The 72,089-nt window shown below is 38.5% G+C and overlaps 2 protein-coding genes across 3 annotated transcripts; both read right to left on the bottom strand.

The window, feature by feature from the left end:
- Positions 1–28,223: 28,223 nt before the first annotated feature.
- On the bottom strand, positions 28,224–47,301 carry Serpinb10 (serpin family B member 10). Of its 2 annotated transcripts, XM_048443879.3 has the most exons (9): positions 47,161–47,263; positions 44,047–44,214; positions 43,671–43,845; positions 39,616–39,681; positions 39,059–39,196; positions 37,020–37,137; positions 33,974–34,116; positions 31,509–31,664; positions 28,224–28,781 (listed from the first exon to the last, which is right to left on the bottom strand). In XM_048443879.3, the coding sequence occupies exons 3-9, from the start codon at positions 43,836–43,838 to the stop codon at positions 28,377–28,379; spliced, it is 1,194 nt and encodes a 397-aa protein (XP_048299836.3). In that variant the 5' UTR covers positions 43,839–43,845; positions 44,047–44,214; positions 47,161–47,263; the 3' UTR covers positions 28,224–28,376. The 2 variants fall into 2 exon arrangements, with proteins under 2 accessions (XP_048299836.3, XP_048299835.3); XM_048443878.3 differs by lacking the exon at positions 44,047–44,214 and having other exon boundaries at positions 47,161–47,301.
- A 3,079-nt stretch (positions 47,302–50,380) lies between these two features.
- On the bottom strand, positions 50,381–64,113 carry Serpinb2 (serpin family B member 2). The gene is made up of 8 exons (XM_087906632.1): positions 64,039–64,113; positions 59,936–60,112; positions 57,120–57,239; positions 55,066–55,194; positions 54,135–54,252; positions 53,728–53,870; positions 52,930–53,094; positions 50,381–51,473 (listed from the first exon to the last, which is right to left on the bottom strand). Exons 2-8 carry the CDS (start codon positions 60,101–60,103, stop codon positions 51,069–51,071), a joined length of 1,248 nt encoding a protein of 415 aa, XP_087762758.1. The 5' UTR covers positions 60,104–60,112; positions 64,039–64,113; the 3' UTR covers positions 50,381–51,068.
- Between the last annotated feature and the right edge of the window lie 7,976 nt (positions 64,114–72,089).

Below are 72,089 nucleotides of genomic sequence, written 5' to 3'. Positions count from 1 at the left end.
GTCAGGGCATATGTCATTTCTTCCAAGAAGATGGGTTCTAGATACAGGCTCTCTGACTAGCTTAAAGCCTAAGGGTCTGTCCTGGTCTTGGTCACATAGAAAACAGAGTTCATTTGGGTTATTAGTCACCTATGGTCCTGGTTGTAAAAGTTTGGATGAGCCTCTGACTGTCATGGCCATTGAGATTAATAGCCACCTCAACAGATGGCCTGGCCCAGCAGATATCATAGCTCAGCTGGCTGTTAATCATTTCCAATTCCCAGCTGTCTGGATGCAAAAACAGGTTTTTCATCTTTCCCATTGAAAACACAATCCTGTTTGCTTAACATTCCTGGTTTCTCTGTTGATCTGTGGGCTCAAGAACCTCAGTGCTATGCTCCCAGCATTATACCATACTTCAAGAAAAATTTCATTTATTTGTAATTAGAAATAGAAATTCATAATATTATATAATATAATATAATATAATATAATATAATATAATATAATATAATATAATATAATATAATAGTTTTCTGATTGATCACTGTGTTTTAATTATGTTCAATTGATTGATTGATTGATTTTAGGGGATGGAAGGGTTCATTTGGTTTATACTTCCAGATCTCAATCCATCACTGAGAGATATCAGAACAGAACTAAAGCAATAACGTAGAAGAACACTTACTGGCTTCCTTGTTGGCTGTGATCGGCTAGCTCCCTTACACGGCCTGAGCCTACTGCGTAAGGATGGTGCTATCCACAGTGGACTGAACCATTTCACATAAATCGTCATCAAGACAATCCCTCACACACATGACCATAGGGCAATCAAATCTGGGTGGTCCCACAATTGAGATCCCCGCTGTTTATTGTGGGCTGTTTCGAATGAACAGTGAAAAATAGTCTGCCTCACATTGGTGTTTAAGGCATAAGATGCACGACTAGGGGTGCCAGAGAAGCCCTAAGAGAAGTGTTAAGAGACTTTGAACTTTTAAAGTGCTGAGAATTTTAAGAAACTGTGAACTGTATTTTATATTATGATATCAGCATAACATCTTAGGGACAAAAAATTGAAAGTTGAATGCTTAAAGCAGTATGTATGTCAAGTTAAGAAGGGGTGGAGTTACTTTTCACTGGTCCACTCAAATTATTTTCAATTTTAACGTTGAAAATACATCCTGACTATCAGATATTTATATTATGATTCATAACATTAGTAAAATTACAGTTATGAATTTGCAACAAAAATAATTTTATACTTAGGGAATCACCACAGCATGAAGAACTATATTAAAGAGTTGCAACACTAGGAAGATCGAAAACCACTGAGTTAAAAGATCCTGATTGGAATCTCAAAGGTGCACCTAAAACTCTGGAAAGTAATTGTTTATTACCATTTCTTTTTTCTTTTCTTTTCCTTATTGCTCATCTTTTTCACTGCTACTACTGTACACACAGTAAAATATTATGATTTATTTGGAATCATTCCACTAACTTCTCTTTTTCCAACTGCTCTGTGTATACACTGATGTCACTGGAGTAAGAAGACATTCAGTAAACACTTTCTGAATTAATGACTAAATCCTGCTGAATATGAATCCATTCATTCTTTGTGTTTGGTTACTCTTTGATTGTTGGCCTCTAAAACTAATGTTACGTTGGTCTCTGATCTGACTTGAGACACAAACCCATATTAGCTTGTCAAATGCTTCTTTTTTGGTTTGTTCCATGATGACATTTAATACCTCAGTAATTAAAATCAAAATCTGCCAGATAGAATACAGCACAAGAGATTTTCTCTATCGTTGCTAATTATGGAACATGATGGAAACAAAACACAAAACATTTCAAAAATGTGACATAGGACTAGAGAGATAGCTCAGCAATTAAAAATATGTGCTGCCATTGCAAAGGACCTTGGTTTGGTTCCCAGTATCCAAGCTGAAAGGCTCACAACTACCCGACTGATTTCCTGTTAGCTCCAGCCAAGGGACTGATGCCCTCTACAGGTACTGCACTCATGGGCACATTGATACACACACACTTGAAAAAATTAAACACAATATTTTTAAAAAAGAAAAATATGATCTAGTACTCCATGTGTTGTAATTTTTATTTTGGTGGAAAAGCATAGAATCATTCTTTTATCCTTTAACAGAAGACTAAGATTTCATCCATGAAAGAGATTCTCTGAATCTAAATTTTATACTTTCAATGACACACCTAATCTTCTTCACATTGTTAGATGAATAGAGAATAAGCAAGACCAAATAATAAAAAATTAGTTTCTAAAACCAACATGCCATCCAATGAAATCACCATAAAATAGATATGTTAGAGAATATTAATGTGTTCAAAAATTATAGGGCTGAGGATATAGCTTAGTTGTAGTATGCTTACCTAGCATGCCCAAGGCCATGGATTCAAGTTCTAGCATCCAATAGAAGTTATAAAACACAGCCATATTTTTTCTGGAGATCTTAGTAATATTTAAGAATTATGTTTTAGATCTAACATAATATGCTGATATAAGTGATAATTTTATTTTTCTGACCAATAGAATTTTAATAATAGAGAATGTAAGTATGGCAAAACTTTTTTTGTAATTGCTCTCCCACTCCATCCCCTTTCCCCCTCCACCATCTTGCTCTCTCTCTTTCTCTCTTTCATGTTCTCATCTCCCCTCCCCTCCCCTTTATTTCCCCTCCGTATTCCAACTTTAGCCAGGAGATCTAATCAAATACCTCTTCCCTAGGTGACCCATGTGTCCCTCTTAGGGTCTTCCTTGTTACCCAGCTTCTCTGGAGCTGTGGATTTGGTCTGGTTATTTTTGCTTTGGGTCTAATAGACATTTGTGATTGAGGACATACCATGTTTGTCATTCTGGGTTTGGGTTACCTCACTCAGGAAGGTTTTTTCTAGTTCCATCCATTTGCGTACAGATTTCATGATGTCATTATTTTTTACAGCTGAGTAATCATCCATTGTGTATACCACATTTTCATTATCTGTTTTTCAGTTGAGGGGCATCTAGGTTGTTTCCAGGTTCTGGCTATTATGAATAATGCTGCTATGAACATTGTTGAGCAAGCATCCTTATGGTATGATGGAATATCCTTTGGATATATGCCCAGGAGTGATATCACTGGGTTTTGAGGTAGATTGATTTCCAATTTTTGGAGAAATGGTCGTACTGATTTTCAAAACGGTTGTACAAGTTTGCACTCCCACCAACAATGCAGGAGTTTTTCCCTTAGTCGACATCCTCTCCAGCATAAGCTGACCTCAGTATTTTTTATCTTAGCCATTCTGAGAGGAATAAGAGAGTATCTCAGAGTCATTTGGTTTTTATTTCCGTGATGACTAAGGATGTTGAGCAATTCCACAAATGTCTTTTGGCCCTTTGAGATTTCTCTGCTGAGAATTCTGTTTAGTTCTGTACCCTATTTTTTAAATGGATTATTTGGAATTTGGATGTCTAGTTTCTCGAGTTCTTAATATATTTTGGAGTTCAGTCCTCTGTCAGATGTGGGGTTGCTGAAGATCTTTTCCCATTCTGTAGGGTGTTGCTTTGTCTTATTTACCACGTACTTTGCCTTGTAGAGGCTTTCAGTTTCAGGATGTCCCATTTATTGGTTGTTGCTCTCAGTTTCTGTGCTACTGATGCTATATTTAGGAAGTGGTCTCCTGTGCCAATGCATTCAAGGTTACTTTCCACTTTCTCTTCTATCAGGTTATGTGACTGGATTTATGGTGAGGTCCTTGATCCATTTGGACTTGAGTTTTGTGCATGGGGCTAGATATGGATCTATTTGCAATCTTCTACATGTTGACATTGAGTTATACCAGCCCCATTTGTTAAAGATGCTTTCCTTTGTCTTCTTTGTCAAAAATTAGGTGTTCATTTGGATAAATGGCAGGGTCTTCGATATGATTCCATTGGCCCATGTGTCTGTTTTTATGTCAATACAAAGCTGTTCTTATTACTATAACTCTATAACAGAGTTTGAAGTCAGGGGTGATAATGCCTCCAAAAGTTTGCTTATTGTACAGAATTGTTTTTAGCTATTCTGGGTATTTAGTTTTTTCCATATGAAGTTGAGTACTGTGGGCCTGGTCTGCCCTTTCTCCTTGGGGCGAATTTCTAGGACAATTTCTGGCCAGCCAGCTAGCATCCTGTTTGCTTCTGTGCTCCCTCTGCCCTAGGCTGGTGATTACCTATAGGGCATTGTTTCATCTTTGGTATGGTAATTTCCCACCTGCCCAGGAGGAAATCCTTGCAACAGCCAGATTCCCTACTGCCTGGGAGGTAATCCCTTTGCAGCAGCCAAAGTATATTAGTTTTGCAAAAAGCTGAATAAAGTGGCATTCCACTGATCTTCTTTCGAATGACCCAGGTCTCTTGTGTGCTTCTTTCAATCTCCAGGCCTTTGCCTGACTCGTGATTGGTACAGAGGCGTGGGAACTGTACCGAGAGAGTAACACAGAATCGGGTGGTACAGAGTACCGTTCTTTCAAGATCTGTGAAGAAGAATTGTGTTGGGATTCTGATAGGATTGCATTCAATCTGTAGATTGCCTTTGGCAAAAATTGTCATTTTTATTATGTTGATCCTACCTGTCCAAGAGCATGGGCGATCTTTCCACTTTCTGATATCTTCTGCAATTTCTTTTTTTTTTTTATTTTTTAGAGACTTCAAGCTCTTGTCATACATGTCTTTCACTTGTTTGGTTAGATCTACCCTAAGATATTTTATATTTGTGACTATTGTAAAGGGTGATATTTCTCTGATTTCTTTTTCAGTCCATTAATCAACTGTATAAAGAAGAGCTACTGATTTTTTTTAAGTTAATCTGGTATCCTGCCAACTTACTGAAGGTGTTTATCAGTTTTATGAGTTTCTTGGAAGAGTTATTAGGGTCACTTATGCATACTAGCATATCATCTGCAAATATCAAGTTTCATTTCGTTCCTTCCAATTTGAATCCCCTTGATCTCCTTTTGTCGTCTTATTCTCTAGCTACAAATTCAAGTACTATATTGAATAGATATGGAGAGAATGAGTAGCCTTGTTCCTGATTTTAGTGGGATCACTTTGTGTTTCTCTCCATTTAATTTAATGTTGGCTGTTGACTTACTGTAAACTGCTTTTATTACATTTAGATATGCTCCTTGTATCCTTGATCTCTCCAAGACCTTTATCATGAAGGAGTGTTGGATTTTGCTGAAGGTTTTTTTCAGCATCTCATGAGATGATCATGGTTTGTTTGTTTTTTTTTTTTAGTTTGTTTATGTGGTGGATTACATTGACAGATTTTCATATGCTGAACCAGAACTGTATCTCTGGGATAAAGTCTACTTGGTCATGGTGGATGATTTTTTTTGATATGTTCTTGGATTCATTTTGGCAGTTTTTTAACTGAGTATTTTTGCATCACTGTTTATGAGGGAGACTGGTCTGTAGTTTTCTTTCTTTGTTGCATCATCGTGTTTTGTGTATCAGGGTAACTGTAGCCTTATTAAAAAAAGTTTGACAGTATTCCTTCTGTTTCTGTTGTGTGGAACAATCTGAGGAGTATTAGAATTAATTCTTGCCTTAACTTCTGTTAGAATTCTGTGCTGAAGTCATCTGGTCCTGGGCCTTTTCTTGGTTGGGAGACTTTTAATGAGTGTTTCTATTTCCTTAGTGGTTTTAAGCCTACTTAAATTGTTTATCTGGTCTTGATTTGATTTTGCTATACAGAACCTATATATAAAGTTGTCCATTTCTTTTAAATTTTCCAATTTTGTGGAGTACAGTTTTTAAAGCATGATCTGATGATTCTCTGAATTTCCTCAGTATCTTTTGTTATGCCCCCTTTTCCTTTCTGATTTGTTGCTTGATATTTGGATGTTCTCTCTCTACCTTTTGATTAGTTTGGATAAGGGTTTGAAAAGGGAAAATACCACCCCGGACAACCCCCTCCTAGGTATTCAGATGGGTCTCCAGCTAGGAAGGCAGGAAGAGATAAGGAAAACAGGAAGCTCCTGGACAACCCCCTCCTTGGTATTTAGATGAAAGGTCAAGAATGTGCCACTCAGCTTAGCCTTATTTGAATTGACCAATGGAATGAATCCCCATAACCACGCTTTTTTTGCTTCTGTACCCGCGCTTTTGCTCTCCTATAAGAACCCCTCACCCCCAACCTGGGGGCGTGCAAGTCTTCCGAGAGACCTTGTCGCCCCAGGTACCTGTGTATTCGAATAAACCTCTTGCTGTTTGCATCCTTAAGTGTGGCTTCGTCGGGTTCGTGGGTTAGGGGCCTCTCTCACTAGGAAGACATCCCTCAGGGGTCTTTCATTTGGTGCATTGGCCGGGAAGCCTGAGGCCCCCACCCAGGGACCATCGACCACCTTCGGGAGGTAAGCTGGCCAGCATTCTAAATGTCCTATGTCCTGTAAATGTCTCACGTCTTTTGCGTTTGAATGTTGCGCTGCGAATTTGAATTCTGTTTGATTCAGCTGAGTCGATCTGTATTTGGTGGGTCTCAGAAGGGACTGACGGGTCCGAACTTCCCCCCACAACCCTGGAAGACGTTCCGGGGGTGTCTGGTCTGTCTGGAACCCGATTTTTCGGGGCTCATCTGTCAGAACCCGCGACCAGAGCCGGACTTTTTGGGTCGCCACCCTGGTCCGAGGGTCGCGTGGTTCTTCTGGGAGGCCAATCGTCCGGACCTTCTCTGAAGCCTCCGTCTGAATTTCTGCTTTCGGTGTAAAGCCGCGCAGCACGTCTGATTGGCAGTCTGTTCGTTTTATTGTTCATTTTTATGGTCTGTATGTTCGTTTATTGAAATACTAACATGGGACAGTGTCTAACTACCCCTTTAAGCCTTACTATAGATCAGCACCTGGGAGAGTTTGGCTTATGATCCACCCCCTCCCAGCCTGTTGCCTCCCCCGTCGCGAGCAGGCTTCGGGGAAAATGTGAACCGTCACCCCCAGACTCAACCTCCCAAGCATTTCCCTTGCGACAGGGAAATAGCGGCCAACTTCAATACTGGCCCTTCTCCGCCACTGCTGTGCCAATTGAATTCAGGTTCTGTATTTCCGGTTTTGCAGTCACCTGTGTCTCGGGAGGAGACAGAGAGGGTGATCAGTAGCGCCTGGGAGGGAGGTTCCCGTCTGGGTGCTGGTGAGGATGTGGAATGGTCAGTTCTCTGTAGAGACTGCATGGATAGCGGTCTCATTTGAGGCTGCCAGACACAGTTCTAGGAGGTAGATTTTGTTGCAACATCTTATGTTCAGTAGGCTTTCTGCAGAACTAGGCTCCGGCAGTTCAGCTCACCACGCTGCCGCCGGGCAGCACTCACAGGGCCGTACGCACGGCGGGGGCATGGCGCTGTGGGGAACCTCGGGGCTGCTCGCTTCCGCCCCCGCTGCCGCATGCCTCCTGGGTTGGGCCATCACGGCCTTCCGCCCGTGTCTGCCGCGTCCTGGCCCACTCCGGTGGCCATTCGGCCAGCTCCCAGGTGCTCGCGGCCGGATGTACTGGGTAATTGCTAAGACCTAAAGAGATTAACAATCTTTTTTTCCTCAGTGCTGTGTACCACCCTGCCCACCCCATACTGATGGATGAGTTCCCTCTGTCTGCCCTGGGAGCTGTGCGCCTCAAACCTTTGGTCGAAGCTGGCCAAGGCTTAACTCCACCTATGAAGAACTCTTTCAGATCCTATGGGTTATAAATATTATAAATATCTGTCATCATTTATAGAGGCTGGTTACAAATTATTGTCGATTAATGTTAAAGAAAAAAAATTGCTGGTCTCAAATGTTTCACACTGGTACAGGATTTTATGTACTGTTTAAAAATTATCATTGGTTAATGTTTTATTTTTAAAAAAACAATGAGCCTATTGTTGATCGCAAATGTCTCACACTGGTATAGGATTTTATATGCTGTTCTTGTTTAAAATATAGCCACATATCTCCACTGAGAAAAACCACACGAAAGACTTTGGTAAGAGTTTTTATGTTGTCTATTATGTTGTCTAAAAAGCAAGAAAAATTTTTGGTTAAAAAATATATATATAAACAGGTACGGGCCTTATCTAGTTCCCAATGTATGTTTTCAAGGTCAGACTTAAAACAGGTAGGGAGCAGCTGACAGTCTATCATCGCAGGGCTCTGCCATCTGTGTTTCTTGAGCATTTAAAGGAGGCTTACAGGCATTATACTCCCCTTGACCCAACCTCTGAGGGTCAATGGTACCTATGGCCTTTATAGGACAGTCAGCATCAGATATTAACAAAAGTTACAATGGTTAAAAGGGTTGCAGGATTATATCTTGCAGGATTTGGTTAAGGAGGCAGAGAAAGTGTTTCATAAGCGAGAAACTGAAAGAGAGAGAGAGAGAGAGAGAGAGAGAGAGAGAGAAAGAGAGATGGAGGCAGAAGAAAGAGGACTGAAGGGATCATAGACAAAAGGAAAATTTGATAGAATTTTGGCCGCAGTGGTAGGAGAGAAAGAAAAGATAGAACATAGACAGATAGGGAACCTGGGCAACAGAAGACCAAAGATGAACATGGACAGGCACCCCTTGGACAAAGAACGATGTGCATATTGCAAAGAAAAAGAACATTGGGCAAGAGCAACTGGACAGAAACAATATCTGTGGACCACCTCACGAACTGTAGATTTGGGGAGAGGACAAGTGACTCATTCCTTCCTGGTTATCCCCAAATGTCCTATCTTTATTAGAAAGAGACTTGCTAACGAAGCTGAAGGCCCAGATCGGGTTTACTCGAACCAGGCTGGAGGTGATTAAAGCCTTTCGTTGACTGAACCAGTGATCTTCGCTCCCCCTGCTGTCCTCCATCCCGCTACCCTACTGCCTGAGACTGATGACACCTCATCTACTCATCAATGCGCTGAGAAGCTGGCACCAGAAATGATCTGAAGGATCAGCCTTGGCCTGAAAGTCCGAGCTGGTGTACGGATGGCAGCTGTTTCGTGATCGAAGGTAAGCAGAAGGCGGGGACAGCAGTGGTGGATGGGAAGCAAATGGCCTGGGCATAGCCTCCCTGAAGGACGTTGGTGCAGAAAGCCAAACTTATGGCTTTGATACCAGCTCTACGAATGGCAGAGGGAAAAGTCTCAGCACCTGCACTGACAGCAGGTATGCTTTTGCCACTGCCCATATTCATGGAGCAATATACAGACAAAGAGGACTGTTAACATCTGCAGGAAAAGACATATACTTGTCCAAGACACCAAAAAGCTTGAGATGCTGTGGCTGAAGAAAATCAGATGGCAGACTCTCTGTCTTGGCAGAAGAAGTAGTCAAAAACTGCAAGGCCTGTGCTATGATTAATGCAGGACACTCCATATATGCTCCTGGGAAGAGGCTCAGTTACAGAAATTAAGCCAGCCAGATATGGCAACAAGTACTTATTAGTTTTTATAGATACCTTTTCAGGCTGGGTAGAAGCTTTTCCTACCAGGACTGAGACAGCCAATGCGGTGGCTAAGAAGATCAAAGAAGAAATCTTCCCAAGGTTTGGGATACCCAAGGTAATTGGGTCTGATAATAGACCTGCCTTAGTTGCCCAGGTAAGTCAGGGACTGGCCGCCCTATTGGGGATCAATTGGAAATTACATTATGCTTACCAACCCCAGAGTCAGGACAGGTAGAAAGGATAAATAGAATTCTAAAAGAGACCTGCGGAAATAACTGGACAGCCCTCCTTCCCTTTGCCCTGTTCCAGGTTTGGAATACCCCAGGGCGGTTTAAACTCATCCCCACTGCTCACTGAGTCGGGTGAAATGTATAATCCTGATGTTATTCTTTCTAGACCTTTATTTTCCCCGTCTAAAGGCCCTTAAAATGGAGAGACACCAGATCTGAAAACAACTGAAAGAAGTATGCATCTCTGCCTGGATCCACGCCTCCCACATGAAGCGAGCTCCTGAACTACCCAAATTACAGTATCCGGGGCTTTTGACAATGCTACCAGTCAAAAGGCTTGGGTTTAGAGGACTAATCATAGACGGATTCTTACTGAGGTTATGTAATGAGACTCTAAAGGGCCCTAAGACTCCTGATGCCTGGTACTTGGTTCCTGGTTTAGGTAGATGATGGGTTTGTAGTACAGGCTTGATGCCTTGCATGTCAATGTTAATTTTTGATGATACCAAAGATTACTGCGTGCTTGCACAACTGGTATGAATTTGACAGGCACCCAACTCGCTTTCAATGAGAACCTATTTCTCTGACACTAGCAGTAATCCTGGGACTTGGAATAGCTGCCAATGTTGGGACAGGTACTGCTGCCCTAATACAGGCCCCTCAGTACTTCAATATATTAAGATTTGAGGGCTTTGGAACCAATCCCCATGGTTCACCACCCTAATCTCTTCTTAATGGGACCTATAATTCTTTTAATGTTAATTCTTACGTTCGGCCCTTGCATTTTACATCGGTTGATTCAATTTGTTAAAGATAGACTTTCGGTTGAAACAGAGATCCTATAAACACTTGCATAACAGGTTTTTCAAAAAAAAATGGGGGAATGAAAAGGAAAAATACCACCCCGGACAACCCCCTCCTAGGTATTCAGATGGGTCTCCAGCTAGGAAGGCAGGAAGAGATAAGGAAAACAGGAAGCTTCTGGACAACCCCCTCCTTGGTATTTAGATGAAAGGTCAAGAATGTGCCACTCAGCTTAGCCTTATTTGAATTGACCAATGGAATGAATCCCCATAACCACGCTTTTTTTGCTTCTGTACCCGCGCTTTTGCTCTCCTATAAGAACCCCTCACCCCCAACCTGGGGGCGCGCAAGTCTTCCGAGAGACCTTGTCGCCCCAGGTACCTGTGTATTCGAATAAACCTCTTGCTGTTTGCATCCTTAAGTGTGGCTTCGTCGGGTTCATGGGTTAGGGGCCTCTCTCGCTAGGAAGACATCCCTCGGGGGTCTTTCAGGTTTTTTATATTGTTGATTTTTTTTGAAGAACTAAGCTTTTGTTTTATTGATTCTTTGCATTATTCTCTTTGTTTCTATTTTATTGATTGCCCACAATCTGATTATTTCCTGTCATCTACTCCTCCTGGGTAAGTTTATTTCCTTTTGTTCTAGACCTTTTCATGTTCTCTTAATTCATTAGTATGGGATTTCTCCAACTTCTTCATGTAGGCATTCATTTCTATGAACTTTCCTCTTAGTACTGCTTTCATAGTGTCCCTTAAGTTTGGGTATGTTGTTCCTTCATTTTCATTGAGTTCTAGGAAGTCTTTAATTTCTTTTTTTATTTCTTCCTTTACCCAGGGGTGATTAAGTTGAGCATTGTTAAGTTTCCATTAGTTTGTAAGCTTTCTGGAATTTGCAGTGTTGCTGAATTCTAACTTTAAGCCATGGTGATCTGATAAGATACAGGGATTTATTCCAATATTTTGTATCTATTGAGGTTTGCTTTGTGACTGAGTATGTGATCATTTTTAAAGAAGGTTCTATAAGGTGCTGAGAAGAAGGTACATTCTTTTATGTTAGGGTGGAATGTTCTAAAGATATGTGTTAAGCCCTTTTGAGTCATAATATCTGTCAGTTCCCTTGTATCTCTGTTAATTTTCTTTCTGGTAGACCTGTTCAGTGGGGAGAGTGGAGTGTTGAATTCTTCCACTATTAGTGTGTGGGGTTCCATGTGGGATTTAAGCTTTAGTAACTTTTCTTTTACAAATTTGGTGCCCTTGTATTTAGGACATGTTCAGAATTAAGACTGTCTTAATGAATTTTTTCTGTAATGAGTATGAAATGTCCTTCTTCATCTCTTTTGATTACTTTTAGTTTGAAGTCCATATTTTTTAGATGTTCTGATAGTTATACTGGTAAGTTTACTTCTTAGGTCTATTTGATTCGAAAGTCTTTTCCCAACTCTTTACTCTGAGGAAATGTCTGTCTTTGAAGTTGAGGTGTGTTTATGGTATGCAACAGAAAGATGGATCCTATTTTCATATCCATTCTGTTAGCTTGTTTTTTTCCAGGTGAGTTGAGCCTATTAATATTAAGGGATATTAATGATCAGTGATTGCTAATTGCTATTATTTTTTGGTGGTTGTGTGTGTGTGTGTGTGTGTGTGTGTGTGTGTCCCTTCTTTAGAACTTACTGTTGGGGACTATCTATTGCTTGTGCTTTCGTAGGTATAACTAACTTCCTTGGGTTGGAGTTTTCCAGCTAGTGCTTTCTGTAAAACTGAATTTGTGGGTAGGTATTGTTTAAATATGGTTTTGTCCATGGATTATCATGTTTTCTCTATCTATGGTGAATGAAAGCTTTGCTGGGTAGTAGTCTGAGTTGGCATCTGCGGTCTCTTAGTGTCTGTATAATGTCAGTCCAGGACCTTATAGCTTTCAGAGACTCCATTGAGAAGTCAGGTATTATTCTGACAGGCCTGCCTTTATATGTTACTTGGACTTCTTTATTTTGTATATTTTGTCTTTTGATTATTATATGTAGAGGGGACTTTTGAGGGGGTAGTCTATTTGGTGTTTTTAAGCTTCTTGTCTTAATAGGCATTTTCTTCTTTAGGTTGGGAAAATTTTCTTCTATGATTTTGCTGAATATATTTTCTGTGCCCTTGAGCTGATATTCTTCTCCTTCTTCTATCCCTATTATTCTTAGGTTTGGACTTTCTATAGTGCTTTTCATAGTGTTCCAGATTTCCTGAACATTTCTTGTCATGACTGTGTTGGCTTTAATGTTTTCTTTGACCGATGAGTCTATTTTTTCTATCGTATCTTCAATGCCTGAGATTCTCTCTTCCATCTCTTGAACTCTGTTGGTTATGCTTGCGTCTATAGTTCCTGTTTATTTAACAGATTTTCTATTTCCAGAATTCCCTCTGTTAGTGTTTTCTTCATTGCCTCTATTTTAATTTTCAAGTTTTGAATGCTTTTATTCACCTGTTTAATTGTGTTTTTGCTTGCTTTAAGAGATTTATTGATTTCAACCAATATTTTGTTTGTGTTTTCCTCCATTTCTTTTTTTTCTTTTTTTAAAAATATTTTTATGGTTTATTTAACTTTATTTTATGTGCATTGGTGTGAAGGTGTCAAATCCCCTGCAACTGGCTCTTCAGACAGTTGTGAGCTACCATGTGGGTGCTGGGAATTGAACCCGGGTCCTCTGGAAGAGCAGTCAGTGCTCTTAACCACTGGGACATCTCTCCAGCCCCTTTCCTCCATTTCTTTAAGGGAATTTTTCATTTCCTCCTTAAGGATCTCTATTATCTGTTTAGAGTTATTTTAAAGATCTTCTTCTTCTTCTTCTTCTTCTTCTTCTGCTTCTTCTTCTTCTTTTTCCTCTTCTTCTTCTTCTCTGTTGGGACATTCAGGTCTTCCTATTGTAGGACTACTAGGTTCTGGTGTTGCCATTTGCTCTTTAGTTTATTGAATGTATTCTTGCATTGGGGTCTATCCATATCATCCTCTAAATGGTGCAGGCAGTGTCTTTGCATCTTGGTCTGATCTTTGCAATTGATGTTTATGTCTCAGAAATCTTATCTTGAACCTATTGGTGCATCACTGTCTGTGTCTCAGTAAGCCACTCTTGGTCAGCTCTGTGTAGTCACTTTCTGTGTCTCCAGGAACCACTGGGGTTTAGAGGAATGGGTGGGTTTGGGGGCAGAGTGATACTTATATAGTACAAGGTCTAGTGGAGTGGTGCTGAAGTAGCCTGCCTGCGGGATGCTAGCCCTTGTGGCTGAGGTGGGTGGAGGAAGATTTTGCCCCAGGGTCTAAGGCCTAGCACTTGGACTGTCCACCTGGTAGGATGCCTACTCACCTCTTGGTCTGATCTGTAAAGTCTCAGTCTATGTTAGCAAAACTTTTATTCTTAAGAAAACTTACTTTGGAATAATTTTAGACTTACAAATAGTTACAAAAATTATACAGGGGATTTTGACATGCATTAAAACAATTTTTTAGACTTATGGTACATTAAGGAAACAAAATACCAATATATACATCACTCCTAACATAAACTACACTAGCCTATATACACTAATATATATAACTCATCAATGTCAGTAGATTCGTTTTTTAAATATTAGGAATAATTAATTTTAAGAGTTATTAAATGATAGTCTAGAAAAATGTTTTACAAATATGTTCATGCATTTATAATAAATTTTCTGCTTCTATGAGCCTCTATATGCCCAAGTTTATAGTAAATAGGAGCAGGCGGGCCACTTCCCGCCACCTGGCTCCTAGCTAGCTTTACCCAAAATTACAAAAATTACATGGAAACTGTATTCATTTAAACACTGCCTAGCCCATTAGTTCTAGCCTCTTATTGGCTAAGTCTCACATATTGATTCAACCCGTTTCTAATAATCTGTGTGTCACCACGAGCTCGTGGCTTACCAGGTAAGATTCAGCATGTCTGACCTGGTAGCTTCATGGCAGGCAGCTCTCTCTCTCTCTCTCTCTGCCTTCTTTCTCCTAGCATTCTGTTCTGTCTACTCCACCTATCTAAGCTGCTGTCCTATCAAAAGACCAAGGCAGTCTCTTTATTTAACCAATAAAGCAACACATAGAAAGAAGACCCTTCTACATCATTTCCTTTTTTTCTGTTTAAACAGAAAAGATGGCATTAACTTTAACATAGTAAAATTACATATAACAAAACAGTTATAAACAAGAATTACAGTTGCAATATTTATACCTATTTTATCTTTTATTATAACAAAGGAAAACTATAGCTATCTATTCTTCAACTCCATCAAACACTTCAGGAGGATATAATATTACCTAAGTAAACAAGAAGTAAGCAACTTCCAACACTCTAGAAATGACAGAAACATCTCATTGCCTGGACAGTCACCCAAAGTTTCTCTGTACTGTTGGGGCATCCATCTTCAACCTACAGGCCCATAGTATTTAGCAGACATTTCCATGAAGCAGGAAATTTCAAAGACAGTTTAGTCACTTTCTTTTGTGTCCTGCAGAATGTCTCACAGACTCTTTCATGAAACAGGAATCTCAAAGGATCATCTCACCTCTAGGCAAGTTCAGCAGTCCTCTTTCTGTGGGTTCTTTGTGTCCAGTTTATGCAACAGTCCAGGCAAGAGCAGTTTCTTGCCCAAATGGTTAGCAAACTTCATAAGTAGCCTCTTCGATGCCCATCTTCCTCTTGAAGTAGATTGGTACTGCCAGGAACAGATCTGTCTCATTGTCATGAAAAGCCCTAAGTTATTAAAACATTAAATGCTATATTCTGTAGTCTTTGAAATATTCGAAGAATGCCTATCTAACTGAAATATATATATATAATCTAATAACTACAAGCTTGATTATTATTGATGATTATCCATTAACAACCTATATTTCCTAATTATACATTACATTTTTAAATGAACTACACAATCATAATACCTTAATCAAGATCAGAAATACATATACATATAACAAGATTGATCTTAAATTTATATCAATAAGGCAAAATTTATACCAATGTAAATTATTCATATTTATATCACATCCCCCTTCAAATGTAAAAGAACATTTATAAGCAATATTTGGAAATATGGACATAGTTATTTCTCTCCAAACTGCTTCCTGCTATATGGGGGCACTGTTATTCAGGTCTTTTATGGTATAACCTGTGTGCTAGGTTCATCTCAGTCAGCAGTTGAGCAAAATAAGTTTTTGAGGGTGTTCACAGCAACCTTTCAGGAGGGTGTGATCTATCATATCATTTTGGGATAGAAGTAATCCACAGGGTCTTATCCTCTGTGAAAACAAAGAAAAACATCTTTTCCAAAGCATCATATCCTTAGACCCAAATTATGAAGTCATAATACCCTTATGATATCCATTCTGGTTTAGGTTGGCAGCCCATATAATGAAATGTCTCTCTGTACTTAGCTACTTTACAGTCAAAGAATTCAAAGAAATCACAATAATACAAAGAATCCAGACTCTCTGTGAATTTTCCACTTTTACATGACTTATTTTTATTCTATCACTTTACTTTATTCTGTCCCTTTAAAGACTACCCTTTTTTTAAAGCATTAACTTTACTTTATGACTTTTTAATACTCTTTCTCTTCTCTCTCAAGCCTATGCATGTCTATCAACCACTATGTAACATTATGACCCATTTAGAGGTCTTTTATGTCTGAATGTGTACTATTGTGAATTTGTAATTCTTCACCATTCAGGAGCACTTCTTAAAATGCTAAGCACTTCTTAAAACTTAAGTTGCACCTTGTAGAGGTCATATGGTACCGACTGTTTCTCCTGCCCAGTTTAAACCTTAACTGTGCTGTTATTATGATAACTATGATAGTTCTTGCCTGAGGTCAGCACAGTTCAGCTTGGTGGAGCCTCTCCACTCGTGCCTCTGAGCCATGTGCACAGCACAGCTAACATGGCGTAGCTGCTTATTCCTCTGAGTCACTTGTGTCTCTGAACTGCGCATAGTGCTCCCCTTTCAGGCACACAGTGAGTTCAGTTGCCATCAAGCAAGCCATAGCATTTTACTCACAAAATCCCATCCAAATTCTTTGTCTTCCACAAGAGAGAGCATAGCCCAGAAAGCCAGCATTTTAAAACTCCGCGGCTCGCCCCCTACCTCCAGGTAGGAGCCACACTCAGCACTTTAACTCTGAGAATGAGCTTTTTATCTCAGTTACAGCCTAATCTGCCAGGCCGACCACTGCACAGCCTGGAAACATCTCTGTGTATGGCAGCGGGAATCTGCCATGCTCTCCTGCTTGTGCATGCCTAGTAAACCTGATCCCGCCACCTGCTGGTCTCAGAGTACTTTCTTCCTGATCCTGAGTGGTCATACAAACATATGGGCCCAGAAATGCTCTATAGCCGGAGATTGCACTGGCGGGAGGATCCAGGAAGCCACGTTTTAAAATGGCATGACTATACACACACAAACACACACACACACACACACACACACACATATGAGTCAGGAAATTCTCTCTGCGGCCCGACACCCACAAACAGCAAAAAGCTGTGTTAAACTCTCTCTCTCTCCTTTTTAAGCCCTTTCAGGTTTTACGTGGAATTAGTAGATCATGTTGGGCAGCCACTCTGTAGTAATGGGGAGCGGCAGGCTGCATTTCTGACGCCTGGCCACCTGGCTAGTTTTCACCCGAAATAACAACACACAAATTCGCCAGTCATGTTTGGTTCTATTTTAGGTCTCTGGGCTATCCCGGCTCTGGGGCTTAACCCTCCATGTAGTGTCAGGGATGTGCTCCCTCTCATGGCCTGTGTTTCAAGCTGGTCTAGTCGTTGGTTGGCCACTCCCACAATTTCTGCTCCACCCTTACTCCTGCACATCTTGTAGGCTGTACAAGTTGTAGGTCAAAGATATTTTGTCTGGGATGGTGTCCGAATCCCTCCATTGGAAATCTTGCCTGGTCACAGGAGATGGCTGGTTCAGGTACAGATAACCAGGAAACCTGCTTGAGACTGACTTAGGCCCTCTGCATATGTTACAGCTGTGTAGCTTGATTTCCTGGTGAGACTCCTGACAGTGGGAGCAGGGGCTGTCTCTGACTCTGTTGACTGCTTTTGGAATCCTTTTTGCATATGTGGTTTCCTAATTCAGCCTTAATAGAAGAAGAAGTGCCTAGTCTCGCTGCTCCTTGATATATCGTGGCTGACTGATTCATTGAAAGCTCTCACTTTTCTGAAGAGAAACAGAGGATGAGAAGTAGATGATGGTGGGATTGGGGGAGAGGGGAGTTGATATAAGGGACTGGGAGGAAAAAAGGAGGAAAAAGTGTGCTTGGGATGTAAAAACAAAGCAAAAATAAATACCAAAAGGGAATTTTCCACACTAATAAATGAATATGAAATATAAGCAACAACAACACAATGATCAGAAAACCCAGGAAGTGCAAGGCATTCAATCAGCAGCTGCAGAGAACGGTAGAGCTGGCCTGGTCTGGTTAGGAAGAGCAATTCAGGAAGAACTAGATACAACAGGACCAGAGAAAATTTCTAGAGATGCTTTGCAGCTTTGGAAACAAAACAAAACAAAAGTAATTAATAAAAGTGGCATAATTAAAATTAAAAATAAGTGATTGGAAAAAGTGGAACACTTGGAATAAAAGAAAACTTAGAACCTAGGTACATTATGTAACATCTCTGAGATGAGTTGACTCTTCTGTTTCTTTATGTGTTGATTTTACCCTCCACTCCCCTGCTCCAGTTCCCTAAGTCCTAACCCATATCTACCAAGTGCAGTACCTGATAGCATGGAGGGAGACCTTTTTGCATTCCTTTGCTTCATCTCTTATTGACGTTAAGGGTTCTCTCACCCACATAAGAAAACCAACACATTTTAAACCAGAGTGTAAAACTCTGATGTAAGAGATTATGCATCATGCCCAGAAGTTGGACCTGGATGAATTCTCTTTTCCTAGTGAGTGAAATGCCCAATTCTGATCACCTGGGAGAAGATAGAAATTATACACCCATTTCTTATAAGACTACTAAAGATCTTAAGCAGTCTTTTGCTCAATATAGGTCGACTGGTCCTTTATGTTGTCTCTCCTTGATTCTATCTCTGGGTTTGTTTTTGTTCCCTCTGATTGTATGAGATTCACAAAAACTTGTTTTACTGGAGGTAAATATTTACTGTGGAGGAGTACCAAACTATTAGAAATAAGCAAAATAATGTGCTTATAACTTTTGAAATGTTGACAAGTGAAGGCATATATAGTGATGGCCAATAACAGATTATAAATCCTCCTAAAGCTTATGGGAAAATAAATGCTTGGGCGTTACAAGCATAGCATAGTTACCAGATTCTAGGAAGCCATAGGAACTTTCAAGACCTAGACAGGGGTCTTCGGAGCCATATTGAGATTTTGTTTCTAGTCTTTTGCAGACGCCCAGGCTCCAGGTGGTTAATGTTTCCTCTTGCTTTTATTATACATTACACGGACAACAGTCTGTTGTTGAAAATAATAGAATACTGGAAGATCTGTTTGCTGAAGGAAAAAAATGGATTAACCCATTATGGGTTGATTATAACTTCTGAGAAAATTTAGCACATTTCTTTAGCTTTATATCCGGGAAAGTTGATAAAGTCTTCAGCAGTCATACCTCAAAGTGTGAAAATTAGGAAAGATCCCTTAAAAACTAAATGACTTCAAAAACTGCTAAAGGACTTAAACTGGGTTAGACCTAGTTTTCAAATCTCCATACTACAAGCACAATCTTTATTTGATGTCCTTAAGGCAAATCCCGATCCTTCCTCTCCTAGACAACGGACTAGAGAGAAGCCTGCATGTGTAGCAGTGCAGTGGAAAAAGCACTTAGAGCACCCAACTTCAGTCCATCTCAAATCCCTATGTTGTTCCTGCATGCTTAGTTATACCTTCTCTCAATATCCCCACAGGATTGCTCTGAAATGAGGGACCAACAGAATGGATACATCTCTCTACCAGTTCAAAAAGTTAACACTCTGTATTGGTTTATGGTTGCTGAATTGATAATTCTAGGTGGATCTCACACAAAGCAATTATTCGGATGACAGCTAATAAAAATTTCTATTCTTTGTGATGAAAGGTAGTTGGAATTTTGTTGAATACTTCCACTGACTTAGCACTGGCTTTCCTTATGTATCCTTCAAATTGATTATCATTTTCCTTCAAGCCCATTTATTGATTTTTTTATCAAAGCATTCCACTTTATTTCCTAAAAGCACACCAGATTTCTTCGGCTGAAACCCTCTGCACTATTAGTATCTGTAGATGTCACAAGTCATGGAGAGCATGCCCTGGTCTCTGCAGATGGTTCACTGACTTTTACTCACCCAGGTGCTTCTGTACAACACAGGGAATTACATCACCTTTAATATTATGTTTTCTCAATTTTAAAACTTATATTCTTATTTGCCAATATGTTGTTTTGGCAGAGCAGCGTCAAGAAACCGTGGATCTCTTCATCAGGTACCTCTGTCATTGGGGTCCACAAGAAAACACAATAAATGACAGCTGATAGTTCCAAGAAGTGTATGCTGAGTACATGATGTAGACTCGTGGAGGCTTCTGGATTGTCACTTCAGTATCTGTGAGCTTCTATGAGCCCTGGTTAGCTGCTTCTGTAGGCCATGCTCTCCTGGCATCCTTGACCCCTCTGGCTCTCATAATCCTCTCCCCCCTTCTTCAGGTTTCCCTGATTTTCAACTAATGTTTGTCTGTGTGTCTCTGCATTTACCCCAAAAAGTTGCTGGATGAAGCCTCTCTGATGAAGATTATGCTAGGTTCCAGTCTACAAGTAGAGCATGGTATGATTAGGAATCATTTCATTGCCTTTTTTTCTCTCTTGCGTTTATTATACATTATATGGATGATATTTTGCTTTCTTCTAAAATAATAAAGTTTTAAATTTCTGTTCTAAAATAAAAATGGGATTGATTCTTTAAATTTGTATTCCTAAAAAAATTAATTTTTGTTAAATACTTCAGATGACTCAGCATCGGCTTGTACTACTTTCTGCTTAAGTCATGCTGTGGAACCTCAAGCTGGCTGATGACCTGATTTAATTCCTCCTGGCATTATCAGGGGACCTTGGTCCAGTAACTAAGTGCTGGCACTTACAGGCTTTCTCCTGTGGCATGGGTCTCAAGTTGGACCAGCCATTGGTTGGCCTGTGCCACAAGTTCTGTGCTGTCTTCACCCCAGCATATTTTGCAGGCAGGACAAATTGTAGGTTGAAAGTTGAAGGTTTTGTGGTTGAGTTATCCCAGTCTTTCCACTGGAAGTCTTGCCTGGTTACAGAAGATGACTGTTTCAGGTTCCTTATCTCCCATTACTAGGACTCTTCTCTAAGGTCACCCTTGTAGATTCCTGAGACTTTCCATTATACTCACTTTCTACCTCCCCTCATCCCCGAAATGCCCCCCAATTCCAGTCATCTATACCAGTACTCTCTCCCTTCACCCCCAACATGATACCTTCTGTTCAAATATCTACCCATTAGTTCTCCCTCAAAACCTTTTCAATTGAGAAATTGAATCTTTCCAGGGAGATCCAAACTCCCCAGGCCCTTTGTCCTTCCTTTTTGCCTAGCCTCTCTGGGTCTGTGGATTGCAACAAGGTTGTCCTTTACTTTACAGCCAATACCCACTGTAAGTGAATGAATACCATGTTTTTCTTTCTTGGTCTGGGTCACCTCATTCAAGATAATTTTGTCTAGTTCTATCCATTTGCCTGCAAATCTCATGATGTCATTATTTTTAATATCTGAGTAATATGTCATTGTGTAAATGAACCATATTTTCATTACTTCATTCATATTTCATTCTTCATTTGAGGGGTATCAAGGTTGTTTCCAGGTTCTGGCTATTATGAATAAAGCTGTTATGAACATAGCTGAGCAAGTATCCTTGTGGTATGATTGAGCATTCTTTGGGTGTATGACCAAGAGTGGTATAGCTGAATCTTGAGTAAGTGGATTCCCAATTTTCGAAAAAAAAAAATCACTGTTATACTGATTTCAAAAGTGGCTGTACAAGTTTACACTCCAACGAATAGTGGAGGAGTGTTCCTCTTTCATGTCCCTCATCAGCATGAGTTTTCACTTAGAATTTGATCTTGGGCATTTTGACAGGTGTAAGATGAAATCCAGAGTTGTTTTGATTTGCACTTCCTTGATGGCTAAGGATGTTAAGCATTTCTTTAAGTATATCTCATCCAGTTGAGACTCCTCTGTCAAGAATCCTCTATTTAGATCTGTACCCCAAATTTTAATTGGATTGTTTTGTTTGTTGATATCTTAAGTACTTTATATATTTTGGATATTAGCCCTCTATTGGATGTGAAGTAAGTAAAATTTTCTCCATTCTACAGGTTGCTTCTTTGTTTATTTGATTGTGCCCTTTGCCTTACAGAAGTTTTATGGTTTTATAAGAAGTTCCATTTATTAACAGTTGATCTTAGTACCTACTCTATTGTTGTTCTGTTCAGGAAGTTGTCTCCTGTTCCAGTGCATTCAAGGCTATTCCCTACCTTCTATTCTATCTGGTTCAGTGTATCTGGTTTATGTTAAGGTCCTTGATCCACTTGAATTTGGGTTTCATCCAGGGTGATAGATATAAATCTATTTGCTTTCTTCTGCACGCTGGTATCCAGTTAGATTAGCATCATTTGCTGAAGATGCTTTCTTTTTTCCATTATGTATTTCTGAGTTTTTATTTTTAAGCAAATATCAGGTGGTCATGGGTATGAGGATTTATATCTGGGCCTTTAATTCAATTCCTCTGATTAAACCTGTATGTTTCTTTGTCGTGTGGTTTTTATCACTTTGCCTATATAATACAGCTTGAAATCAGGGATGGTGATACTTCCAGAAGTTCTTTGTTGTACATGATTGTTTTAGCTCTCCTGGGTTTTTGTTTTCCCACATGAAGCTGAGTATTGTTCTTTCAAGGTCTGTAAATAGTTGTGTTGGTATTTTGAAGGGAATTGCAAAGAATGTTTAGATTGCTTTTGGTAGAATGACCATTTTTATTAGATTAATCCATGAGCATGGGAAATTTTTCCTTCTTCTATTATCTTCTTCAAAGACTTGAAGTTCTTGTCATACACTTCTTTCACTGCTTTGCTTAGAATTACTCCAAGATATTTTATATTATTTGTGGATATTGTGAAGGATGTTGTTTCCCTGATTTCTTTATCAACCTGTTTATCATTTGTATATAGGATGACTACTGATTTTTTTAAAAGTTAATCTTGTATCCAGCCACTGCGCTTAAGCTGTAAGATTTCCCTGGTCGTTTTGGGGGCTCACTTATGTATACTATCATATCATCTGCAAATTTTGATACTTTGACTTTTTGCTTTCTAGTTTATATGACGGCTAGAACAGCAAGTACTATATAGAATATGTATGTAAAGAGTGGACAGCCTTGTCTTGTTCCTGATTCTAGTGGACTCTTCAATTCATTTGATGTTGGCTATAGACTTGCTATAAATTGTCTTTATTATATTTTAGTATGCCCTTGTATTCCTGATTTGTCCCCAACCCCCAGAATTTTACAATAAAAGGGGATTGCATTTTATCAAAGGTTTTTTCAACATCTAATGAGATTATCTTGTGTTTCTTTTTCTCTTTCAGTTTCTTTATATGGCAGATTACAGTGACAGATATTTGTACATTGAACCATCACCGTATATCTAGGATGAAACCTAGTAGTGTGGAGGGCCGCAACCACATTCTCCATTACTTTAAGGGGCAGAGGTAGCTGACCTCTGTGACTTCAGAGTGTGGCAGTACACACCTTTAATCCCAATACAAGGGAGGCAAAGGTAGATTAACCTCTGACTTCAAGGGGCAGAGGCAGATTGACCTCTGTGACCTCAAGGTGTGGTAGTACATGCCTTTAATCCCTATGCCTGGGAGGCAGAGACAGATCTCTGTGAGTTCAAGGTGTTGTAGCACACGCCTTTAATAACTTTCCACTGCTGCTGTCCCTGCCTACTCCCAAGGCGTCATCTGGGTTGATGGGCAGTGGACCAATCCAAGAGTGACACGTCCGAAGCAAGGACTGTTTCCTATATAAGGGATGGGTTCCCCTCATTCTGGGTCTCCGCTTTGTAAGCTTATGCTCTCTCTCTCAAGACGCATTAAAACTTTACTGCAGAAGGATCCTAAGTGTCCCGCGTCGTTCTTGCTGGCGAGACGGTAGCGCGGGACATAGTAGATTATGGTAGATGATATTTTTGATGTGTTCTTGGATTTAAGTTTGCAAGTATTTTATTGAGTATTTTTGGATCAATGAAAAGGAGGGAAACATCTCTTTCTTTGTTGAATCTTTGTGTCATTTGGGTATCAAAGTGACTGTGGCTTCATAAAATGATTTTGGCAATATTTCTTCTATTTCTATTTTATAAAATAATTAGTAGATTGCTGTTATTAGCTCTTTTTTGAAAGTATGGTAGAATTCAACACTAAAATCATCTAGCCCTTGATTTGGGGGAAGCGTTAAAAGACTGCTTCTATTTCCTTAGGGGTTATAAGTATATTTAAGTTGTTTTTCTGGTCATGATTTAATTTGGAAAGTGATATCAATCAAGAAAATTGTACATTTTTTTTAGATTTTCCAATTTTGTGGTGTATAGGTTTTTAGAGTATGAGAGTGTGACCTAATTATTCTTTGGATTTTCTTGATGTCTGTGGTTATGTCTCCCTTTTCATTTATGATTTTGTTATTTTGTATATTTTCTTTCTGCCATTTTAGTTAGTTTGATAAGGCTTTGTCTATCTTGTTGATTCTCCCAAATAACCAACTCTTTGTTTCATGGATTCTTTGTATTGTTCTTTGTGTTTCTATTTTATTGATTTCAGCCCTCACTTTGAATGTTTCCTGCCATCTTTTGCTTCTTTTTTTTTGTTCTAAAGCTTTCAGGTGTGCTGTTACGTTGCTAATATGTGATATCTCCAATTTCTTTATGAAGGTTCTTACTACTATGAACTTTTCTCTTAGTATCATGTTTGTTGTGTACCTTAAGTTTGGGTATGTGGCACATTCATTTTTACTGAATTCTAGGAAGTCTTTAAACACTATTTTTATTTCTGCCTTGGCCCAGTAGCCATTCAGTAGAAAGTTCTTAAGTTTTCATGGTTTTATAGGTTTCCTGTTGTTAAAATACAGCTATAATCTGTGTGGTTTGGTAGGGTACAGGAGACTATTTTAATTTTCTTGTATCTCTTAAGACTTGTTTTGGGACCAAATATGTAGTCAATTTTTGGAGAATATTCTGCGAGGTACTGAGAAGGTATATACTTTTGTTTTTGGTGAAATCTTCTTTACATATCTGATAGGTCCCTTTGGTTCATAATGTCTGCTAGCTTTATTATTTCTATGTTTAGTTTTTGTCTGGACAACCAGTCCATTGGTGATAGTGGGATACTGAACTCTCCCATTATCAATGTGTGAGAATCAACATGTGATTTACTCTTTAATGATATTTCTTTCACAAATGTAGATGCCGTTGGCTTTGGTGCATAGATGTTAAGAATTGAGTTTTCATGTTGGGGGATATTTTTCCTTTGATGAGTATGAAGTATCCTTGCCCATCTCTTCTGAATAATTTTGGTTAGAAATCTATTTTGTTAGATATTAGAACAGCTATACAAGGGTGTTTCTTGGGTCAATTTTTTTTGAAAATCGTTTTCCAACTCTTTACTCTGAAGTAATGTCTATCTTTGGTGTTGAGGAATGTTTCTTGTATGCAGCAGAATGATAGATCCTGTTTTCACATCCAATCTGTTGATCTGTGGTTTTTTTATTAAGAAACTGAGTCATTGATATTAAAAGTTATTAATGATCAGTGATTGTTAATTCTTGCTATTTTAATGGTGGTGGTGGTGATAATTGTGTGTGTGTGTGTGTGTGTTTCACTTTCTTTGGTTTTGTTGGTGGGACATTATTTATTTCCTGTGTTTTCGTGGGTATAGCTAGCCACTTTGGTTTGGAGTTTTTATTCTAGTTTAAATTTGACATTGTCATGGAATATCTTGCCTTCTACATCAATGGTGGTTGAAAGTTTTGATAGGTATAGAAGTCTGGGCTGCCATCTGTGATCTCTTAGAATCTGTAACACACCTGTTCAGGCCCTTCTGGCCTTTAGAGACTTCATTCGCAAGTCAGGTGTAATTCTAATAGGTCTGTTTTTATATGTCACTTGGCTATTTTTCTTCTCAACTTTTAATATTCTTTATTTGTTCTGTATGTTTAGTGTTTTGATTATAATGTGGTTGGGTGATTTTATTTTCTGGTCAAATACATTTGGTGTTCTGTAAGCTTTTTTTACATTTATATGCATGTCTTCTTAAGGTTAGGAAAATATTCTTCAATGATTGTGTTAAAAAATATTTTCTGTGTCCTTGATCTGGTATCCTTCTTCTTCTGTTCCTATTATTCTTAAATTTTGTTTTTTCATAGTCTCCGAGATTTCCTGGATGTTTTGTGTCAGCAGTATTGTAGGGTTAACATTTTCTTTGATTGATGTATAAATTTCTTCTATTATATCTTCATTGCTGAGATTCTTTATTCTTTCTTATGTATTTTGTTGGTGATTCTTGAGTACGTAGTTCTTGTTTGCTTACCTAGCTCTTCCATCTCCAGGATTCTCTCAGTTTGTGTTTTCCTTATTGATTGAATTCCATTTTCAGGTCTTGAACAGTTTTATTCATTTCCTTCATCTGTTTGTTTGTTTTTTTCTTGACTTTATTTAAGGAATTTATTCACTTCTTCCAATTGTTTGTTTTTTCCTGGATTTTTAAAAATGATTTATTCATTTCCTCCCATTTTTTGTTTGTGTTTTCCTGAATTTCTCTAATAGGTTTATTCATTTCTTTTTGAAGAATGTCTATCATCTTCATAAAGTTGGTTTTAAGGAAATTTACTTGTGCTTCAACTGTGTTGGAATATTCAGGGGTGGCTGCAGTAGGATAGCTGGGCTCTGACGGTGCCATACTGCTTTGGCTGCTGTTGATTGTGTTCTTACACAGGTATCTCTGCTCTTAAGTTTGGAATGAATAGAGGTCTAAGTTGCAGATTTCTGATTTTTTTTTCTTTGTTGTATAGGTATTTTGTTCCTTGGTTTGTTTTTCTCCTCTGGGATTCTGGTCTTTGTAGTGTGTATATCTGAAAGCCGGAGTGACCTCTGTTCCAGCAGACAAGTCTCTGTTGTTCTTCTTGGAGTGGCCTGCACCTGTTCTTCTGACTGATGCAGCCTGGAACTGAGCAGCAGATATCTGCCTGTGTTGGGGCCTAGTATAGTAGCAAGCAGGTGGTGGTGGTGATGGGTGGAGGATGGAAAGGCATGTCAGTGGCTTGGGTCTTTTGGATTTGAAAGGAGGGGGTGGTAGTGTTCAAGGGCAGATAGCTCTCATCGTAGACTGCCTTTTAATAGTGTCTCTTTTCTTAGGAACTAACCACCTAAAGGAAGAACAAGAATTTCATACATGCTTTCAACAAAATACTTCAGCATTTAAAAAAAAGAGAAAAATGACTTTCACTGACTAAAGTGCAGGCTTATTTGATAGTTAAGGAATTCTCTTTATGCATAAAAATAAATATCATACTTCTTCACTCCTTATACTTTGATTCCACAACAATTATTGTCATACCAAGGAACGGCAGACACACTGGAACTTATTTACTGGTGGCTGAGGGAAAAAAGTTGGTGACTGCTGTTCCTTGGTTTGCTATCTCTGTCGAATGCACCTATTCCTTCTATGACATAGTGAGCTCATGTTCCTAATCCTCTAGTGCTTCTCTTTGTTAGATGGGAAGAGAATAGTATCCAAATTTATGTTAATTATTCTCAGGGCCCGGGGTTCCCCACCACTAATCATATTGTTCCCCAGACAATGATGATCACATGACAATTTAAGCATTGACATTCAGGCCTTCTGTGGTGAAACCTAAACTATTCAGTGTTCAAAGTCAAATGAATTAACCTCTTTCAATCCTGTGAAAAACCTAGCAACCTAGTCTTCTAAAGTACGGTCCATAGGAATATCTGCAGAAATTTTGTTATTGGTTATATTGGGAAGCATTATAGCCCACTGATTGATTTGCTACTCCAGGTCTGCTTTGAAAGATGACTTGTTTCGTCTGAAATTTAGCAATAAAAGAGTGAGAGCTTCAGGGAATTGTGGAGTTGACCTGGTCCGATCACCGTCAGAGGCGGGCACTATGGGCATTTCAAGTAAGAGCCCTTGGCTCCGGGGGCACTGAGTGCCTTTCAGTTCCCAAGAAACTGAGGCGTTCCCTCAGGCAGTGAAGCATTCTGGCTTCCTGTGCTTTTCTGAGTTCCCTGGAAGTCAGCAAAGCGTATAGAAGTTTGGCTTGATAATTGGTCTTAGACATTAGTTTGGTGTACCCTGTACAGCTTGCAAGCACCATTGTATTCTGGCAACTACAACTGTATCGATCCTGGCAACCATCATTGTATTCTGTTTCTGATAAGGATATAAAAGTCTATTTGCTTGCGTTAAACTTGTCTCAGACTTAGTCTTACTGAGACTCCTCCAATCCAGCCTGCTTTACACTCCTGCCAAACATATTAGGCGACCCTGGTTTGGTAAGTAAGTGTTGGCACTTATGAGCAACATTTCTGCAACATAAATAAAAACCACAGTAAGGCAAATGTGGTGGTGGTAAAACAAATTAAATGCTATTCTCCCTATATAGACTTGACAGAATCACCAGAACATGTTCCTTCAACAATCATTTATTATTATTAGAGTGTGAAATGCTTATAGACTAAGGGATAATTTTGCGATGATTGCTTTTCTATCTCATGATCCTGGTTTCTGATTGCTTATTTGGTACCATCAAGATGCTTGCATTTAATGAGAGATGAAGAGTTTAGGGTGAGCAAAATCTCCCATAAAAGAGAATGCTATTGGTTTTGTTGTGCCTGATGAAGAAAAGGAATGGATGATCGGCATTGAACTCGATGGAAGGTGTCTTAATTCGGAGATCGACCTCACTCCCAGTGCCAGCTGCGGCCTCTGTGCCTTCTTCATTTATTTCCACAAAAGTCTTGTGGAAAACATTGGACAAAAATAGATTTCTGTCTGAAGACATGTTTGAGAAATCAGCTTTGCTCTGGCTGAAAGCATCAGTCATCCCCATACTGCTTAGGGCTGACTTCAGATCATAACTCTCTTCCAACTTGAACTTGGGAAGGTACAGCTGCACTTCAAAGGTGTCCAACATGTCTGCACTGGTCCACTCATGCAGTTTCTCATAAGTGATAGCTCTTTCTAGCTGCAGGATTGGAATACAAGAAGAGTGAGTAAATCAGAGAGAGAAAGACAGAGGAGATTACTGCCACTCCCTCTACTCGGGGTAGCAAAAGACACATTTGGAACTCCACCAGATAATAATGAAAACTTTCTGCCACTGACCTACAGAGTCTTCATTTTATAGATAGTAGTTCTCAGAAAACAGAAGAATTAATTCAGGTGGGGGTACCACATGCTTTTAATTCCAGCACTCAGGGAAGCAGAGGCAGGCAGATTTCTGTGAGTTTGAGGCCAGCCTGATCTACAGAGTGAGTTCCAGGACAGGCAGAGATACACATTGAAAAAAAAAGAAAAGAAAAGAAAATAGAAGAATTAGACTTGATTTTGAAAGGGAAATTCTTCTAACACAGTATATAAGATGTCAATTATACTAAAATATCCCAATATAACCAAGCATTTGGGGGTTTCATACACAAAACATATACTGTTGTGAACATTGTTAGAACATAAATGAGTCCTTACTGTCAACTTAATTAGATTAGTAGTCACTAACAGATTGGTTAAACGTGCCTCTGATTGTATCCATGAGAGCATTTATCAGAGAATTAGATTATGAGAAGTCTCACATAATAAACATGTTAAACCAAACTCTGAATATTCTATTAGGAGGTAACTGCATTGGGAAGGTGGTGCCTGACTGGACAAAGAACATGTGTTCTTGATGACTCTATCTTGCTCTGGCCTCTTCTGTTCATTTCTGCCTGCCACAACCTCTTTGCCAGGATGGGCTGAAATCAAGAATGAAATCAATCTTTTCTCCCATAAGATGTCTCTTTTAGGTGTAAATTGCAAGCAACAATAAACTCACTAACACAGGGCACAAACTGTTCCTTTTCTTAACAGGGGAAACAGTTCATTAAAAACAAAATCTCAGATAAAAGAAAATGCCTATGCTTTATAATCACAGTTTTATAAGCTATGTCAATAAAGAATAAAAAGGGGGGAACCCTGCAACTCTTCTGAGTACACTTTTGTAGTGAGCATATGATACTTTACTCCTCTTTATAATTTAAAAGTTCTAAGAATAAGGTATGAATGTGTGTACAAGTCTAACTGTATCAGCAAATAGATTTTACTTTCTATTAGTAAGTTTGTTTCAAAGCATAAACTTTTGCTCATTTAGGAGCTTCATAGACCCAAGCATTGGGTGTCAGTGACATGTTTGTAAAGGGTACACATTAATGATGTGACAATGTCTTCATCTCAGGAGACTGGTTTCCTGAGAAGCAGCCCATTATGACTATAAGGTTTTCCATCTACACAGGTCTCATTGCTACCGTCTTCCACAGTTTCATACAGTTTCAAAAGCAATATAGACATATTTTTTCATACTAGTAGAGTCAAGGAAAGCTACCAACATTAAGAAATAAATGAAAAACTAGACTCTAGGCAAAGAAATTCAGGATATCTGCTTCAGAAGGGGCTAATGCTCCATTTCAGCATTTACTTGCTTAGACACAGGGTATGATCAGGCTTAATAGGGTGAACAGCTTAAATGGAGATGGTGAGGGAAGAAATTTTTTGCTCCTGAAAAAATTTGATAAAAACTAAGTTTAAAAAATGTGAAGCTCACTATACATATAAATATACGTACTCATATATAAATATAAGTGATTAAAAAGATTGATTTGGGGGCTAGAGATGCCGCAATACTTAAGAGTACTAGATGCTCTTCCAGAGGACTTAAATTCTTAGCCCAGCACCTTCATGGTGGCTTGTAGCCATCTATGTATCTCTAGTTCCAAGACATCCAATATTCTCTTCTGGTTACCACAAACACTGTACACACATAGTACATAGGATACAAGTAAGCAAAACATCCCCATACACAAAATAATACTATAAAAATTTTTTAAAAGATTTATTTGAGGCTGGGATGCAATTCTATCCTAGAAAGTCTGATTAGCCCACAAGAGGCCCTGGGTTTGATTGGAGGCACTACAAAAGAAGCCAACCCTTGCCAAGAGTTTCTGTGTACATCAATTTGAAGTGGGTTTGCAGATGACTTCCATACTTAGATATAGTTCTGACCTCTGGTACAACAAGGGTTAATAAACATGAAAGTCCGTTATGCAGGTAGTAGGGCTCCCAGGTCCCACAAGCCATTTCCTCTATGGTAAACTCCTGGTCTCCACAAGCAGAGGCCATCCAGGCATTACTTCTATTTCTACTGTGCTGCTGCCACCTAGAGTAACTCAGCTACAAACCAGGCACTGCCTAGCAATGAAATATTGGGGTTCCAAAAGTCAGACCAAGCTGTAAGCACTCTAGTCTATTAACTCTCATCAGCTGAAATGCCAAAGGAGAGTATGAGGCAACCTTCACCTACAAGTTGTCTGTTCTTGAATTAGGTAGTTTCTACTAGGCTGAGAAGGTCCAAGGCAACTCACTGTAATCCCAATTTGTGATAAGAACCACTATGCCTGTGTATATGTGGCTATGTGTATGCCCATCTTGCACTAGAGCTGTCTATGATTATATTGCTAAAATATAGTAATATTAGCTTTATAGAATTTTCTAAAGTATGAGCAATGTTTGAAGACAAAGTAGTCAGGACTCAAAATATATTAGTTGATTGCCTTTCTATGCAGAAATTTAAAAACAGGGAGGTGAAGTCCTCATGTTTTTCTCACAAAAGCATAGGGGAAAGCACAGATTCTATTTGTGTCAGAGAGACTGATGTATCTACCTGCTCCAGGCCATTCACTTCTTCCGGCAGTAGAAGAAACAAGCTAAGGTCATGGTTCTGATAGTGGAGTTGAAGGCCTTTGGTTTGCAGCTCCTCAATGTGGAAGACCTGAAGATCCCTTTTCATTGACATCATTTGCACTGGTTTGGTGGTGGTCTGTAAAAAACGGACAACAGAGTCACAGAGGAAGTTTTTGATATTCTTACTCTATCAATCAGTGTCCCTTTGTCTTAGACATTAGTAAAGCTGTAACCTTACAGGAGACGCAGATGTTTTCCTGATACAGCTTCTGGAAAATTCTGCTAACAATACCAGTGATAGCAAACAAGGGAGCTCCTGTATCTAACATCTACTGGGCAACCTGTTTATGCCACAATAGGTAGATTCTATCAAACACTTAAAAACAGACATGCAGGAAAAATCATGTAAATATGTAAATGCTAATAACCAAGAAATTAACGGTCATTTTACATGCAAATATTTGAGAGCCCTAGAACGTACTTGTAGTATCAAAAATAAAAACCTGGAATTCATAAAATAAATGAAAAACTAGCAATAGATTAGGGGGAAATTCTTGCAAAATATTATCAGGACTTCTGTTAAAATGTGTCCAACTACCGTCAGAGATCAGAAGAGGGCATCAGATCCTCAGGAGCTCAAGTTACAGACTGGAGTTTCCCAACATGGGTGCTAGGAGTCCAACCCTGGTGCTCTGAAAGAGCAACAAGAGGTCTTAACTGTTGCTGAGCCATGTCTCCAGCCCCACATGATGTCATTTTAAACAAAATCAGCTGTAAATGAAACCACAAGAAACTTTCTGCACATCAGTGCTATAGACATATTATTTATCCATTGGATGTGGAGGAGAAGACATTCCGAAGGCCTTCACCATAAACTGCGATATCTTGTAGCCAGGCCACTGCTTGGGATACAGGGATGGTTTCCAGGGTATACATATAATGCCACCAACTAGTGTCCTTTTCAGATTTCACAGTTAAAACCAACCACTAAGACAGTCTATGTCAGCTGACTTTGAAGTGCTACAAGATTCTCCCTCTAGGAATTTAAAATGGGATTTATCAGCCTGTTCTCAAAAAGTTACTGTGAGTAGTTATGTTTGACCATTGTGGATTAAAAACAGGAAAAATTCTGAATTCATCCAACAGAGAAAAATATGGTAGAAATTTAGTGTAGAAAAAAAGTAAGAAAAAAATTCCTGACAATATTTTCATTGGGACACGTTCTAAACTGTTGAAGTTTGGGTCTTAATGTACCCCAAAGGTTATGTGTGAAAGTCTTGGAAGTCCTAGTTGCCATCTGGCAATGTTGCAGGGATGCTGTGATCTATAGGAGTTGGTGCTTAGTAAGGAGGTTGGATCACTGGCGTAAATGAAAGTGGACAGAGTTTTCCTGTCCAGACTGCCTGATCCCAAATAAACACACAGATGCTTATATTAATTATAAAATGCTCAGTCAACACCTCAGACTTATGACTAACTAACTCTCAGAATTAAATTACCCCATTTCTATTAATCTACAATAATGCACGTGGTTCGAGGCTTTACCTGTCTTCCGGCACGTCTTCCTGTGGCTGACTGGCCACAGGACTGCCCCGACTCTGCCCTCCTTTCTCTCGGTATTTTCAGTTTGGCATTCCTGCCTAAACTTATTCTGCCTTTCTATAGGCCAAATCAGCTTTATTATTAACTAATGAGGATACTACACATTCACAGCATACAGAAGGATTATCCCACAGCACCTTGGAGTATTGGGACCCTAGTTTCTCTTTCCCTCCTACCGCTCTCTCCCTTCCTCTTCCTCCCTCAGTCTCTGTCTTCCCCTTCTTTCCATACAGTGAGTAACTGCTTCATGATTGACTTTCTACATTAATATTCATCTGGGACAGGTGACCACGGACTAGAGCTCCAAAATTGTGAGCTACCATTTATTCCTTCTTTCAAGCTGCATTTTATTGTGGTGATGGCAAGCTGACAGCCATTGGAATCCCTTCTCTCTCTCTCTCTCTCTCTCTCTCTCTCTCTCTCTCTTTCTCTCTCTCTCTCTCAAACACACACACACACACACACACTACTATCATGGGATTAATAGAAACAGCAGAACTTAATAGTGGGACAATCTTTGGTTCTGGAAAGTTTAACTCAGACACACCTCTACTTCCTTAACTACTTGTATTTTTCAACTGAGAAATAAATATAAACCCCACTCTACCCAGCTCCCATGTGCTCAAAACCATGAAATGATAAATTCTGCAAATAGACTGTATTCAGAAAAAAACAATGAAATATAACACTTTAGTAGATGGAGCAAAAACTCCCAGGCCAGCCTTTCCTTCCCTAATATGAGACAGAATACAGGAAGATACGATAAGGACACAAAACAATTTACTGTAGGATCTATTTTTATAAGGTCATGTGAAAATTCCATGTCTTTTGGCCCCCTCTTACCTTGTTTATTCTGAAAGGCCTTTCAGTGGTGTTCTGCACTGAGAACTGATGCTCCCAAGTCCCTTTAAAATACAGGGCATTCACCAGCACCATCTTAGTCATGGAGTCCACCGAGTCGTCAGGGAGGAGATTTAGAATTTTACCTATAAGAACAGGACAGACTTCAAAATGGCTTCTGGGATATGCATATTTTAATTAGATAGCCAAATTTCCAATTTTTATAGAAAACAAAGTTTTCTATTAAAAACCTTTTCAGATATTCCAGATTAAATAGCACACTTTTTCTGAAGAACTATGAGGAAGGAGAGAAATACTGGAAAAATAATATGCCGACTCCTCCAATAATCATCATTTTACAGCCATAGTAAACAAACACATATCAGTATCCAGTCTTTGAGAACTACTGCCACTTAAAGTTTTCCCCAAAATGCTAATTTGTGAATCAATATAAGAAAATGAAATGTGGCAGAAACAACCTTCCTCAAGATCCAATGATGCCACTTTTGGGTACATATCCAAAGGATGCTCAATTGTGCAGCAAAGACATGTGCTCAGCTACGTTCATAGCAGCACTGTTTGTCATAGCCAGAAACTGGAAACAACCTAAACGCCCTTCTACCTTCAGAATGGATAAGGAAAATGTGGTACATTTACTCTATGGAGTATACACAGCAGAAAAAATAATGACGTCTTGAATTTTGCAGGCAAATGGATGAAGCTAGAAAACACCATTGTGAGTGAGGTAACCCAGACCCAGAAAGACAATTATCACATGTACTCATTCATAAGTGGTTTTTAAACATAAAACAAAGAAAACCAGCTCACAAATCACAATCCCAGAGAACCTAAACAACAATGAGGACCCTAAGAGACACATACATAGATCTAATCTACAAGGGAAGTAGAAAGAGACAAGATCTCCTGAGTAAACTGGGGGCATGGGGACCTCGGGAGAGGGTTGAAGGGGAGCAGAGAAAAATGTAGAGCTCAATAAAAATAATAATAAAATTTTAAAAATATATTAAAAAAGAAAATGAGATGTGGTATTAGTTGCATAGAAAGACACAATGTTTTTGTTTGCAGATAATATGGTTAACAAGGAACATAAAACAAATGAAAATTTGTTATAAATATTGACTTACACTACTTCACAAGCAATGTATTTTTCTCCTAGCAATAGATACTGGAAAAGATATAGTTGCATGATGGTGCTATATCACATTTATAAAACAATTGATAATAAATATTGGTTTAGTTAGACGGTTAGTTTATTTGTCTGTGAGTCTGACAAAACATCTTTCTATGTGGCCCAAGGCTAGTGTGGAGAACTCATCAGGTAGCCTGAACAGGCCCCAAAGGCATAATCTTCCTGACTGGACCTCAGTAGGATAAGTTTATAAGCCTGTGTCACCAAGGACAGCTTACCAAAACAATATTAAATAACAGAACCAGGCATCTGGCAAGGAACTAAAACATAAAATTAGCTTCAGTGAACTGTTCTTAACAAATTGGATTCAAAACGGTCAGCTGTTCCTTCCCCTGAACAGGAACCAGACCAACATCTGAAACACACTTATCTGTGATTTTTTTGTAGTTCCTTATATTTTGAACAGTCCACTGTTTTTGGAAAACATTGATTTTTTTGAAAATAAATTGTCCTTTGTTGTGCAGAATGTCCTCAAATTCTCAATTTGAGTTTATCTCATTGTTCCATGAGATAATATTAAGAATATACATTTTTGTAAGGAAATCTTTGTATGTTTAATTTTCTACCTCTCCAAAATGTTTGCATTCTAAGCCCTAAGACCTGATGTTATGTATTTTTATTTGAAAAGAGATTTTCTGCAGATTTAATCAAGTTAAGTTCACATCATACTAAGTTAAAGAAATCCTCAGGATAGTGACTCATGCCCTCTAGAAAGAAGGAAGCTTAAATGTAAACGCCAGATTATACAGACCATATTCCTATATTGTATGGCAGTCAAATTCTGAGTGATCCAGGAAGTCACGATTTTCACAGCCTGGGAAGGTGGCTACCTAGCCTTTGATAGTGAAACAAACTGATGCCATCCTGAGCAAATGGTCAGGATAAGCTAATGTAATTCTGTTCCTTCTATTGTAATTTAGGAGGTCACCTGGAGAAGAGGTGTTTTTCAGTCTATATGACAGAGCAGGTATAGATAGGAAGACGTAACAAAATGGGCACAGATAGGTGTGGACATGAACCAAGTCATTCCCCCCCTTACCTAGGAAATATAATGCTAATGAATTTCCACCTTAGTTTATGTCTTGATATAAAAGCTATTTGATAATAAACACAGGTGATTCTTCAGGATGTGAAATCAGAATTTCTTGAAGGATCACTGAAAACTCTCTCGCGATATAGTCATGTGAGTTACATTTTCATTCCCACACCTCTACTCTGGTATGAGAAATGATTTAGGTCTGGGCTGGTCCTAGACCCTGACACTCATGGAGGACACATCCTCTCTCAAGGACTGTTCTGAAAGGCCTGCAAACATATCAAACCCAGGGAACACACATGTACCCTCCCTCATGGAGTATAGCTCTGGAGATACATGGATTTTGACTCTTGGCCTCCAGAACTGTAGCAGAATAATTTTTGTACCCAAAACTCTAACAAATAATCTTAATTTCCAAGATAACTATAATCAAGCACCAGTAAAACTTTGCTATATTTTTGTTATTAATAGACATTTTTCTTTAAAATTATAAGTTCAACAGTCATTCCTAGTCCCCATTTTTCATTTCTTTTATTTTATCCTTGACTCCTCTTTGAAATCTGTAAACTATATCTCTTTTTCCTGTCTACATGGAAAAGTGAAGGTTTGCCATCTATATTTTAGATAGGATATCCTGGGGAGGTTACCAATCTAAAACTTACAGATAGAAATAAAAATTCTGAATACTTAGTATATGTCGCACAGTTCCACCAAAGAAATTCATAGGCATATATGGCACAATTTCATATAAATATGATGATGCTTGGAGCAAGCCCTCAGCTATGCCCTGGATGACAGCTTACCCTCAGTCTGACTTTCCACCCAGGAGTTGATCTCTGTTCTGATCTGGCCAGAAGCTCCGACAAAGTTAACAGACTGTGGTTCTGCACCAAAATATGCTTGCATGTCCTTCAAATATTTCTGAAAGATATAGGTGAAATACACTTCTGTACAGCTGTCCAAAACTGAGAAATCAAACCTGTGTACATTATTTAAAACAAAAATCAGCTGAGGACAACTACTCCCACTCCACAACTCCATCTCTACTTCTTCATTCCTGTATCTGTCAAAATTTAAATGTAATCCTCCTCAACCCAGCTAGCAATACAGAACTCCAGGTAGAGAAGGAAAATCTGCCAGTCTACAGATCTGAGTTTGGCAACCCTTTCTTGACTATCTTTAGATATTATTTATTTTATTTTTTGATATTATAATTGCATTATTTTCCCTTTTATTTTCCTACCATTAAGTCTTCCTGTATACCTCCTTTTGATCTCTTTCAAATTCATGGCCTCTGCTTTTCATTAATTGTTGTTACATTCATGTAGGTATGTGTATATACATATATATTCCTTAATACATAAATACAACCTGTCTACATAATGCTACTTGCATTAAGTAGTTTTGTTGTGTTTTATTCAGTCCTGGAATTGAGAATAAAATGAAAAGAGAAGACTATATGTCACAAGAGTTATCTAGTGGCCAACTGGTATTTAGAGTTGGACTTGGCTATCTGTGAAAGGCATAGGAACACAGCAAGGCCTGAAAGTCTGCAACGTGGCTACTTGAGGTCTCCAAATCCCCAGGAACTTACAGCAACTGAAGACAACGATATTCTGCTGGGCAATGTGGCCTGGGAGTGAGGCGAAAGACCTCACCAGTCACTTTGAGGGAGTGAGAAAGACCTCTGTCTACAGAATTTTGATGCTCCACCCCACTGCACTCAACATAGCTGACTTTAACTGAGCTTGCAGTTGCTATGGGAACATAACTTGTTTTCTTGGGGAGGTACAGTGTTGGTTCCTTTAGTTTGCTTATTTGGACAACAAGTAAGAAGTAAAGAGTGGCAAATTAATCCTGTCCCCAAGAAATGATTTAAATGTTGGGAGATCAGCATTGGGATTTATAATCCAGCAAAAATTAAACATAAATATGAGGCACTACACCCTGTTAGTTTACCTGTAGACTTATAAAAAGATGTGTAGATGCTTATATCCCTTTTGTTTTGAGTCCAGTGCTACTGAGCTCAACTCTATTGATAATGAGTCAAGTAGGAGTCCAAAAGTCTGCCAGTAATAAAACTGTCTTTAAGACTCTGCCTAGATGTTTTGTAGATCCAGGATTAACAAAACCCAAGTCCCTAAATCAACAAGAACTCACCGATGTGGACACCTATCACATGCTTGAAACCACAGAGTACCTGCTTCTCTTCTGTCCTATCCAACCCCTTGTTCTTTGCCCCTAGATGAGTTAGTCTACACTCTTGTTGATCTCTTTCAAATAGTGTGATGCACAAACTTAAGAGAAAAATGACTTACTGTAGTCTGAGGACCATTTGAATCTTAAAGCAACAAGATCACCAAGGTTTCTTTTGGTGGGATTTTAACCATTAACAAAAGAAGGAACTTGGCATGATTTCATGTTCCATATTGACAACATCTCTAGAATTCTGTTGTGGGAACTTTCTCTGCTCTCATCTCAAAGTCCTCTTTGTTCCCAGGGACAGCTTCTAGCCACAGTCCTGTGAGAGACACCATTTTTGGCTCCTTCAGTTCTACCCTATGATTACATGACTCTATGTTTGCCCATTATATTTTCTTGTGAAACAAATGTTAGCTAAAGAAACCAATGTCTATGTGTCCATGAGTCACTTCTGTCTCAGACCCAATATGGGTTTATTTCAGAACTTGGCATTCATGATTATTGTAAAATAATTGCTTGCCAGGAGATACTATGCACATTAAGATTTTTTCTAGAGTCCCTAGAGAAATGTGTATTTTATTGCTGGTTCTTGCTTACTCCTTCTATTTTTATTAATAAACAAAAAGACATCTACACTCACATTATGAAACGGATATGTTTTCTCCCCATAGATCCTATTGGCTGTTTTGAGTATGTAGGAATTCCCAGGCTTGAGTATTTCCGCAGCAAGGTTCTGGAAATCGGAGTGCAGTTCTTCAACCTTGTCTGAGTTCAATTCCTTTACAAGAAAGAGGATTAGAAAAAATGCTGAACAAAAGTCAAATAATATATGACCAATCTATAGTTAAATGACATTATTTGGTGTATTACAAGCATGAAGTAAAAACAATTTATTTAAAATAGATAAAAGCATTTTCTTCAATATTACTAGTATAAAATCTCAATAAAGGCACTTTTCCTTCACTATTAGCTTGCAAATACAAAAAAGAATGACTTCAAAAGTAAACAAAAACTTGAAGGGGATGAAAAGAGCAACAAGAAGGAAAGAATATTTCCACAAAGCACAGACACTCTAGAATCTGAAAAGTATTCTGATATATTTAATCTAAGAAAGGGATTGATTAGACTGACCACAAAACACACAAATTAGAAGTAATCCATCCACAATTGTCCACTGGATATTAAATATATAAATACCATTTTTCTCTTCTTTTCACTAGCAGGGCCAGATTTGAAGAGCCGTCCTTTGTCTAATTGAAGTACCTGTGATTTCAATAAAAAGTAAATCAATACACTTTGCAGATAAGTACCCATATGAAAAAATGCATTTGTAAAGATGAATCAGCAGTCTTTATGACCACAGAATATATAAATAACTGAACATAGAGCCTCCAACTGAGCTCATATAGTTTCAACTGAGTGCCTCCAAAGCTCTTTATGTGAAATTTTTTTAAACCAAAAAAACCTTTTTTTAAGTCTCTCATGGCAGAGTATGCTGCTCCACACCTTTAATCCTGGTCTACAGATTCTTTAAGCCTGGCCTGCAAAGTGAGTTCCAGGGCAACAAGGGCTACACAGAGAAATCATGAAAACAAAAAACAAAATAGAAATCCATGGATTTCCCTGGGAAGGGGAAATAGATGAAATCTCCTGAGGGTGGGTAGAGGAGAGGGGACAGAGGATGGGAACATAAGGGATCTGGATGATCAAGTTGGAGTAGGAACAGAGAGGGAGAGATATCTGATAAGGGGACCATTCTGGGGTTGGGGAGAAACCTGGTACCAGGGAAAGCCCAGGAATCCCCAAGGGTGAGCACAGCTACTCCTCCTAGCAACAGTGGAGAGGGGCCTGACTGACCATCTCCTGAAGAAGATGCTGACTGCCCTAATTGCCACCATAGACCCTTCATCCAGTAGTTGATGGGAGTAGATGCAGAGATCCACAGCCAAGCCTTGGGCAGAGCTCTGGGAGTCATTTTGAAAAGAGCAATGGGGATTATAAGAGCATCAAGGGTCAAGATCATGGTGGGGAAATCCATAGAGACAGCTGGCCCGAGCTCATAGGAGCTCACACACTATAGAATGACAGCGAGGGAGCCTGCATATGGGTGACAGCTGCATAGCTTGATCTGTTTGTTGGGCACCAACAGTGGGACCAGGATCTGCCCCTGGCACATGAGCTGGCTTTTAAGAACCCATTTTCTATGGTGTGATGTCTCTCTTAGCTTTATGCAGGGGAAGGAGCTTGGTCTTACTTCAACTTCTTCATGTGCTAGTTGACTCCCATGGGAGGCCTTATCCCTTCTGAGGAGTGGATGGGGATGAGAAGGGGTGTAGATAAAAGGTGGGCTGAGGGAATGGGGGGAGAGGAGGAAAGGGAAACTGGTTGGTATGCAAGATAAAATTTAAAAATTTATAAAAATATAAATTAACAAAAATTTGACATAAATACTTGACAAGAAAACAAACAAGATAAGTTACTCATGTCTTTACTGTCATACATTTTAGGATATTTGCAACAATGTTAGAAATATTCTTAAGTAAAATTCTTTTGTTTTTCACATGTTTTTAAAAAGAGAGGTAAGTATATACAAGGAAAATGTGTTTTAAACACTGGGTTATCATTTATACATAAAGAAGAAAATCCTGGTTTTTGTGGGAATAAAGATAGAACTAGGATTTCATATATGGACAGTTATAAATTTTATTTCATAAAAAATTAAAAGTGGTGTGATATGTGATGTGTAATTTTTGTCTCTAATTCATATACTTGGGTTCCTGGCACTTAATTCCCATAACGCTTATTATTTCCAGGTAACTAGAACACCATCAGGATAGAATGGAACAATGTTCATGCCTCATTCATCAGCTTTCTCTTAGCCTGTTTCGCCTGCTCCCTTCTGAAGCCCAAGCCACAGATACTAGTTTCTCTTCCTCAAGATAGATCATAGAAACGAAAAATGTAACCTTCCTCCATTCTGTCTTTAACAATGCCTTCAAGACATCCATTTTCTGTTTGATAGAGGTTCTTAGGAAAACAAAACAAATAAACTAACATATAAAAAAGACAACTTGTTCCGTACTTAGAGAAGAAACACTGCAGAGGGAACTAAGGACACATGAAAGAGCCAGGCTTGCTGGGTTTCCTCAGTGTCAGTCGGTCAGCATCAGCATGCACTCTCGCCCAGTTTCTTTCTATGCGACTGTCATCTTTCAAAAACATAACCAAATCTCCCCAGAACCCCAGAAGACAGAGTTCAGAAAGTAGGTGGGCATCTGCAGATCCCCAAAGACTTGTGCCCTGGGAAAGGTCATGGAACCTGTCAGATTGTCTTCCATACATTACCCCACCCATTTCTTCATCTGCATCCTTTGTAGCATTCTTTAAAATAAGCCAATAAATAAGCATTTTCCTAAATCCTGTGAGCCACACTAGCAAATTAACTGAGGTTAATGAGGATGTTGTGGGAGCTTTGGTTTATAGCTGGCTTTTGGATCAGAAGAAGCATGGGTAAAATAACCCAGAGCTCTGACTACATCTGAATTGGAAAGAAACCTTAGGGACCAAACCTCCAACTGTGGAATTTAGTGATATTTGTGGGTACAATATATAAGAATTTGTGACTTTGAGTACAGACTATGGAGAAGACCTCAAGCATCTAGTGTCAGAAGTGGAGTGTGCTGTAAAAGGTGTTTAGAATAAAGTAGGTTTGAGTTTATTTTGTCTCCATAACCTCAACAGAAACAGGGAGAAAGACAGAAGGAGGATGATCTGGTACCAAAGTACAGTTAGACAGCAGCAATAAGGTTGAGTGTTTTGCCCCACAGCAAGGTAAATAATTCACAATAATCTATTCTATATTGCAAAAAGAATTAGAAGACAGGACTTCAGAGCTCCCTGAAACAGGAATGCAAATGCTGAAAGGAGGAGACCGTGATCCTTATGCCCTGTATACATGTATCATCATACTGTACCCCATAACGAGTAAATAAATTAAGCAGGGAAAATGAAAAGCACGGTGTTCAATTGATACCATCATTTAGATACTTTAATCAAAACTACTATTAAAATTCAGGGCTTTCAGTTCTTTTTTTAGTTGATTGCTTTATTTTTCATTAATACAACTCAATATATACAGACATAATCTTCACTTTCACCCTATCGTTTCTCTTGGAAGCTAGCAGGATGGATGCTATTCTCCTGTTTTCCCTCAAGTGTGCCACAGTGTACCAGAGATGATGGATGGGAGGAAGGACCACCTGCCCTAGGATAATGAGGTGCATAGCAAGTACACTAGACTCACTGCAACAAAGTTATTTATAATTTCATCATGGACAAGCATTACCCTCGAATATATTAATGGGGAGATGGAATCCTCCTAAAAACAAATCTGTAGGAAAGCCTCATTGACCAGTTAATTATCATAGTTGTATTCACATACCTGATTATACTTATACATACATATGACTTTTTACCATATATTTTACTATATGTATATTATATACAATTATTTTTTATTTTATATAATATTAACTTTATATTTAAATACAATTTCTGAGCTCTCCAGATATAGACAAATCCCTGAGGTTTAAACAAAGATGTGACCAAACAAAGCTTGAAAGCAGAATTCTTTTGTTGTTGTTTTGCTTAAGATAGAATCTCACTTTGTAGTTCTAAGTTGGCATATAATTCACTATGTTCTGTATGCTGGATTAGAACTCACAGCTATCCTCCTGCCTCACCATCTTAAGTGCTGAGATTACAGGTGTGAGCCACACCACACAGCTAGACTTCTTTAATTTTCTCTTCCAGAGGGATGCTAAATCGTTCTATTATTTAAAATTTGGATATTAGTTTCAAAAACAGGTTTATCATCAAATAGAACTGTATCTGGTTCTAAACTAAAATGTATGACCTCATCATTTATCAATTTTTCTGATGAATACAAGTTCTTAAAGAATTTTCCAGAGAACACCTTTCTTGTTGTTGAGACAGAATGCTAGCATGTAGCTCTTGACTAGCCTGGAACTTGCTCTTTAGCCCAGGCTTGCTTTGAACTCCAGAGATTTTCCTGCTGGGATTAAAGTCATATGCTAACAAACTCGGCAACAAACAATAAATTCAAATGGATTTCTTTCACTACAAATCACTCTCTAAGTGTTTTGAGTGGTATTGTAAAATGTGAAGCAACTGGAATTTTAAAAACCATTTTACATTCAGAGAGTGGAGTAGGGCTGCTTTTTGCTACTCACCTGGGACATCTGGGCAGCAGTGGTACCTCTGGTACCTAAATACACCATAGCCAATGAAGTAGAGATGCCCCAAGGAGAAAAGAACATATTTTTACCCTCAGCAGATTCAGCTAGCTTTTTGCTAAACTCCAAGGCAAACTGGTTGATGGACACTGCTAGAGACACCATTGGGTTCCTATAAAAAGCAGAAGACAGAGAACATACAAATGTTAAATCTTTTCCATTTAATTTATTTTTTTAAAGTATCTGTTCAAATAGGGATAGCTATATACAATTATCTATAAGAACTGAGCTGATTTTAACAAACTTCTAACCATCTACCATTTTTGTCTTATATATTCTAATACTTAAAAACACAGAATGTAAAGAGTCTTACCTCAAAGTACTGGGCTTATGTGTCCCAGAGAATAGTTGATAGTTGGATTATGATTAATTGACAGCTGAGTGCCAAGGCAGTTTTTCCATTTCCTTGACATTTATTACTTTTATGCCTCTATGTAGTCCACCAAAGCTCCGTGGGAAAAATATTTTCTTCTTGTATTGCCTTGTATATCCAACAGCATAGAGTTGAAGACTTTGCCCCAAATAGTTTTTACTATTTGTGATACACTAAGAATTACTTACTTTAGCTTGATTTTATGCACAATTAAGTTAGAAGTTCTTAATACAGAAATTGAAAGTAGTTTCCCTTTTTTTAATTCACTTTTCTTTAACAAAAGAACTCAAAGTTTCCTAATGCTTATATTATTATGTTAATTACATTCCAAAGATGACATTCATCTTCATCTTCTAAATATCACTTCTAATTGCTCTGGCATTTTAACTTAAAATGTCATTTTAAACTCAGTCAAATATGTAAGTCAAATATATAACATTCCTACTATTTCTCTATAGTCAAATAATTTTCAAATTGACTAAATGTCTGATCCTAAACGCCTAAGCCTGGGACCTTCCATAGGGACCGTGCTGGGTCTTGTCCCAACAGCACATTTCTACTGAGAAATCTGCGACAAAGGCTTTGAGAAAGCCAGGAGTTCTCTCTCTGGGTTAAAAATTAGAATCAAGGACACGTGTGTGCAGATTTTGGTTGCATCATAACTTTATGTGATTTATTTTACAGCAATTCTTTTGAAATCCCTCCCACGCATAAAGCTACACTTGACTAAACATCTTCCCAGACTCAGAGTCACACCCAAGGTGTGGTTTCTACCCACTGTGAAATCTCCAGATGGGCTCAGGGAAAACACTCTTTGAAGAAATAAAACCCCTTCCTGTCTCTACCTTCCAACAAATCCTTGGGAATTTGCCAGTATCCCTTTCCCCAGAAAAATACAAGCTTAGGAATAACTGCTTCCTGAAAGATCATGTCCATTCAGGTACATTTTGGTTACACAACTTATAGTTTTAAAATTCATGAAATATATTTAGAAGAAAAATGTTTGTTTCTGCTGCAAATCATATTAACCAGCAAGGGAAAAGAGCAAGCAACATCTCGGTGCCTGGGAATTTTATATCTCAATATGCAGATCACCTTAATATAGACCTTATTTGTGCACACGAATTTCCTGAAAATCATGCTTTTCTCTAACAAAAGAGATAGACTGGTGTTACAGAACAGTTAATATCCACTTATCTTAACTCTTACCAGTAACCAGTAATGTATTAAAGCATAGCCTAAAATATACAAATGAGAAAACTCTGATAACTCCCATCGTTAGAAACAACCATAAGGAAGCACTACACTGGCCATCTAACCCAAGAAATAATTCCTGAAAGATACCGAATTCCAAGAAGAGATTTTATTGGAAAAAATTTAGATATAAGTGTTGAACAATCAGAAACTTAGTCTCTTTCTCTCTGTGTCTTTGTCTGGCTTTCTTGCTTGTCTGTCTCTTCCTCGTGTGTGTGTGTGTGTGTGTGTGTGTGTGTGTACAGATGCACTTGTGGGTACATTTACATGTAGAGTCATAAACTATAAGACAATCTTCTGTTGTTTCTCAGGAAACCTGCACCATGTTGTTTTGAGACAGGATAATTACTAGCTTGAGATTTGCATCAGCAAGCTCCTAGCACTGGGATTACAAATGGTAATTACCGTGCTTGGCTTTTTACATAAGTTCTGGGGATCAACCTCAGGTCCTCATGTTTGTGAGGCAAGTAATGTATTGATTAATTATCTGCCCATCCCCCTACTGTATTATTTACAAAATGAATTGCTCTTTTGAAATTTTCAGAAGTTACAAACTGGTGGAGTGGCTTCACAGTATGAACTTTGATATATGGAACTAATGGTTGGCTGGTGCCATCTGCATAAATGATTTCCCCACCTTTCAGCATTCCATGTGCCTTTAGCTTCTTTCATTACTGTGTTGCTGTGATGTATATGTATATGTATATGTATATGTATATACATGTAATCACTATACACACTGAAGAGAACATTAAGAAAGTAAGAATGATCATAATATCTATCAAAACAACACCATTATAAACAAACACACTTCTAACACAAGAGCTTGGACAGAACCTTAGAACTACCCTAGTCCCATGTTCCCATTTAAATCTCCTAAGACACTCAGGAACAGAGGAGTTACATGTATTGACTGATGATGCATAGCTACGGAACAGTGAAAAGTGAAGTCCTGTTCTCTTTGCTATAAATACAGAACTTGTGGTCAGTGCAGCTAGTGGTCTGCAGGCTTTGAATGGCAAGAACCAGAGTGAGTGATGTAGGACCAACAAGGAGCAAAAGAAGTTTAAAAGAGGGATGAGGGAGAAGTAGAGGATCTGACAACCGGGATGTGCTTGTTCTTTGTCCCATGAAAGATTACTCAAGATCTCTTGCTTTACTGGTGATAATGCATTAATCTTTACGAAACTATGCATAACAGAAAACAGCATCTTAATTGTCTCTCAGCACCACTTTATTTCCCAGAGCCCTTTCCTTTGGCAGTTGTTATGTTCAAGTGCGTCTGAGGAGTCAGGTGTGCTCAGGCACTCAGATGGTCCACAGTAGTGAAAGAAGCTAAAGACACGTGGACTGCTGATAGGTGGGAAAATGGTTCCTGTAGATGGCATGAGCCAACCATTAGTTCCATACTCCAAAGTCCATACTGAGAAGACACCCCATCAGAAGGGCTAGAAAGATTGGGATTCAATTATTCTGAGAATGTTCTATTTCCCCTTGTTATGTTGGCAAATGCAACTCAGTACATGAAAAGTTCAGACATGACTAGAGGAAAGAAATCCACTTGTGTCTCTCAAAATTTAAAGTGGAACAGCTGAAGTTTCCTTGAAATTAGTTCATCTTCCTCCTAGTCAATCAGACTTCAAACAGGTTGAAGATTAAGTAGCTGACTTGTACCGAAAAGCACTGAGGAAATGGAGCCTCATCTATTATTCTTAGTTTCAAGTAGAGGTCTTGGCAATTTGCTAGGCACCGTAATAAGGAAAACACAAACATTTTTAACCAAAGAAACATTTACCATACCTTATTTCTCTTTCTGGGAGCAGACTTGGCAAACTGTTCCTTTAGTGAGAGACTGTGGCTGAAGAGTGAGGTAACGTTTAACTGAAGAAATGTAAAAAATAAAAAAAACCACACCGCCCCTCCTTCTTCTGAGCCCCACCCTTGGTTCCCTTTCACAAGCCAGCACACTCTTCCTTTCATGCTTATCTTGGCCAAAAGTTCAAATAAGTACAAGCGGCAGACAACAGAGTTCTTTCCTGAATTATTAATGAAGTACATTTTCCACATGGGACTGCATGTAGAGACATGAATTCTGACAAACCGTAACTCATACTTTCCAAGCTAAATCCCTTCTATGGGTTGCTAACTGACAGAAGCCAGCATGGTCTCCACTGGTTTGCCTCTTTTTTTAAAAAATGAACAGTTTCAAGTGCAATAAAAATGGACCTGAAACAGAAGACATTATTACTGCATCTTTTGGTGCTGGTCTACAAAGGTTTCTCTTAGTGTTCTGTGAGAATCACACAGGCCTCATTCTGTTCTTGCTTGGAATGCTAGAACAGAACCCAGAGTGAAACTTGGGTCAGTTAATGTTTTGGATACCATTGTTATGTGGGGCACTGTCCATAATTTTCTGCTTTTTTTGTCCCCCAGTAGACTTCATATGGTCCCTCTTTTCTATAGCACAGGAAAAGGCAATAGGACACCAGTGTCATTTTCAGGAGCATGGAAAATGATGATAAGAGTGAAAGGAAGTATGAGAACACCAAAAATAGCCCAGAGGAACTGAGGGGCCTTGCATGCACTGGGTGCCGTTTCCACTTTTTTACATGTATATGTCTCTTCCAGTGAACTGAAGACCAGGAGAGAACCCACTGTGGAGAGTTGCTCAGGATTGCACAAGTAAATAACATTTGTGGTAGGAAATTAAATGCTGTCTACTGGGCATCATGTAGAGGCTCCACAAAGATGGACCACTGGCTTTGACTGACAGTATTTCAGCAGGGTGGCTTGGGCTACATCATGGCTTAGCTCAAAGACTTGTTCTAGTTGTTTATGCTGTTTACAGTAAACATATTTATATCTAGATTCTGCTGGATGAACTAAATTGTTTCATCTTTGTAACAGTCGCAAGGCAAAGCTGTTTTCATTTTCATCCCTAAGTCTCTATATTTATTTCCTACTTAATTAAAATCCCTATCTAAAAATGTACTGTCTCTATCAATAAAATCATGCTTTATGTTATTTTGTTTCCTAATAAAAAAATGAAAATTAGTAGTGGAATCTGGCAGCACAGGCGTATGCTAGTTCTTCAGGAATCGAAGCAGAAGAATTACTAACAAGTTCAAGGCCAGCTGGGGTAACTTAATAAGTCCCTGTTTCAGAAGGTAGAGCATTTTAGTACCATGTGTGAGGTGACACGCTCAATCACTTGTGCCACAAATAAATGAAAGACACAGAAAGAATAAATGATCACCAACATTACATTAAGTATCTTCAAAAAAGTTTTGATTCCTTCAAAGGACACCTCAGAGGACTCTGTCACAAACTGTTCTGAATTGCTATGTCTTTATTGCTATGAGAATGGGGTTCTGATCCATTTTTCTACAATCAATCTGTAATGGTTTGAATGAGACTTGTCCATAGGCTAATATATTTGCAAGCCTAGTCTCCAGTTGATGAGCTGTCTGTAGTGACATTTTATTTGTCTTTTAATAAATAAAGACTGCCTGAAGATCAGAGGATAAAACTGCCCCACTAGCCATCCTTAAAGACCAGGAAGTGGTAACACACACTTTTAATCCCAGTAGCCATACTAGTTGCCATAGAAACCGAGGGGTACATGCCTTTAATCCCAGTAGTGCACGCTGTTAATCACAGAACTAGAAAGGATTATGAAAAGGGAGGAAACAGCTGTCAGGCACAGTTCCATTCTGAGATTAATGGGGGCAGGATCACCATTTCAGACTGAGGTAATGGTAAGAGCCAGTGGTTGGCTGTTTTGCTTTTCTGACCAGTTTGAACTCCAATTTTTGTCTCTGATTTTTTATTAATTGTGCTTCAGCTGTCAGGGGAGGATTAGAAGGTGTGACATTGTTGGAGAAGGTATGGGACTGAGGGTGGGCTTTGAGGCCCTGTGACTCTCTCCCTCTCTGTATGTAGATCAGGACATAAAGATCTCAGCTACCACCCAAGCATCATGTTTGCCTTCATGCCGCCACGCTCCCTCATGAGGAAACTGTAATTCAGCCCCAATTAAAAGTTTTTGTTTATAAAAGTTTCCTTGGTCATGGTATATCTTCACAGCAATAGAACAGGGATTGCTATCTATTGCTGTGATAAAACACCATGAACAAAAGCAACTTGGAGAAGAAAGGGTTTACTTTAAGTGGATATCATAGTCCAGGACTGAAACTCCTGCAGGTCAGGAACCTAAAGTCATGGAGGAGGGCTGCCTCCTTGTTTGCTTGATCTGCAGTCTTAGAGAAGCCAGGCCCACCTGTTAAGGGGTGGAATCATCCATGATGGTTTAAGTCCTTGCACAACAATCACTAATCAAGGGAATGCCCTTAAGACTTTCCTATAGGCAATCTAATGGAAGCATTTCTCAAATCAGGTTCTTCTTCCCAGGTAACTCTACCTTATGTCAAGCTAGCAGAGAAAAGTCCAGCTGTCCACCATCCCACTCAGCCTCAGTGCTGGCTCATTATGCAAGAGAAGTAGTTATGCTCTCTGCTCCTTTTCTTGTCTGTTGTTCTATGTTGCCACAAGTGATAGGTTGTGTTAGCTCTTGGGAATCCAAGTGCTGTAACTTGGATGTGGACTGTCTTTGAAAGTTCCATGTTTCTGAGGTTTGGTCCCCTGACTGAAGCTACTAGAAGGTAGTGGAAACATTTAAGAGGTAGAGAGCCTGTCGGGTTGTGGTGGTGCACACCTTTAATCCCAGCACTTGGGAAGTAGAGGCAGGCATACCTCTGTGAGTTCAAGGCCAGCCTGTTCTACAAAAGGTAGTTCCATGACAGGCACCAAAGATACAAAATAAGGAGTCTGATGAAAAGTCCAAATCTGTGGTCACATGCTCTGCAAAGGGACGAGGGGCGCTAGTCTCTTCTTCTCCTCTCTGACATTCTTGAAATAAACAGCACTATTCCTACACACCTTCTACCACATTCTACTGTTTGACCACAGGCACAAAAGCAACCATCCTACCAACCTCGGAGTAAATCTTCTAAAACAATAAGACAGAAAAAAATCTTTCAACTTTATTATCTGTGGTATTTTCTTACAGTGACGGAGCGAAGACAAACGAGGACTGACAGCTGTGCGGTGCGGACCTAACCGAGAGCAGCAAACACTTGTGAGTAAGTGAGCTGCCTTACTTCAGTTACTGCGGATTTCCAGTTACAAGTGAGTTACAGATACATACATATGTAATACAGTGACAGAAATGTAGCATGCTATTGCCTTTTATTGTGTTTTTGTTTGGGTGATTATTACGGGAGAGCACATAAGGATTCATATTGTTCTTTCATTATTAGATCAAATGCTTGTCTTTTTTAGATACAAAAATTCTCTGATTACCTGCTTCTTGAGTGTTACAATTTTATTATACAGAGGACAATCATTTGTAAAGCTACCATTATACAAATAATAAATAATACTGTAAAAAACCAAAGCTATAAAGGCAAAGAAAGAATGAAGATGAACTAAATGGATATCATATGGCTTTAGAAAACAATAATTAGTAGATTTTTTATAAGTATTGTTGAGAGCTGTGCAATTGTTTCTGAGTTTATATTTAGTGTATATCAATCAGAAGTACAAAAATGTGTATGTAGAAAAGTCTTCAGTTGGCACTTGCAGAAGCAATCCTGTGGCTTATAGCTAAGGCTATAAAAATAAAATGTATAAATAAGGTTTTCCCTATTTTAGGGTGAGGAGAATCTACCACAAAACAGTATCGCATTGGTAGTTTTGTTAATGATAAAGAAAAGAAAGGGATGATCTGCCACGAACTGTGGGCCTCCGTGACCAGTTCTCCCTGTCATAACCGCACCAGTGCCACCAGCTGCTACAGTGCCTTCCTCATTGACATCCACTGTGGCTTGATGGAACACCTCAGACAGAAAAAGGTCGTTCATCTGGGACATTGCTGAGAAGTTGGCCTTGCTCTTACTGAAGGCATCCTCCATGCCCATGCTCCTCAGAATAGGCTTGAGTTCATAATGTTGTTCTAGCTTGAACTGGGGAAGAAAGACCTCAACATCGTCTTCTGCCATTGCATCTTTGCTCATCCATTGGTTGAATTTATCAAAGTTTATTTCACTTTCCAGCTGTAAGAAGAAAGAACAAACAAAAAAGTAAATTTAAGGAAGGACAAAAAGAATAACTCAAAGCCTAATGTTAAGCATCAATTGCCAAGTGGCTGAATAGATGACTCAGTGGTTATAAGCATTTGTTACTCTTCCAGGGGGACACAGGATTGAGTCTAAAAACCAAATGGCAGCTCACAACCGCAAGTAGATCCAGTTCCAGGGGATCCAATGTCTTCTTCTGGCTCCCATGAACATTGCATACATGTGATATACAAAATTCATGCAGTCAATACAGCCATAAATATAAAAATAATAACACTTAAAAAATAATTGCAAAGCTAAGTGCAGTGGTGCATGGGTTTAATTATTGCACCCAGGAGGCAGAAGTAGGTGGATCTCTACGAATTCAAGGCCATCCTGGACTACTTAAGTAAATTCCAGGCAAGCTGGGGCTGCATACTAAGACCTTAACCAATATATGTATTCATATTAGTTGCCAATTACCCCTAAGTTAGAGGTGGGACTGCATGAGCCCCTCTACTATATAAACTCTTATTTTGGATGGCTTGATCTTTTGTTGAATTCATGTATGCAATGGCTCTGTCATGTCCAAAAAACACTGATGGCTACTGTGGAGGGGAGAGGTCATTTTCTTCATGGGTAAGGTTCCTAATAAGTTGTCCTTGTTCCAGTGAATAGTCTTACATCTGCACACATTCTGCCAGCACATAATGACCTCAGTGAGGTTTAAAAAAAGAATGTGAAGTTGGTTGGAAAAGTGGTGAGAGGATTTAAAGGAGTAGTATGGGAGAGAGCAAGGACTGAATTGTATCAAGGCACATTACATAAGTGTATGAAATTCTCAACCTATTAATAAGGCATTAAAGAATACAAAAGGAAACAAGGCCGCAACCCCACACAAAGAACTACAGGCAATTGAAGAATTGTGAGAGTGACAGGCGTGATCTTCTTGAGGGAAGACCAAAGCAAATGATCGTCTAATATCAAATAGTCAGTCTTGAAAACATACATACAGATAACGTTATACAGACTGAGAAGTCTGTGTTTAAGATTGCATATTTACATGTGTATGTATATAAGCATGTCACAATAAGCAATGAAAAGCAGGCCATAAAGTTTGAAAGACAAAAAGAAAGGGTATAAAGGAGCTTTGAAAGGAGGAAAGAAGGGAATAATTATAATCTTAAAAACTAAAAAAAAATAAAATAAACAATTAAATGACTGTACTATGTTTAAAACTTAATGAACTGGACAAATTTTCAAGTTGGTAGCATATACTGCATAAGTTTCAGACTTTGAGATTTTGCGAAAATTTGAGATTTTGACACAGGTATATCAACTGAAACATTCATTTGTGACAAATTACACACCATTTCCAAGACATTGATACTCATTTTGAGCAAAGCAGATATTGCTGCAAAATTAGAAAATAATTGAAATTGTAATGCATTACCAACTCCAAGCCAGTGGACGTATCCTCAATCTCATCAGGAAGTAACAGGAACATACTGATGTCTCCAACATATGGAAGCTCTAGAATCTGAGTCTTTAGGTCCATTATGTATCCAATGTTCAGCTTTTCACGTAGGTACATCATCTGAACAGGTATGCTCTCACGCTAATATTGTTAAAATGTAAAATATAAAAGTCAGTACTCAGATGTTTAAGAAATTTGCAGCAAGAATAAATGATTTCTGGGCCAAAGCTAAGGGGATGTGTTTTCTTTCATCAAAAAAGCAAATTATTTGTAAAGTTTTTAGAGAAGGTCCTCAAACTTAATGGCTTTTTTAAATCTTATAGCAAATTCTCAGTAAGATAGATATTAGTAGTAATAATACTGCTACTACTAATAAAAATGTAATAAATTTGTAATGCCTAAATTGATCCAGGAAGTTAGATAAACTCTGTCAAATATTTACATCAATCTTTTAAACTAATTATTATTCTAGCTTTAATGATCAAAAACGGAACAAATGGATAATACATGAAGTCATAGTGCAAATGTGGAACCAACATTTAAGTCCAGGCAAGAGGAATTATGCCACATAATTATAAATTATAAAGCCATGGTCTTCACTTCTGTCCATTGACTCTTAGGAATTATTAAATAATACTCAGTAGCTCAAAAGAACCAATGCTCACCCAAGCTGTAACTAACAAGTTATGGGAAAATCAATGAATAGTCTCTAAGTTTTCTGTATTTTTTTCCAAGTTCTAAAATAATGCTAGAAAAATGCCTCTTGTTTCATACCAGGTTCACACGGAAAGGATAAAGCTCATTAAGTTTCTTCGCAAATGGAGTTTTCCACTTTCCTTTGAAGTAGACAGCATTCACCAGTACCATCTTGGTGTCTTCATCTATAGAACCTTCAGGTAACAGGTTTGAGATTTCACCTGTAGAGAACACAATACATGTTTAGGTTTTATGATAAAAATATAAAAGAAACTTATAATGCTATGTATAAAGTATAACTTTTATAATATTTGGAGGAGTCACTTTCTTGTATATTGGTTTCCAGTTTTCAGTAGTCTAAGACTTACTCAACTCAGAAGGAGGTGAAGGAGAGTTGACTGTACAATTTTGAAGAATGAGGGTGAAATTCAAGGATTTCAAAACAAACAAACAAAAAACAGAAGAAAAAAATTCCAAAGTTTTACCTTTGGTTTGGGTCTTGACCCAGGAATTTATCTTTTTTCTAGCTTCTTCAGCATATTTAAGGAAGTCTACTGCCTCTGGTTCTGTAGAGTAATATTTCTTACAGAGTTGTATGTATTCCTTTAAAACAAAAATAACCCATAATTACACATGGCATATGCTGAATAGGAGAAGCATGATGAATTACAGGCTCCAACAAATGCAAGGAGACATAAGGCAGTGGGAGGTGAGATGACTGGGGAGGGTGCAGATCCAGGGAACAGTTTCACTTTCACTAATAATGCCCAGTCCTGTGCTCCAGCACCAACTCTATCTACCCTTTGCACTAAAGACATTAGACCTTCTGAGTATGGGTGATGGTTAGGTGGTTGAGCAGTTTGTGGAACCACTGGCGGTGGCACCAGGATTTATCCCTAGTGTTTGAACTGGCTTTCTGGAGTCCATTCTTTTTGGAGAGATACCTTGCTCAGCCTAAATTTAGGACAGAGGGCTTTAGTCCTGCCTCAAATTGATTTGACTGACTTTATTGACTCCCCGTGGGAAGCACTACCCTCTCTGTGGAATGCTGTGGAATGTGTGGAAGGGGAGAGTGGGAGGAAGGGGGGAGTGGGAACTGGGATAGGTATGGAAAGTGAGAAAAGATGGTTTTAAAAAAAATAATTAATTAAAATTTAAGAGAAATCACTGAATAGGAACAGAGGTATAGCTTGGGGAAATAGAGGAGAACAGCAGTTACATCACTGGGAAAAGCAGTTACATCACTGTTGTAATTTGCTGATCTTTGCATGGGACATCTTCAGCAGGAACAGTAGAGACAATAATGCCAGCCTTTAAAAGCCCACCTGCAATTCTGAGTCTGCTCCTGAGAATTGTGGAAGAGTGTTTCCAAACTGCTTGTGTTGGAACAACTTTTATAGTGTCAACTTCACTTACTTCCTTGAATCTAGCAGATTTCTCTCCAAACAGCTTATTGGCACTTTCCAGTAAGTAATCTCCTGAGCAAGTGTTGATTGCCGAGCTGACCAAGTTGAAGGATGAATGGATTTTATCTCTTGCTTGTGCCTAAACAGAAGAAATTTTCATTTATAACACAGTAATACTAACTAAAGACTCCTGAAGCAATGACATTTTCTCAAAACAACAATAAAATATTGTATGCATGCATCCTTTTCTAGTCCATTAGAGAAAAAAGATCTGTAAGAATGTCATCCAAAAAGATTGGAGTACTGTCTCCCATCTATGATCCCAAGAGAGGCAGAGAAACAAAGACTAAGTTCAAGGCTCATCATGGCAACATAATGAATTCGAGGCAAGCTTGTTTCAGTACCCCATGATGGGAAAAGCAGAAACAAACATAGAAATGTAGTATAGGAAGGCTATAAAGGTACACTTTAATAATTATAGACTTCTGCTGTATCTGTAGATTAGATTTGTTAGAAATAAGAAACCCCACAGCCTGGATGAAAGACAGTTTCTTTTGATATTTCTAAACTCTTGTGTTTCTGATGAAATTTTATTATATTACAGAATGAATACAGTTAGTGAGACTGGACTATTTCTGAAATTTGTGATGAAGATATATTTAAATTGATTCTCAACACCCCCATATACATGCACGCACACACACACACACACACACACAATGACTGTATATGTGGTCAATGTATTACTTTGATTGTGGTAGTTATTTCACAAGGTATAGATAAATTACCTGATGTACCCCGCATATGTTCAATTTTACTTGTCAGTTGTGAAGTTCTCAATGAAACTATAGTGAAATGTTACCACACTTTATAGAACCTTAATAGGCTCCATTTTACAAGGTAACTTTTGTAGTAGAAAACCAGAGCTTTAAAAGTTCACAAAATTGCTGAGAGATCAAATGCTAAGTAGTGTGACAGACAGACTCAGTCACAACAGCACCTGGGCTCCAGTACAAGACAGAGCTCTCCAAGTTTTAGAAAGTATCGGGAGGCTTTATCTACCTTCTGCACCCCACATCACATCAAGTGATGGATGGGTGGACCACTAGCATATTCAGGAAAGAAGAATCAGGAGACATGCCCCCATAATTTAATCATGGGCGTAGCCATGTAAGTTAGTTACCAATAGATTATCCCGTCACAGTTTTTCTAACGTAACTAGACAGCCAGTTTTTAAGAATATAGCCTATGGGATAAAGGTATTACTTTGTATAAAAGATAATAGATGGATGAATAGCTTTATTACCTGCAATAGATATAGATAAATGGATGGACAGATGATAAGCTGGTACTAGATGGGAGATAGATAACAGACAGACAAATGACAGAGTTGACAGGTAGATATAGACAAGTAGATAGGTGATAATTAGTAGGTTGATGAAAGATAGATAATGGGTATAGAGTAGATAGATGCATACGCATAATAGGTAGATAATAAGTGATAAATAGCTAGACAGATGACAAGTTATTTATAGATAGGTGGTATATTATAAGCAGATAATATATTCATTTGATTCTCCTGCAGCAACTGGGTTTATGCTTCACCAACCCCTAATTATGATCACCCTCTTTTCCTCATGAAATTCCCATAAATATCTATGGACTTATGCATCCAAACATTCTTGTAACATACCAAAGAACACTTTAAGAATAAATAGTTTATTATAAATATAAATAATATGATACATAAACAGTGCTATATATATATATATATATATATATATATATATATATATATATATACACTTATGGCAGAATAATGTGATAGGATTGAGGAACAACCATTGTTGGAACATTAATAAGCCTGGATGCTGCCCTGCCTCTGACCCTTGCTATCGGATGCCCTTGGGATGTTCATCACAGTACTCAGTCTGGGTGCTCTTCCTATGGACGGTAGAACTGCCACATTTCTTCTACATTTCTTCTCAATTCAACACTGACTCTGAAACAAGAAGTTGCTAGAGACAGAATATAAAAGAAATATAGCAAAACCAAGTCTGGTACCTGTAAAATAGCATCAGGATAATTTTCCTTCTGTATTTGCTGTGTGCAATCAAGGCCTCTGACGTTCTCTGGGGTTCTCATAGTGATGTCATAGCCAGTAACTTTGTTAAATTGCAGCACCTGCAGTCAGAATCAGGAGAAGTGATGATGTGGCCATGCAAAATTATTCACTTCAAACCAATGGCTCAGGAATCTCTAGATCAGCATTTCTGTGCGGTGAAACAATTTGGGGGGGAGAACAAACCTTTCTCAAGGGTCACCTAAGACTATCAGAAAGCATAGATATTTACATTATCATTCATAACTAGCAAAATTACAGTTATGAAGAAACAAAGAAAATAATTTATGGTTGGGAGTCACTACAGCATGTACTAAAGGGTCAAAGCCTTAGGAAGGTTAAGAAGCACTGCTCTAGATGGTACTGTCTGACAATAAGCGTAGGCATTCTTTCTGTGTCTCAAAAATCCATGAAGGACTTGATACTAACTCCTTTTTACTGAAAATGTTAAAAAACAATGTTATTTTGAGATACTTTATAAAATCTACCCTGAATTATCTAAATTTCATCCAGTATATAAATTATGTTGAAAAACACAAATATTTTAATTCTGTATTTTTTTAAATATTTTCAAAAAAAGTAATATAATTAACTCATCTCCTCTTCTCTGAAGTGGACTTTCCCACTAAATACATTTTAAGCTGAGGAAAGTTAGGAGTCATAGTGGGCTTTAACATGAACATCGGTCACCAAATATTAAGAAAGATCACCCAGAATAAGATATTCACACATACTCTGTGCACATAGAGAGAAACTAATACCTGTGTTGGGGGCAATTCACAGCATTTGATACACTGCATCTATCTCCCTGTGTCAGGGCAATTCATGACATTTGATACACTGCATCTCTCTCATTGTAAGTGATTTCACACAGCTAGTAGAAGTGGTAGGGAAAGACTGGTCTCTGTAAGGCTATCTCAAGTCCCTTCTCCACAAAATTCCACCAGCCTAGCCTAGTCTTCCAGACTCAGATTCCCACAGTCAGCTATGTCTAGTCTTTGAGAACCTCTGACCCTGAAATACTTCTCCTTTTGGTCCATGGTAAAGAGGAAACAAAATTGTAAATGGGCTGGTAATTGGCATCTTGTAATGAAGTAGGCAGTTACATCTAGCTAGTTGATAACGTTCTAGACCAGAAAAGGATTGGTATTTGGGGACCTTTCTCTGCAAGTCTTCCCTTGTTTAATCTGGGAGTGGGGCATGAAGCATGGAGCTGGTGCTGCATAGCCTGCCCTTCTTCCCTAATCTAAGGAAATAGTCTTTTTAGTTAGAAACCAATCAAATTAGCACTTGAATTTTAAAATCTCTCCATGCAGCAGAGTTGTAAGAAAACTGCATGGTCCCCCAGACTGAAAGAACTTTCTTGAGTTAGGAAATCTCTCTGCCTAGAGTGACCACAAGAAGAATTTTTCCTTCAGTGTCAAACTCACTTTAACTCAGAGCACTTCATCTGAGACTCCCTCTCTAGCTGTACTGCTCCTGGCCTTGACACTTAAAAGCTGAAAGCACAAACGCTTTCTAAGGTTTTGCAAACCGTGGTTTACTATGCTTTCTCAAGGCAAAGGAAGTAAGGAGGAAAAAGTGTGGCACAATTCTGCTATCATCGGGGTTGAACAATTGAGTGTTGTTGTAAGACATGCTGTTTAAACTGACTCCAGTTTAGACAGGAATCTACCTCATGACCTGTTGACTCATGTTGTCTCTGTGAAACTCTGTACTTGAAAAGAGGCTCACCTGAAGTGGGTCACCATGTTCTCAAGAAGAATGTATTTATGTTCAGACACAGTTCTCATGGGAACGTGGGTAGGAGCCCATGGCATTTTGGTGTGACTGCAAACACAATGAGTGCTTGTGCTCAGAACACACATTCTTAATATTTTGCATGCATGTGGATACAATGAAATTTTAATTATATGATTTCCACATTCAGGTCTCCGACCTAGCAAGTAACATGATCATGAGAAGTTATACATTGTATAAATCTTTAGGTATACTGCAGAATATAATTTAAATAGTTCTGAAGTCTGGAGAAAAGTCTCCTGGATAAATCTCTGTCCATTCATCAAGGAAAGGAAAAAAACCTTGACACAAAAATCTCTGGCAATGATGCTTTATATGCTTTTCTCATTGACTTTGAGGACAGGCTCTCTACAATATCCAGCCCCATTTGTGGATAATGTGAAGAAGTCCACTAAAGATATACATATGTATAAATATATATATATACAAATATATATACAAATATTTATATATATATACATATATATATAATATTATATATATAAATGTTTCCTGTCCATCAGGAGACATTCTTTATAAGAAAAGGGAAACAAACACTACCCACAGTGGAATTGTTAAGAGGGAGCTTCAGCTGGAAACTAGAAGGTCACGGGTGCTCTTGGGAACAGGTTGCCAGTGTTCTTATCTGCAGGATGACATTTGACTTAAAACCATGTGAAATGAAGCGCTCAAAACCCTTGCTGTGCAAACTATGAACATGAACTGATTTAAATGGAAGATTTGTCAGTTGCTATTTTCTTCCTTATAGAAATGCTAACATGCTTCTGCCATCTGCATCAGAGGAGTTTCTGATTTGGACATTTTCTAGATTTAAACTTATAGAATCTGTGTTGTGATGACAGTCATGCCACCATTCCTGCTGTCTTAGAGTCAAGATGACCTGAGCACAAAACGAGAGCAAGCCTATGGTTCAATTCAGAAAACACTGGGTTCTGAGGCAACGTTTAAAGCAACTTACTTTGGCCATCTGGTGTTCAGTGTTGCCCCTGGCGCCTAGGAAAACCATCGCCAAGGTGGACGAGATGCTCCATGGGGAGAAAAAGATATTCTGGGCTGAGTTTGTTTGTTCTATGTGCTTGAGGATATTGAGGGCAAACACGGTGTTGGCCATGGAAAGCTCTTCCATTGTTTCAGTCTAGAACGAAGGTGAAGAGAGAGAAAGAGCTCTGAATGACTGCTCGGCACTGTGAGTGAAGTTGGCAGAGGAGTGTAGGCGGTGTCCTGCCTATGGTTCCCTTCCTGTCTTCCCTCCATGAGCAAAATGAGGGACGGTGACAATTGCTTAGAGTCACAAACCATGTGCTCCTCACAGTGCACAGGTATAACATTCCGTGACTCCATTCTGAAATTTGAGTCATATTAAACAAGAAACCCTGCAATTTCAATTTTCCTCAGCCTCTGTAAACTACGTAGCCAATCCTGAGATATGATGACAGCTTCATAATGAGGAATGACACTTTGTGAAATCGGATTATAATAAGAATAGTAACAACAGTAACACTCATTTGAGTTCTATTCTCTACACGTTAGGTACCGAGACTGTAGACACTAAACTACTAAGCACCTTACTTGTGTAATTATTTAATCCTCCTAAAATCCTGTGAGGAAAAGGACTGCTACCTCTGTGCACAGAAAGAACGCGCTACTGCACAAAAGCCAGCTGACATGCCATTCAGTAACAGAGAGTGGGAGGGGAAATTGAAGGCAGGAAAGTGACCTCCATGTTCTGTCCATATTCACACTACACATACCCACACCACATACACTTATGTTCATATGCAGAATATGATACACTTATCCAAATGGGTGTCACATGTACACAGTCTTGCTGGGTTCAGGTGAGACAATCTTTCAACTTCTCCATTTTGAGGTGTATAACATATTTTAGGGTTGCTATATGTGTCCAGATACCACCATCCCCAGCATATACTCATCTCATAAGCCTCAGCCTTGGTCTAAAAGGATTTCCTATGGACTGGGGAGTTCACTTTAGTACCCTCTTCTCCTATCATATAAATCTTGGTGCCCACAGAAATTCTGGGACAATTAAAGAATATAGGAACCACACAATATGTCTAATTTATAGTTATCTTAAGAAGGTCAGGCACGCCTTCCACAACTTCAGGATCTCTGTGCAGCCGGATCCTTGTCCACACCCAAGGGTGGTGTGTGAGAAGGGATGCCAACCACTATCTTCCTACTTCTCTATTTTTCTTTCATCATAATCTAAAATAACCTATAATTACCAAAATATACAAATACACCAAACAATGACAGCACTCATCTCTTTGTAAACCTTCTGGAACAAATATTTTCCAGAACTGGAGAGTGGTGGAGAGACCCCTGGATGAAGCAAACCTATAGCTACTGTCTTGATTGTGTACAGATGTATTGTAGAAGAGAGAAGAATTTGCACCAAAATTTGTCATTTGTAACGTAAGGCAATTGCATTTCGTAAAGACAAAATAGTAAATTAAATTGTATTTTTAGAATTCTTTCCCATTCCTTGCCTCTTTATTTAACTTACTAGTGCTGAGGCAGTGGGCACATGAGTGTGAGCACAGGTGAACATGTCATGGGGGCCTGTGCAGGTCAGAGACAACTTTATGGGGGCAGTTTTCTCCTTCCACCTCTCAATGCATTCCAGGTTAAGCCTTTCACTGACCCTTGGAGGTGGATGTGTTGGAACTGACTGTTCCACAGAGGCCTTTCTAAAGCTCTTGGAGGTTAAACAACTTCTGTGTGGCCCCACAGCTTACTGTGATGTTACAGCATGCAGGCTGGGATCGGCCAAAGAACGTTCCAAGATCTTCAGATCTCACAGGTGGATGGCACCGCTTCATTATAACTGTCAGTTAAAGAGGTTCTATACCGAGAATATGACAAAGGGGAACAAGAAAGGGAAGTAGCAAGTCCATATTGCTCCTAGAAAACTTATTAGTTGAAAAGAAAACAGTATTGCTCTTCATCTCGTTTAATCACAGATTCCTGATTAAAATAGAGAGTTCAGAAAATAACTTCTTCTGTGGTGACTTAATATTACAAGTAATTAGACTCCATGCATAGGTTTCCTTAATAAATAATTTTAAAATTATGAATGAAATGTTTCTCTGCCCCTGCATAAAAATTCAAATAAGTGATGGGGCCAGGAGTGCATATCATGATCTCTCCTGCTTCTCAGCCTGTGCCCCAGCTTAGCAAGGGTCAAGGCCGTTATCAGCCAAGACAGTTAATACTAAAGTAGGACTCTGGGTGATTTGACAGAGAACATGATGGTACTAAGCAGAGTAAAATTGTCCCAGATATGTTTACTTCTTTAAAACTTATCTCTGTCTGAGGACATAATTCAACACCAGGTGTGCAGTGACCTGTGTTCAGAACACCAGTTCTACCAAAAAACAAAAAAATTGAACTAAACAACCTGAATTATTTTGTATTAGAGAGGCCAGCCATGAACTCAACAGGTAGTCAAGGATGCTACAGAATTTCTAGTCCTCCTTTGCCTGCATCCACATGTTTAGATTACACGTGTGTACAACCAAGCCTAATTTATAAAATGCCAGGAATTGAACCCAGGGCTTCGTGCTTGCTAGGACAGCAATCCACCATCTGAGCAACATCCCTTGTCCTGGAGTTCTAGTTTCTAATGATGTCTTGTTAACTACATTTGCATAAAAATAATAGTTGGTGTCTTTGTTTCAGTCACCCAATTAAATCTGCTGCATTTTGTTTAATGGAAATGATCACATACCCTCTTTCCTTTGGAATTTCTGCTATAGTAATGAAAATGTGAAGACATGGGTCTTTCATGACTTATTCAGTTCAGAGTCTGTGTTTTTTCTACAAATTTCTCAAGTAATATTCAAAAGCTTCAGACTAGTATATGTATCCACATGTATATCATGACTCTCAGACAAGCGCACCTCCTGTGTTTGAATGGGACACTCCCCAAACAATATGAAATTGAGGTCATGGCATGATGTTAGTGCCACTACCTCTCCAAACAGAGGCACACAGGTGATGAGCTTCCTTCCTAACAGCAGAATAAGCCATACAACGTCATATGCTTCCAAATATGAGACTATTACTAACATTAGTAAGAATGAATGGAAATTATGTGCTGGGCGGGGCTCTGTCCTCTCCTCTCAGTTCCTGAAATACAAGTCGGCAAAAGCACTAGTGAAACTTGGCAGAAGTGGTGAATCTGGGAGGTGCCACAGGCTTACCACCTGCCACACTCCCTCTCCACAATAGCCTGAGCTGACAAGTTAGATTTTGCTGTGCCATTTTAAACATTTCTGTGTATAATCATAATAATGAACATGTTTTTAATTGATTTCAAAGATCAGTGAAAATTAAGATAAAACAATAGTGGCAAGGAAACAGCCCATCAAAAATAGAACAAGCTTCCCAGAGACAGGGGGTCGTACTTTAAGTGACAGTTTTCATAATGAATAATTATCTGCTTACTAGAGATTAAATTGCTAGCTTGGTCAACTAAACAACTAATTTATTTGATATCTATTTTTCACAGAATTGTTCCATTACTGAACTAAGTTAAATAATTATGTTCTGATCCTGGATCATCTTGGCCCAAATCACTGCTTAATTTTTATAGTTTCTGACTGTTAAATTTAGATGACAATTGAATGTTGCTTATTTATATCTAATGTAATAATTAATTTCAATGGCTTAAATATAAACATTTTAATATTTGTAGCTATTTTATGTCTAATTCTATATCAAAACAATAGTTAATATAAAACATACATATTATAACCTGTTCAATAATATTAAAATTGAAATTAAAATAAACATACATTTTAGTTTTAGTTCATAGGCATTTGCTGTCTTCTGAGATTCAAAGTTAAGCAGTCGTAAGTTTAATTCGAGTCTTAACCCAAATTATCTTTAGTTAAACAAGTGAAAAAGAAAACATAGTTACATCTTTTACTCACCCTCTACACAGGTGAATATATTAAAATGTTACTATGAAGGAAGAGAAAGGGGAAAGCCTGGATTCATTAGAGATGACCAGGGAATTACTGAAGTACTTATTACCTTCTAATCCTGTGAGCAGCTGGCAGGCAGGCGATGCTCCTTGGAAAGCTGGCATGCTGAGGATGAGGTAATGACTGGTTTTATACGGCCATGCTCCTCCCACGGTTTTTTTAAACTTTTTAATTTGTGTTCATTGTATGATTCAACATTTTACTCATAAAGACATCATTAGGAAAGGAATGCCTGTTTGTAGTGCTCAGTTTAAGAAAGAACTTGCGAAGTGTGACATCATTTAGAAATTCAAGAATTTAGCAATTTCCAATTTTAACCTATTATCAGCAATCTGCATCATTCACTCTTGGGTCTTTATTGTTTCTCTCAGGTACTCAATGATAGTAATTAAATTCTATGATACTCAATCCACTTTTAGACAGAAACCATCTGTGGGGGTCTTCGCAGTAAAAGATGTGATCATTTCTTCCCTTTGGATTGAGGAAGACTCAAAGGACCCTCTACACAGAATAAGAGAAACACTAATTTTATCATTCAATAATTCTCTCTTTTAAACTCTGATTTTCTCAGGAATAATGATGTAACTAATTCTGTGCTCAACTCTAACCTACTGTCTCAGGACACACCCGAAGAACTACTATAAACCATAACAACCTACTGCCTATGCTGACTTATAATTGACAGAAATCCACACATGCCAACTGAAAATTATAACCAAAAATGGTGGAGACAAAAAGGTAAAATTTACACATAACTAATTGTAATCATGAACCTAAAAATGTTCATATTGTTAGAATTTATCAGAAAAAGCTGGAAACATATCTTCCAGATTGTTTCTCAGATCTTCACTGCGCGTTTCTATAAAAGAGAGCAGACACAGGACACAGAAATGTGACCGGCTTCTCCTCAGCAAGCTTCGAGGACTCCATGACTTTTGTAGCTTTGAAATGAAGATCTCACATGTCAGGGAGACTGAGACCAGCGATGGAGTCAGCATGAGTTCCTCTGTACACTTGTGTCCATGTCGTGAGACTTCACCCTGACCTTACCAGTCTCTCGTTGCAGAAGAGCAGAGTATCTTAAATCCTGATTGTTGGAGGAGTACAGTTGGCAGTTTCTTCTGTATCTGTCTGGAAGTCAAGAACAGCATCACTTTTTAAATGACAGAAGACCTCCGGGAACAAAAAAAAAAAAAAAAAAAAAAAAAAAAAAAAAAAAAAAAAAAAAAAACTACATGCCTTCCATCACAGGTGAACTTTAAACTCCTTAAATTACTCCATTAAATCAAAGGAACACTTTGGGTTGGCATGTATCACCCCCTGTGTTCTGTTCTTTCTCCCTGCAAACACTCAACATCAACTCAGCAGTTGATGTTACTGCTTGATGGGTTCCTTCCCCTTTTAGTCTTGGTCCCCTAGGGCACCCTCCAGGACGGCACCCTCCAGTTAAGCCTCTTCTCAGCCATCCTCAATCCACAAGTCAGTGGTTGTTCTCTGCATCGATCAGTGTGCCTAGACTTTGCCCACACTTTGCCTCACCCTCACCTTCCTCATTCCATTCAAGTTACCCCCCTGAGAAAGACATCACCCTACTCCCTGCTGGCCCAGGTCTGTGGCTTTTCTACCCTGTCACTTCATGAAGCCCATTTGGACTGCTGTAAGGCTCCGTGAGCTCCTCCGAGTTAGAAATGCACCGTTTAGAATTGAGTCTACAGTATAATAATCAGTTCTATGCAGCTGCTTCCTCAGACTTAGGATTCCGTCCCTAAGGGGGAATTGTGATTATCACAGCAGCAAGAACAATATGAACCATAAAGTGGCTTCTTGCTAAATCATTTTTTTTTTTTTTTGGTGAAGTGAGTAAAATACTAAACTACTCTAGAGAGGCCCTATAGTGTGGTGCTTAAAAATGGGGATTTTGAAAGATTAGAAAGATCTAGCTCAAGTTCCCCTTTCTCCATTTTCAAGTTGTATAATCTTGGACCTATTTCTCCCCTTTTGTAAGCATTACTTTCCTAGTACCACTACCCAGCTGGGAAGGACCAAAAGCAATCCTCTTCTACAACCATTCCCTTCATTTCATTTGTGCATTATTCAGATACTCCTTGTTCTCAAGGGATAAACTCAGTTTTGATCTATGAATTCTGGGAAAATTTTATGAGGGAATGTTTTCTGGGGGGAGGAAAGGTTCTTGATGAGAAGGGAAGATGCAAGAGAAATGTCCATACTGCTCACAGCCAGCCCAGGCTATGTCAGCCACTTCTGTTGTGTGACTGTGCGATGACAGGAGAAGCTGCAGCAATGTTGTATCCAGAGAGCAAGGCTGATCTGATATCAGAGATCCTCCAAGTCAGTGCCCAAACCACTAAACCTCCAGTTTCTGTTCTTATTTTCATGAGATGAAAAAATGCACATATGTTAAGCATTGTTACCCACATATATATGATATATGAGTATATATGCATGTACACACATATGTGCATATGTGTGTGTGTGTGTGTGCGTGAATGACAAACTTTGGTGAAGAATAGATGAGACAATTCTTTCCCAGTATTTGCTGTACTGTCCCTTGTATAGCAAGGACTTTATTGTATGAGCATGAGCCAGCTTAACAGTGTGACCGTTGGTTAGGCTTACAAATCACCATCTCATATAGATTAGTACAATCTCAGAAATTTGGTGTAATAAAGCAAATTATCACATAACACACAATTAGAAAAATAAAAAAAAACTATAGAAATAGAAACTAAATGAACTACTACCAATACTGCCCTAGGGAAGATAAAATGTATGTCTTGAGAAAAAAGTTGACATGAAGGTAAAGAAAACAACACACACACACACACCATAAGGATAGAAAGTGAAAGATGTTAAAATTACAGAAATAGGTACAAAGCATTGCTGAGTTTCTTGTAATCTACCAGAAGAAGCATTTCTATTGTGGGGCAGGGAGAGAAACTAGAAAGTAGAGAAAAAAGATAAAGTCATATATAATAGGACTCAACTATATAAATAAAACGTGCAGAAATAAAACTTGGATGAAATATGTCAAAATATAAGTGAATATCCTACACCAGAAATTTATCACTTTTTATACTCAAAAATTATTTTTTAATGTACTCCTTCATGCATAGACACGACTTTTATTTGTGGAATTGTACTCTTGGTAATTTTTGCTTATTGTTGTTGTTTCTTTTTTCAGTTGTTGAGAGCTCTTTGTTTCTTTGTTTTCTGTAGCAACGGGAAGATAATTTAGGCCCTCGTTCATGCCATGAAAGTGCTCTACTATTGAGCTCTGTCTCCCATCCCACAGGTACTGTTTAAAATCAGAACTACATTATCAAAAAGTCTATTTTGATCGCCTTCTCCTCTATGAGCAATATCCAAACAATTTTGTGTAAAAAAAATAATGTGGGGGCCAAGTTCTAATATTTTAATGCTGCCTACTCCCTGTTGATGGAACAAACTATCTAGCGTCTGTCTTCTCTGATGGATTCGGAAATGACCTTGAGGTCCTCAGCCTTGAAATCTAGGTTAAGACAGATACGTGTCTCCTAGTAGGTGTTTTCTAGTTGTCTGTTCATTGGCTTAGTTATGGTAAGCATGGACAACAGCAACACATTTGCTCTCCATTTTAAATAGACAATCATCAGTAAGTCAATAGTTACCAAAATTATATTCTGATGGTGAGGAAATATACCATACCAATTAGAAATATTCATTATCTTTTTTAAAAAATTATTTATTTATTTATTAAAAATTTTCACCATCTCCCTTTTCCCTCCCACTCCCCTCCTCCCCCTCCCTCTCTAGTCCTAAGAGCAGTCAGGTTTCCATGCCCCTTGGGAAGTCCAAGGTCTTCCCCCCTCCATCCAGGTCTATAAAGGTAAGCAGAACTACCATTTAGAAATTGTCATTTAGAAAAAACTATGCAAAATTCTACATAATCTTCTTTTACTGATCACTTTCAGTATACTTACTATTAACAATAAACCATGCACATTAATGGCTCAGGAAGAAATGTGTCAGACCTCTAAGTTCCTGTGTAGTGGGTTGGTGAGAAGAAAGCAGGCAGGAAAGGAGTTTCGGGGTGTGTGAAGAAGATAAGCAAGGGACTGAGTTGGCTTTGAGGAAGAGTGACAGTGGCCTGACCAGGGAAAGGAAGTTGTCTAAATCTAGAACAACAGCAGAAAACCTCACAGATTTTAAGATAAGCCCAAGGCCAGCCTGAGTGTGAGAATATTTTCCTAAGAAACAAGCTTTGTCAGGGAGTGTAGCACCTCTGGCAGAGTATTTATCTTGTTACCAAGTGAAAATCCAAACACAGATTCCTTGGCTGAGAAGCTGTTGAAACAAAGATCCAGTATTCTATGATTCAGCTACAGGAGCAAACCAATAAAGGCCCAAAGACTTGTCATGTCAGAAGCATGCACAGACACTTTCAGAGCAGCCTTAGAACCTACTGTGACTCACACATCGCACAATAGATGCTACATGAGCAAACCAATAAAGGCCCAAAGACTTGTCATGTCAAAAGCATGCACAGGACACTTTCAGAACATCCTTAGAACCTCTGTGACTCATGCAACACACAATCGATGAAACTGGATGCTTACAGTTAAATGTTTCTTTAGAGGGGTGAATGATATAATATTAAACTCATATAGACTTAACTGCATTCATCATCCAACCTACCTTATCCTTGTGGATAATTTATGAGCAAACGTTATTTATATTTATATTTAAATTCTAATTTAGTTTCTATTTCTCTTGCATAATTCCACTCTGCCACAGTCATTGTTGTATGCACAAAAAAGAATACATTTTAATAATAAATTTTGTAAAATACATTTAGAAGATAGCAAGTAATCAGTGTTTGCATGACTTGACATCAATTACTTTGGTTTTATTCTGTTATAGATCTTATGTATCTTTTTTTAAGATTAGAAAAAATATCAGACTGGTCAATAATGCTAATTTTTACTAAACTATAAAGATGATATACGCAAAGTTTTTGGATTTCACCCCCTGTAAAATAACAGGAGCAGATTCCTTGATCTTAAATGAGTAGCAAAACAATCATGTGTATTGCCTCAAGGCGGGAATTTTTATCTCCTTCCTACAGGGACTAGTATTGGCTCAGGACACCCTAAAACCAAGTTCTTAGCATAAAGGAGATGTATTTGCCTCAAAGAGACAAGGATCAGGAAGTAAAAGACTAGAAAATAGATAGAGGACAAGGGAGGAGGGGAAAGGAACAAGGGAGGGGCGAGCTGGGACAAAAGAGTAGACCTCTGGATAGGCAAATGGCAGTTTATAAAAATTAAAAGGGAAGGGCCCTGTGTTAGGATGAAATGTTTAATTTTAATTGTGCATGTTAATTTGGTGAGCCAAAGGAGGCTTTTGATTGCTGGACTTCAATGCTTTGATAACTGGACCTTGGTACTCAGACTCAGGAGAAGGAAGTGGCCATACAAGGAATGGACCTTGGTGGCCAGCTTTAGAAATGCAACCTAATAATTTTTAGCCAAGCAGAGAGAAGGAGGGAGAAGAGAAAGACCTGTCAGAATCATGTTTGCCGTGCTCAGACTGACTAGAATCCTTTCACTTCCAATCTTAACATTCTTATTTAGAATTGGGTAAAGGCGAGAAGAGAACAGAAATTATTCCTGTTCATTAGTCATAAAGAACAGAGATCACAACCAGGAAGATGTTTAATGGGTGGGAGAAGAAAGGATAGAAACCCTGACATCTCCAGAAGTCTCTTCAGTCTTTACTTCTCCACTCATTTCAAGAACTGACACTTTAGATTCCTCATAGATATCTCCACTTGACCATCTTTCATTTTTAATCATTTTTTGACAGCTTTTTCAGGTTCATCTGCTGTGGTGGTTTGAAAGAAAATGATTTCTAAAGAGAATGTCATTGTTGGAGTAGGTGTGGCCTTGTTGAAGAAAGTGTCACCGTGGTGGCAAGCTTTGAGGTCTCCTATGCTCAAGCTACACCCAGTGAGACAGTTTACTTCCTATTGCCTGCATATCAAGATAGAGAACTCTCAGTTTCTTCTCTAGCACCATGTGTGCCTTTATATTAACATGTTTCACCATGATGATAATGGACTGAACCTTCTAACTGTGAGCCACACAAATTATAAATTCCTTTTTAAGAGTTGCCATGGTCATAGTGTTTCTACACAGCAATGGAGGTCCTAACTAAGACACCTGCCTAAAATAAAACATTAGTCCCTTTGTCCCAGACCTATTTCTTCTCATTTACTTCTGCTTTGCCTAGCAATCACCAAAATAAGTTCAAAACAACACCCTTTACTTGTTTGAAATATGTCCCTCCCTCTCTCTCACCCATTCTTTTCATGTGTTTTGAAATAGGGTCTCTCATGTACTCAAAACTAGCCTTGAGTTATTTTATATAGTAAAGGATAAACTTGGACTTCTGGTTCTCCTCCCTCATCCTCCTGAGTTTTGATATAACAGTCATATGCCTCAAAGCACAAATCAATTCATTTTATCTATCATTTAATTTTTGAGTATTACTATTTTTAATATCAAATAATTTTTGAGCCAGCTCTTTTTCTCTCTCTCTGTTTATCACACACATGCATACACATTTCCTCTCTCTCTCTCTTTAAAATTATTTACCCAGTCTTGTACTCATGCTTACTGTAAGACCTTAATCAAAAGTCTGATCTATTTGCAGCATAAATATGACTCACCATGGCTCTTCTAAATGTCTTTAAATGTGTCAATAAAAATAAGATAAAGTCTAGCCTGAGTTGTATGAGTTAGAGGTCATCTAGAGACTAACAGAGTTCTAATCACATTAAATTAAATGTTATAGTGTATTTACCATAATATCTGGCACATGTAGCATTAATGATCACTATCACTTGACTCCTATTAATATACCTAGATTGTATCTGAGTTTTGCCTAAAAGAATCTATTTATTTCTCTATAAAACTTCTGAGAGAAGTTCTGCATTTCAATTTTATACAAATAAGCTTAATACACTATGTGTTGTGGAGCATGTTAACTTAATATTTTTGAACTAAAATAAAAGCAAACTTCTGTGGCTTACAAGAATATTCCATACCTCTACTGAGAACCTGAAGTATGGACCATTTGTTTCCCATCTTTTTTTGCAAATAGAAAAAACCCTAGTCCAGATTGCATCCTAGGAAGTAGCTGTGAATCCCAAGAGATCCTAAATCCAGAAGCCCTGGTAACTTTAGGTCAGATTCTCATAGGAGTTCATCAACAAAGGAAGAGAAACCATGTTTTTCAGTGGTGGTGGTATGTCCCAACACTATAGGTATCATCAGGAAAATATATCCTCTGCTACACAATTATGTGAAAGTCTCCCAAACTCAGGGCCACGAGAGTTCTAAGCAGTGATAAAGTACTGAGCAAGAATAAAAGATAGTAAACTGTAAAGAATACAAGAGAAGGAGTTCACACTTTGGTCACAGGGCTAAGAGATATCAAGCTACATCTGAACTGGAAGCTCCATCTGCATAGGCTAGCTTTCTCAGCATGAAGGTGTGATGGAGGCTGATGAGGGGGAAAACTCATCAATAGTATTACACAGTTCTAAATATTGTAAGATAAAATAAGGGTGTACCAGGAATGAGGTATGTTGCGGAATAATCCTTTTGTATATTGTTAAGATTTGCCACTTGGATTGGTTTAATAAAAAAATTAACTGGGCAGTAGGAAGGCAGTAAGTAAAGGCAGGTCAGACAGACCCAGAGGAGGCTGGGAAGGAGGACAGAGTCAAGAGGAGTCTCCAGGAGATGCAGAGAAAGAAAAACATGCTGAAGGACATGTAAGCCTCAAGCCATGTGGTAATACACAATTAATAGAAATGGGTTAATTTAAGATGTAAGAGCTAATTAGTAATACGCCTGAGCTAGAGGTTGAATTATTTGGAAACTAGCAGATGGAAGAGAAAAGTCCACCCACAGAAGCACCCTCTAGTATGAATAGTATCATTACCAGTATGGAGATAGCCAACCACATTTTTATTGTATTTGAGGCCAGATCCACAGGAGGGAACTTATGTCTGGTTCTATAAATCTGGTCAAG

Source organism: Myodes glareolus, chromosome 5 (genome assembly GCF_982192425.1).
Source record: "Myodes glareolus chromosome 5, mMyoGla1.1, whole genome shotgun sequence".
Classification (NCBI taxonomy): Eukaryota; Metazoa; Chordata; class Mammalia; order Rodentia; family Cricetidae; genus Myodes; species Myodes glareolus.
Note: the sequence above shows the minus strand (reverse complement) of the source record. Positions and strands in the feature narration are given on the sequence as shown.

Excerpts from the sequence above, each read along its gene's own strand:
- Serpinb10 (XM_048443878.3), bottom strand. The coding sequence starts at position 43,838 with ATGGTGTCTCTAGCAGTGTCCATCAACCAGTTTGCCTTGGAGTTTAGC. Across the intron at positions 34,117-37,019 it reads GGTGGAAAGTCAGACTGAGG|GTAAAATTCTAAATCTCCTC; the intron begins GTAAGCTGTCAT and ends CTGTTCTTATAG. Across the intron at positions 28,782-31,508 it reads AAGTGAATGGCCTGGAGCAG|CTAGAAAGAGCTATCACTTA; the intron begins GTAGATACATCA and ends CCAATCCTGCAG.
- Serpinb2 (XM_087906632.1), bottom strand. The coding sequence starts at position 60,103 with ATGGAAGAGCTTTCCATGGCCAACACCGTGTTTGCCCTCAATATCCTC. Across the intron at positions 57,240-59,935 it reads CTGAACACCAGATGGCCAAA|GTGCTGCAATTTAACAAAGT; the intron begins GTAAGTTGCTTT and ends TTCTGACTGCAG. Across the intron at positions 51,474-52,929 it reads CGTCCACTGGCTTGGAGTTG|CTGGAAAGTGAAATAAACTT; the intron begins GTAATGCATTAC and ends TTCTTCTTACAG.